This window comes from Gordionus sp. m RMFG-2023, chromosome 2, assembly GCF_954871325.1.
Source record: "Gordionus sp. m RMFG-2023 chromosome 2, tfGorSpeb1-WG-v2, whole genome shotgun sequence".
Lineage (NCBI taxonomy): Eukaryota > Metazoa > Nematomorpha > Gordioida > Chordodea > Parachordodidae > Gordionus > Gordionus sp. m RMFG-2023.
Genome location: NC_088776.1, coordinates 45,918,006 through 45,990,094, shown reverse-complemented (window position 1 = coordinate 45,990,094; position 72,089 = coordinate 45,918,006). Strand labels below are relative to the sequence as shown.

General features: G+C 27.2%; 2 protein-coding genes across 2 annotated transcripts; both read left to right on the top strand.

Moving 5' to 3' along the window:
• The first annotated feature begins 3,702 nt into the window (after positions 1 to 3,702).
• Positions 3,703 to 10,619, top strand: LOC135923375 (calcineurin B homologous protein 1-like). Its single transcript, XM_065458075.1, has 5 exons — positions 3,703 to 3,840; positions 4,023 to 4,095; positions 7,439 to 7,629; positions 8,968 to 9,152; positions 10,427 to 10,619. Exons 1-5 carry the CDS (start codon positions 3,774 to 3,776, stop codon positions 10,478 to 10,480), a joined length of 570 nt encoding a protein of 189 aa, XP_065314147.1. The 5' UTR covers positions 3,703 to 3,773; the 3' UTR covers positions 10,481 to 10,619.
• A 19,409-nt stretch (positions 10,620 to 30,028) lies between these two features.
• On the top strand, positions 30,029 to 47,173 carry LOC135924385 (protein transport protein Sec23A-like). The gene is made up of 16 exons (XM_065459442.1): positions 30,029 to 30,314; positions 30,357 to 30,414; positions 30,457 to 30,621; positions 31,273 to 31,393; positions 32,281 to 32,572; positions 32,868 to 33,012; positions 33,233 to 33,507; positions 34,343 to 34,466; positions 35,323 to 35,529; positions 35,864 to 36,275; positions 38,595 to 38,788; positions 40,896 to 41,047; positions 41,250 to 41,424; positions 45,439 to 45,594; positions 46,592 to 46,657; positions 46,843 to 47,173. The coding sequence occupies exons 1-16, from the start codon at positions 30,094 to 30,096 to the stop codon at positions 46,930 to 46,932; spliced, it is 2,853 nt and encodes a 950-aa protein (XP_065315514.1). The 5' UTR covers positions 30,029 to 30,093; the 3' UTR covers positions 46,933 to 47,173.
• Positions 47,174 to 72,089: the final 24,916 nt, after the last annotated feature.

Here is a 72,089-nt window from a genome sequence, read left to right as displayed (position 1 = left end):
CATATGAATGAAAAAATCGTCCATTTTGACCGAAAATGAACCAAATGGATCATTTTACGATCATATTCTCTTTTATTTTATATAATATATTAAATCATTGCGATATTTCCGATATAAAAATAAATAATCATTTAAATAATTTATTTTAATTGATATTTTAATTATTAATTTATTATTATAATTTATTTTTGATATATGTAACAGATGTAAAACTATTGCTATCAAATTGAAATTACTACTCAATTATTTATTAAAGCGCTTGGGCTCTTTTGCGTTGTTAAAATAAAAGACTACGCTTGATTCTTGCCCTTCTGTGTAAAATTTTAATGGGTTAAATTAAAATGTGAAAAATTATCAATCAATGGAGGATGCGGTTATCTACTATGCCTAATTCGATTTAAAGTATATAAAAGTTTAGCTTGAGTTGACTTAAGAATAATATATTTAGGGTACCCCCTCTCTGATTTTAAAATTTAGTGAAAATTAATAAAATATTCGTTTGTAATATTATTTTTTCCTTTATAATAACATCTAAAAAAATATTCAGGTTAAATATACATATATTTGTACAATAAAATTTGTCCTCGATAAATGCATGTAAAATAGACATGCACATGGCTATTAAACATGCAATAATATTGACTATTTATTAATTTATATTAATTTTTTAAAATTAATCTAGATTAAATATAGATAGTGTCACAACGACAAGATTTGTCATTGTGCATAAAAACCTAAATATAAAAATAGAAAACAAATATATATATAAAAGGAAATTAATAATAATTAGGAATTACGAAATCATAAAATCAACTTTAATTCTTTATTCAAAATTATAATAGTAAACATCATAAAAAAATAAAATAAAATTAAATTAAAAAATTAAAAGTAAATTTTAGTTAAAATAATAATCCTTTTTCGCATCATAATTTCTCCATTATATATCCTTTTTCTTTAATCAACATTTAGATAGTCTCCCTAGCGAAGAATAAAAAGTTCTACATCCCACTTGTTAAAACTGTTAAAGTATGAAAAAATCTACAAATCTCACGCGTTTTTTTCTCATTTACATAGACGGGGATATTTTAATAAAACATTATTTTTTGTTTACGATTTGCATAATGCATTTTTTTGTAAAGTAAAACTGCAACACCCTTCCACTTAAGTTAGACCCACCAATCTGCGAATAATCAATCTTCTTTCGATCTCGACTTATTCTTCTTAATTTTTGCTGTCTTCTAAGTTCTAACGAAGGCTTTGTCGCTTGAAATTTTTGAATTCTATCTGTCGCTTGTCACCCTGTGAAACGATCAGCTTTTTATCGCTGTAAGCCACTGACGAACTTGATACACGCTTGTTTTCCACGATCCACTCTTGATGAACGATTATCGATGCCATCCAGTTTCATCGTAGCTTGTTTTCTATCATTCTCTTGTAATCCACGATTAGCTTTTTATCTCGATAAACGATTGGTCTGCGATAAACGATGGTTTTCACGAATTCTTGTTCCTATGATTGTCGATTTCCGTATCTTAGACTCAAGTCTCGATAATAATTGGCTGTTATTGATCCGCGATTAACTATTGTAGCATAACGTCTTAACCCTCTTTTCTATCAATTTGCTTGTTTTCCCCCTTTCTCTTGTAATTGATTGGTTGTATCTATCTTTCAGACTTTCGGGTCTTCTACGACAGTTTGCCCTTGCTGAGATATCGGGTAATCACAATCTACTTCTACCTGAAATAATCTATTTACATATCTACATTTATCTCCTCTAAACTAATTCTGCCTTTAATAAATGGCGTAAATTATACTAAATCTTAAATTTTATAATACGTAGCAAAATATAATAAATTATATAAATATATCACCTTCTATCACCCCTTTCCCCTTAATGAAGCCTAGACCCATATTTCCATTGAAAAATATACTTGTACTCATCCTTTAGCTATTGATCTATCTTCTTTTCAGCCATGTCTATCCTAAATTTATATCTAAAAATACTATTCTACTATATATCAAAATCTTTCTTTTACTCAAGTTTTTTTTTTAAAAAAAAACTGCTGAAATATATAAATCTCTTTTCATACATACGTTGTTGAGAAATCAATGACATCTAATCATATAAGTTTTCATACTTACGTTTATGAACAACCTCTTAACTCTAATCACTATGGTTTTCACCCCACGTCTTTGAAGAACTTATGAAATCTAATCATTATAACTTTTCGCACAACCGTTGTTGAAAACTGATATGTATATTTCTAAAGCATGTTTTTCTTTCTGTTATTATTAGAATAATGTTGCATAATTGTCTCAAATCTTATTTATGATTCAAAAAAATAAAAATCCGATCTCAAATTGAACTCGATTGCGGCATAAATTTTCTAATGACGAAAAGCCGATTCTCTCTATGAAGATTTTTTGGTTAATCTACAACCTAATATACTAATTCACACTAATCCTTGAGGCTGTTTTATCTCTCGCAGCCCTTAAAATAAAAGTTAAATGTAAATCTTCAATAAGAATTTAATCAACTATTTCCTAACAATAAAGTTATATTCTAATCTTATTCACCGAATTTTTTAATTATTATATCTCCGCAACCTATTAGTTAAATATTAACTTTCGCAATTTATGTTTCTATTTCTTTGTCAAAGTTATTTCTAGTGATCACTTGATAATAATTCTAAAATCTAAAATATCATAGTCTTTATTAGTTTCAAAATTCCATTGGTTTTTAGTTTACCAGTAACTTCTAAATATAAAATTCCTAATTATCACCTTTAAATAACTAAACACAATTATCTCTATCTACTATGAATGTTACCTTTGTCTTTAATTTTAGATTTTATATCCTACATAAACATAATCTTAACCACATAATTTTTCCCTTTCATCTTTATTTACATATTTTTCTTACGTTCTTCTGGAATTTTTTTTTTGTATTAGAATACAGTTTGACACATCTCCTTGTTGCCGGTCACAGACTGAAGGTTATTAAGGGCCGGTCTCCTCCGCTCTTCGGCACCACTGTCACAACGACAAGATTTGTCATTGTGCATAAAAACCTAAATATAAAAATAGAAAACAAATATATATATATAAAAGGAAATTAATAATAATTAGGAATTACGAAATCATAAAATCAACTTTAATTCTTTATTCAAAATTATAATAGTAAACATCATAAAAAAATAAAATAAAATTAAATTAAAAAATTAAAAGTAAATTTTAGTTAAAATAATAATCCTTTTTCGCATCATAATTTCTCCATTATATATCCTTTTTCTTTAATCAACATTTACATAGTCTCCCTAGCGAAGAATAAAAAGTTCTACATCCCACTTGTTAAAACTGTTAAAGTATGAAAAAATCTACAAATCTCACGCGTTTTTTTCTCATTTACATAGACGGGGATATTTTAATAAAACATTATTTTTTGTTTACGATTTGCATAATGCATTTTTTTTGTAAAGTAAAACTGCAACAGATAGGTTACATTTTATGAAGTTGAATTATAGAAAATAATAATATATAGTAAATAGATATGGTATGCATATTTTTAATATTCATAATCAGAAATGTATCTTATTGTAATCTTTAAATATTGAATTTAAAATGACAATTTTAAACACGCAAAATATATTTATGCCATGATAAGAGAGTAAAAATAGCTTAATTTACTAAAACACTGCAAATGTTTCAAATAATTAAAATATTTTTAGCATATGTTGATTCATCTATCCCGTATTTAAACAATTTGGCTATAGATGGGCAACAAATCTACTCAATTGTTACAGGAGGAAGAAATTGAAGATATTAGGAAGGAAACTGGATGTAAAGAGTTATTTTTAATATGTCTCAATTTGATTTAATTAATTTTGTGATACTCTAATATTTTAATGTATCATAAATAATAGAAGATACTTCTATAAGAAAATATCTCATAGTCCAATGATTAATTCTTATCTAGCAATTGAAACAAAATGTATTTTCTTTATTTAAAATATCTTTTATAGTTTCTCGTAACCAAATCGTGCGTTTATATAGCCGTTTTACTAATTTAGACAAATCTGGAAGTGGAGCTCTTGAGTAACTATTTTTTAATTCATATTCATTAATGTGAATATTAAAAATAAATTTTTTTTAAATAACTGTCTACTCAATCATCCTGCAGGTCCAGACCTAAGCCTGGCTAGGGTAAGTATGTAGAGTGGGCTGGTATGATCAAGATCTGGACAATTTTTTAAGATGAGAAATTAAAAATATATTAAAACTTGTTGAAAAATCATTTAAACATTTGCTTCTCATATTTTGTATTATACATTTATAAAAAAGATCCAAAATTATTTATAGTGAAAATAAAGCCTGGGCATGCTATAAAATGACAAAATTTTTTTAATCCAGAGCCAGGATGGAAAAATTAAAAAAATCTAATTTGAATCTTGGAATAGGGTATTTGATATTATATCAAATTTGACACAATATTAATTTTTTAAAGTTTTCAACCAGTGGTATATTTTAAAAACTTGGCAGGTGCTCTACAATATATTTTATATATTATCAAAAAAATATGATTTATATATAATCATTTTATTATTATAAATATGAACAATTTTATATTTATATTATATTTTAAAAACAATGTAATTTAATACCACTAATATTAAATTTAAATATAAATTTTAAAAAATTCTATAAATCTTTCATTTCTTCTAATTCTTTGGCTATATTTTTCTAAGATTCACCTGTAATGGTTTTTTTTCTCTATTTTGATACAGGAATCTGGAATCCATTCCAATATTGAAGGTGAATTAATATTTATACACATTCAATTTGAAAAATTATTTATCTTAAACAAAATCATTTATCTGGCATATCAAAATCATAATGAATGCCCTCTTTTTACACTTGGTTTTATGATAAAGTATCTACACAGTTAAGAAATTTTTTAAATTTTTAATAGAAATATTTTCATGATATATTGTCAAAGCTCATCATCATTTAATTTGAATCTTTTTATTTACTTATCACCAATTAGGGCATCTAGGCTTAGGCCAATTTATTTTTGAATATATCAGATAGAATTTATAAAATAAAAGTAGTTTTGTTAAAATTTAATCAAGTCATTTTATCCTTGTTTTCAAAGCTATATTAGACAGGATTGCACAATGCTTTTTAGAGAAATTATAAATTGCTCTATCTTTAATCTTACCAGTCCTTAATGGTATATTTTTAAACAAAGCTACATCTGTAAATAATTGCCTACATACAGTGTCTACATGGGAAGACAAGGGTAGGAACAATATGCCTTTAATTATTTTAGAGGCTGGTAAAGTAAAAATAAACATTCTTAGATTAAAGATAAAAATATTAAAATTTATTAATAAATATTTCTTTCTCATTCATTCAAAAACATTTTAGTACAGTTTGAAGTGGCATGCTCATGGATAATATTTAGAATATGATTACTAACAACTAGTTGATTATCACCAATAATGATTATCTCTTATTCCTGGCCTGAGAGAATTTAATAAGCATTTTTTAGAAGGGTAGAGGTAGATTTTGGAGGGGGTTTGCTTCTGATGAATATCTGTCATGTAGACGCTGCCTACATAATTTTTTGTCAAATGTTCTTAATAATTTTTTTTTAAATATCAATCAATAAAATGGATAAATGGCAAAAGAACACCAAAGATACCTACAAAATACGAATTATTCGATTCAATTCGAAAATTTTATTTAACCATAAATTAAAAAGATAGAATATTATATTTTGTAAAATTTAACTATGGATAAAAGACAAACAAATTTTATTAGTAAGATAATATAGAAGCACACATATATAGTATATTTATATATAATATAATAAAATCAATATAATATTCATATCATGTAGAAGACAAATATACCAACAACAAATTTTTTAAACACAAAGTTTTTGCAAAAAGTCAAATTTATGATTTCCCCATCATCAAACGAAGGAGAAATATCTGGTTCGCCCGTCATTCTTGACGGGAAGCGACATGTTTATTATAATTATATATGTTTAATAAATTGCATATAAAAATAAATACTTTCTTTGTCCATCATAAAACAATTTTCGGATGTTAATTTTGTATTATGAAGTTATTCGAATAAAAACAGCCGTTAACAACATTTAGAAATATAAAATGTTTCTTCATTATTCCACTAAAAATTTTATTAAATAGGAATAATTGCAAATAATTCCTACTAATAATATATGATTATTTTTTAATATTTATTAATATAAATTATTTAAATCTAATAATCTCGAATAATTCGATCGAATAATAGGTAAAAAGTCGACAATTAATATATTTTCTTTATTCTAATTTGATTGGAAAATTCGAATCGAATAATTGTGTTATTCGTATTCGTAAAATACGAATCGATTATCGAATAACAAATAATTTGTTTTAGGTATAAATTTGATAGAGAAAATGCAATTTATTATTTCTTTGTGATTTGATTTATTATAACAACTAAAAATTTCAAATTCCTATTTAAACATGAGATTTTGTTAAAATTGGACATGGTATTGTTAATTCGGCTAAATCCTAACAGTCAAAAAAATTCACAAAACCGTATAATTTTTTTCAAGATTGAGCTCTGTTTTAAGTTTAGTCCTCGATCGAGGCAAGATGATAGTTTTTGATTAAAAATTCAGTTCAGTATTTTTAGAGTTGGCTTAATACCTGTTAAAAATGCAACTATTTATAACCACTCCTTATTGGTTGTGAATCTCACTATACTTTAAATAAAGTAGTATAAAATAAAACTTTCTTTATCTTCTATGTGTAAAAATGATATGAAGGAATTTTTATAATAATAAATAAAGAGAAAGATATTTATTTTTTACTTAAATAATTTGTTCGTACATAAATTTGTTTTAATAAAATATTATTAAATGTAATTGAGTAAAAAGGATTTTATTTATTATAAATTTATTTTCGGAGAATGAGAAATACATAAATTTTGTAAAACGGCTCTATTTGAGCCGATTTTTAAATTAACTCAATATTACATCCAGATAAATATTACAAAAGCCTGATAATTTTGGTTATAGATAGCACAAAGATTTGGACATTATTAGCCATATCTTAAGGCTTAGGCAAATTTTTCTGGCTAGCTGTTTTTAAAAATCAGCTCAAATCGAATGGTTTAACCACACTACATAAATTTATATAGTTGGGCACGGAAAAAAAGTCAAGAACTTTAATAACATTGATTAAAATCGAAATGTAAAATATGAGCAGTAAATGAATACAGGTTTGGTTTCTGGACCTGCATGTCTCTGCTTAAAAAATCTTTATATTTTTATTTAAGACAAGGTCTATTGGACTCTGTTGCTACAAAATATTCTTCTGAAAAAAATAACATGTTTAGAATCTATTAATAATATATTTTATAGGCGAGAAGAGTTTTTGAAGATTCCAGAACTAGCTATTAATCCACTAGTCGAAAGAATAATTCACGCTTTTCTTCACGAAGGAGACGGAGAACACGTTAATTTTAGGCAATTTATAAGAGTTTTGGCTCGTTTCAGGCCCATATCCAAGAACAAACCTAACCCTTACAATAATAAGGAGGAAAAAATTAGATGTAATTTATCTGTCGTATATATATGAAGTTTAAATACGTATAAGATTATAATAACTAGAAAGAAATGAATTATGGCAGAATTATGATTAAGAAAGAAGGAGAGCATTATAAATGTAAGTCGACTATTCAATATGAAGATTTATTTTAGTTTAGGTAAGGTGTCCTTCCTATTTCAAGATATATTAATATTGTTTAGATGACTAAGCATGAATATTGTTTATTCATATCTTTTAGATTTAAAATAATACTCTTCAGGATTTTTTCAATTATTTTATTATAATTATATAAGGGCTCAGCAATGATAAAAACTCAAAAAAATTTGAATCTTATTTCTTTTTTAGAAGTAACTTATTTATTTTTTACCTTTGTTTTTTATTTTGGTATATTATTCAAGTTAGTGCCTAGATTTGCATGGTTAATTAAAATTTAAAATGAATACAGGCACATAAAAGATAGGTGGCGCAAAAATTTAAAAAAAACATATAAGAAAAAAAACTAACTTATGCCAAAAGAATACAATTTTTAGCATAGAATAAATTTAGTTTTTAATCTATTCCTTTGTCGGTCGCACTGCAAGTAACGTTTGAAATTATCCAGGAGAGACAAACTATTTTAATTTAATTAAAAAAGGTAAGGCTTCAATAGCCTGCTGAGATACGCTCTTTTAGGTGATGGCTAGGTAGAGGATAATCAAACATATTTCTGCAAAAGAGCATATTTTTGATACTCGACCAACGATTTTCTTTGATTGATCAACCAAAAAATATTGCTTTTAATCCGAGTCCAATTATAAATGTCACTCAAAACCAATTTATATTATTGCGTAGCATTTATTGTATTTCTATCAGGTAATAAAATTCAGCATATCAGATTAGCTAGATATGCTGAATTTTATTACCGGGGGCTTTTTCCACTCCACTAAATAATGTTGAATTCAAATGTAACCCTATGATTAAAAAATATATATTTTGCAATTGAGTAATATAAGATTAAGACCATATCAGTTAACGTTTGGTATTCTTATAAATAAAAATTAAAACTAAATTATATAGGGTATTTTTTTTATATTATATGTAAGGCATACATCGATTACTTTAATATGGAAATTATTTGGATTTCATACAATTAATAAGCACGCCATATATATTTTAATGTTTAAATCCCGAAATATCTAAGTTTTTGTGAACGTTATTATTTAGCATTTCTAAGTTTTTGAGTTTCTCTCTTTTAAAAGATGCTCTCGAATCGAACATTAAAACGATCTGATATAACCTTAGCCCTAACACTCAAAATAAATCGAAGATTTAAAATCAATAGTTTTTTTAAACATTTTTTTAGTCGCTTTTAACTTGTACGACTTAGATAGGGACGACAAAATATCGAAAGAAGAACTCATAGCCATCCTTCAAATGATGGTAGGCGAAAATATTACCCCAGAACAAATCAGTAGCATAGCTAATAGGACGTTAGCGGAAGTGGATACCGATCATAATAATTACATAACTTATCAAGAATTTAGTGAAGTTTGTGACATTATTTACCATATTAACACTATTTTAAATATTTTTTTAATGTAACATAATTATAATATAGTTATTCCCCAATTTTAGTTGTCACTAAGTCCAGTACTCACCTCATTTATACTATTCAACCAATTCCTGAACCCTATTTGGCTTTCCCATCCAATATCCCAAAGCTTGAATCTTCATTTTTCCATCTATATTTACAGCATAGAACATACACTAATAAACTTCTTATTTCATCTCTAGCAAGGACCAAGAGCATTTTAGCGTTCCGGCTTCGTTCCGAGCCTTGGAACATACCGTTCCTATAAAATTATTCAACCTAATATATTTTATAGATCAACATATTATTCCTTAATATTTATTTAAGCATTAACATGAATACATTGATACATTTAAGATGTCTTAATAAATTACTTTTATATTTTCCGTCAATCTCGATTATACCACAATGGTGATATGGATGTTTTTTAAATTAATATCAAAAATAAAATTGTAAATTTAAATTTTTTATAAGATAAAATTAAATTTATAGAAAAAAAAGTTAAATAAAACTGCCTAAAAATTTAATAAATTATTTATAAACCTCTAAATTAGTTACTATACGAATTTAGTCAACAAATGAACTAAATTTCTGAATCATGTTATTTCTTACAATTATTAAAACTGGTGAATAAAAAAACGTGGTTTGAATATTTTAAAATAATTTTTTTTTTAAGAAAATTAAAACAATAGGGAGATAAAAATGTGGTTCATATTTTTTAAAATATTTCTTCAACTTTTATAATTAGAATATTAAATTTGAAATATTTTAGACATAAAAATTCATAGTTTGGCTAGCTCTGGGTAAATGAATTAATTAGTTCTTGATTATGATTTTCAACAAAATGCTGAAATCCATTTCCATAAATTTTAATACATTTTTAGAAACTTTCCGAATCCTTTCGGGAAAATTCCAGAATATATCGTTCCATTTACTCTCAATTTACGTCCCTGCTTATATATGTGAATTATTCTCTATGTATTGTACCACTTTTTTCACAATAATCAATTTATGAAATTTTTTTTAAAAATGTATATATGAAATTAATTATTTTAAATATCCCGTGTCTTAGAGGCATATTTCTTTTGCAAAAGAGCCTCGCAAATTTTGCTAAGTATTTTTTTAAAGAAACTAGAACGGCCATTACCGATATCAATATCTTAAAACGAACTAATTTTAATATCAAATATTGTTTGAAAATTATCCATTTCTTAATTAAAAAATTTTTTAGGCGCTCGAAAAAATTGACGTTGAACAAAAGATGAGTATACGTTTTTTGGGATAAACTTAGTCAATTAAATGCGTGCGATGATATGTAATAATCGGAAAAATTACATATTCATTATTTTTATAATATGAACGAATATTATGTATTATTAATTGTATATCTTTAAGTTCATATTTATACCTGTATTAAAAGGATTCTATATTAATTTTAAAAAAATTATGGATTTCATATATTTATAATAATTATTTATAAAAAATATATTTAACATCGAATTTTAATTATTATTCATTATAATAACAATCAATGGTGGAAAATAGCTAATTTGTAAGTAGTTTAAAATACTTTTAGCACATTTAAAAAAAGTTTAATTTCTAAGAGGTCGAGCTGGGATTATAGTTATGACAAAGTTGGCAAACGCCTAATTTCTCTTACAGCTTAGCCATACAGTTAATAAAAAAAAGGCTACAGCTAATTAGCCTTATCAGTTTTATTACCTAAGCTTATTAAATGCCTAGCCATTTTTATAATATTAAGATGAGCCGTTTTGAATCGTCTATAAAGAAACAATTTTTTTATAACCCAGCAAAAGAAATCCGCTTGGAAAAAATTCCCTAGGAAGATGTGTGAAAAAATGTTTTTAAGCTGAAGCTGTGAATAAAATTTTTAAACCAATCCCACATTTTCTTATTTTGCTTGAAAAAATATTATAAAATACACCTATCAAAAATTGTTCAGTGATTAGAGGAGACCAGGGTAAAGCCAGTGAGTAACAATGTTAATGATAACTTTTTACCCAAAATAAAAACCTTGTGAAGAATATTTTATATCTAATTTCTTACCTATATTTATCTTTTTACATATTTTGCTAAAAGACAGTTTTATCAGGGATTCAAGCCGAAACGAATATCGGTTCGGTTCGTAAAAAATAAAAATATTGGTTCGGTTCGAACCTCTAAAAACCCGTTTGAACACTTTTGTATTCCTTACATTCGAATTATGTATAGGGACGAATATTTTTGTTTTATCATTAAAATAAAAAACACATACATTAAATCTTCATTTTTATTAATTGCACATAAAATAATATATAATTTATATATGGAACATATAAATATCAATGATTTATTTTAATATGAACAATATTGAACTTTATTTACTTAAAAATTTATATTAAGCCACACAATGAATATATTTTCAAGATTCTCTCACTCAAATTAAATCTATAAGGAGATAGTCTAAATTTAATTGGTGAAAAACATCTTTTCACACTAAATTGGGTAGCCGGAACTGCCAGTATGATATCAGACAATTTGTATTTGTTCTTCATCATTTTCAGACATTTGATTGTCATCATCACTATCCTCCATTTTTGCGATCTTAATAAGATTTGCCCCATCGTCAGTTATTATCGTGTATATTTGTGATGTTTTTATTTAATAATCATTTAATACTTTTATTAAAAGGAATTTTAAATTTTTGCAATGGGCCGTTTAGACATTTGTTTCATTGCGTGTTCTCAGAGCAATTTTTGAATATACTGAAGATTAATCCCAATAATGGACCTCTATATGAGTAACAGTCAATTTTTAGAGATAATAACATACCATATATTTGTAATATTTTGCCTAATACTTAAGGCTAGTTCTGCAAAATTGAATTGAATATTTTTATAATTAATTTTAATATAACCCATGCCTTCTAATATAGGATCAAGAATTTTTTTTAAAACCGCTATCATCGATTAATTTGAATGGTCTACCATCAGAAGTGACCAACTCAGTGCAAACAACGATTATTATTTTTTTTTATTTAGTTTTACTTTGTTTTTTCTTTTAATGCTTTTTCTATCATCTGTTTGCTTGATAACTTAAACTTTTTTAATTTATTAGCCTTTTGTTGTGATATTTTGTTAATTTTGTCGAATTCTAGAGGGTGGTTTCTTTTATGTGTCGTTCAAGATTTGCTCCATGATGACCTTTTATATTTATATAACAATAAGTAATATTACATTTTGATATGTCATTTATAATACTATATGTAAATAATTTATATATTTGATTTAATTTATCTAGGCATTATAATTTATAAGCTTAAAATATTTAAATATGTAGTAAAATAGCATACTAAAGTTTATAAAAATTATCACTGACACTTATCAATCAAAGTGATTGATATTAATCTTTGAAACCATTCGAATATAATTTAAAAAATTTGAATACACTAGTAATAACTTACACATTATTTTATAAGCATAAATTCATAAGGCTGGAACCGGTTCAGAGGTATTTTAGCGGTTTGGTTCAATTTCGCCTAGAATATTTTTAACTTTAGGTTCGATAAAAAATACCGTTTTTTAGCGGTTTAAAGGTTCGGTTTGGATCCCTGGTTTTAATCCTATAATTCGCTTCTATATTGCTATAATTTAAAAATTTGTACATATGTTTTTTAGGATTTTAACTATTAAATAAAGTTTATAGCTTAACTAGAAGTCACGCAATAACTTTTGTTATATATCACCTTGGGCTAAAGCTGTAATGAGTAAAACCGGTAAAATGCTACTTTTGATTAAAGCCATAAAAAGAGAATTTTGAAATATTAACGTTTACCCAATATATAAAGATATTATATTGTAAAAGGAACATTAAAAAGTTCATTATATAGCATAAAATTTTTAAAATAGTGTTAGAGGTTAGAATTATATTTTGTATATTGTTGGGGTTCAGCGTCTACATGACAGGAGTTTCACTGGATGCAAACCCCCTTCAAAAACCTTTGCCTACCCCCCTAAAAAATCCGCGCCACCTTCGGCGGCGATGTCTCTTTATCATTATTTTTACCTATTTATTTATTGATACTCTTTTCAAATAATTTATAAAGGATAACTTAAATTAATCTATCTCTACTACCAACTATCGATATTTTGTGAATATAAAGAATTTATTTTTAAGATAATAAATTTAATTAAAATCTCCATTATTTACAATGAATTAATTATTATGGCATTATGAGCTTGCTGAAATATCGAAACCTTTTAAATTATATTTAAAAGGATAGTTTATTTGGAAAACAATGTGTATGATTGTTTGCAATATATAGATTTGGTCGTATTTTAAATTTTTTAAATATACCCGGGCCGGGCCTAAAAAAATTTTTTTTAAACATATCCGGGCCGGGCCTAAAAATTTTTTTTAAAATATATCCGGGCCGGGCCTAAGATTGTTAAACCCGGGCCGGGCCTTAATATTTTTTATAAAAATTTTTACATTATGAGTTAATGGTTATAAGATTATATTATATTATAGTTATGATTAATATAATATTGGGTGATGGTTAACACTACCTAACAACCCACAGATCGATCTAATTATTAATTTCCTGCAAATTTATTTAAAGTATTAATATATTTTTTTTTATAATTCATATCTAAATTTTTAGAATATATTTTACCAAAACAATCAAATAAAGGAATATCACTTCTTAAAGTTTGTAATACCTTTTAAAGAGAAAGGGAGAAATAAAATTGATTTTACTTAATATAAAGCATTTTTTAATTGAAAAATTTGTTTTACACAAGTATCATTTTATTTCTCTTTTTCTCTGTCCCAAATTCAAGCAATTACGTATGTAGTCAGGGACAGATCGCAAAATGACGGAAAACTATATAAAAGATTATATTAAATTACAAGAGGCTCAGGAAGTAAATGAAATACCATCGACCAGTCAAATTACGACTGTTGTTAAACAAACTGAATCGTTTTATGACAAATGGGGCGATGGTAATTCTGGTAATATGTCAATACCCGATGATGAATATTATAATTACATAAATAATAGATAAAACATTTAAGGTGGATAATTTGTTAAAGTGGTGGGCGGCTCATCAAAGCGAATTTCCAATTTTAGCAAAATTGACAATTCCTGCTTTAAGTGCAAGCTGTGAGCGGAATTTTTCCACTACTGGGAGAATTCTTGAAGAAAGAAGAAATAATCTTCAACCTGAAAAGGTAGATATGCTTCTCTTTCTTCATGATAATTTGTGAATTTTTAATATCTTTCTTGAGTATAGGGTTTCGTCAATCATGCTGGTTTTTTACTTTGCAAACTGTCAAATATTTATTGCATTTATTATATTTAACTTGAGTCATGAAAGTTTTTAATCCAACATTTTTCATTATTTTTTTTTACAATATTATATAATACAATTATCTTCTTTTGTTAAAAATTTATATTAGAAAATAAATTATATTAATATTGTGCAATTAGATTATATTTCCAAAATACTATTTATTATACATGCATTTTTTTAAATAGCGATTTATTTTTATTTTATAAATTAAATAGTAAATTAAATACAATATATTATATTCTCAAAATATTTTCCATTTTTATAAATTAAATATTAGTTTTATTTTTTTTAAATGTAATATAAAATATAGTATATGACAAATATTATTACCATTTTTATGAATGTTAGTTTTATTTTTATAAATGCAATATAAAATATAGTATATGCTCAAAATATCCATTTTTATAAATAACAGTTTTATAATTTTTATAAATTCAATATAATATTCTCAAAATATTAGCTTTTTACATGTCTTTTTTAAATAATAAGCGATAATACTCGCTGAAAAATATGGTAAAATACCTCATAGGTGAATTTTTGTATATACCAGGTCGAATATAATTTTAAAAAATTCCATTTTGTCTTATTTCATCTCAAAATTTAATAGATAACCCCCCAAAAAAATTTATCCTACGCCCATTAGCAGCTTACCCCCTACCCCCTCAAAAAAAATAGGATGCAAACTGTTCCTACCCCTCCCACTCATGTAGACGCTGTTGGGGTTGAATTATTATTATTATATGTTAATCGATTACTATTATTATTTGTATTTAATCGAGTATGTTTGTGTATCGTTAAAAGAAAAGAAAAAAAATATAAATAAACAAATCATTAATAAATTTATATTTATTAAGGGGAAAAGGAAGTATATAAACCTTGATTTGTTAATAATATTATTATAAAATTCTGGCTTTTTTATATGAAGGATCATCATTGATTTGTAGAAGATAAAATAAAGTATTGAATTATATTTATTCAATTAATATTTAAAATAAAAAGAGTTACAATAAAAATATAAAGTAAACTCACATAAAACCCCTTTTTATAGAAACTTAAAGGTTGTGACCCCTACAAACCAGGTCGGGAAAAAAAGGTTTTAAAAAAAGAAGGAAAACCAGGTTGGGAAAAAAGGTTTTAAAAAAGAAGGAAAATAGTTTTTAAAAAAGGAAAACTAAGTTGGGAAAAAAGTGTAAAAAAGGGCAGGGAACTGTTGTCGGGTCATAGAAACAATTAAAGAAATTTTGTAAGGCATAAATACTAAATTAAAATTTAATATTATTCTATCGTTTAACGTGACAAATAGTAAAATTTTTATATTAAAAGTGTTATTTAATTTTTTATAACGAATGAAAACCTTAAAATTTATAAAGTACTAGGAGATGCAGTATAATATTGTTTGGGCATTGGTCATACTAGTAATATGGATATGTAGTTTAATTTGGGGAAGAAGAGTTGAGAAATGTCGCAGTGTAAGGATAAAAGGGTAGATTTTGACAATAGAAGGATGTAATGGGAAAGGTGACGTGGCTGCAGGTTCATGAATTAATCAATGGGTATGCCGATAGTGATGTGGACAAATGAAGACATTGACCTAAAAGAAGAGATTCTATGATCAAAGATTGGGGCCGTATAGAAGATCAAAATATTTCGCAGGGAAGGAGAGTGGAAATGGAAACCAAGCTTATTTTCGAGTGAGGCGGAAGATATTGTTATAATTGCGGAAGGCTAGGACCTATAGTCAGAAATTGTCGGAAGACCAAATGTTTTGAATGTGGAAAATTTGGTCATAGCCCCTTTTTGTCCGGGAAAACAAGAGAAATTACGATGTGCGGGCCAGAGAACCGCACGGGCTGTCCGTACTCGGGTCGGGTTCGAACATTATAAAAAATTTTCTGGCTCGGAAAAAAATATTTATATAAATGTCCTAAATTATCATTATTATATAATGTCAATTATAAAACCATATCATGTTTTATTTATTACATTTTATTCTTAAAATATCAATCAGTATAACATCTCATTTTCAATTATTATTTTATAATTTACATAACTATTCTATCAAGTTAAATAAAATATATTTTACTAATATCTATTTAATTAAATAGCCTCATATTTTCATATTAAAAAAATTATTTCAATAGATGACAAATTAAAAAAATTGGTGAAAATATTAAGAGCAATGAATATGAAGTAAAGGAAAATGCCAATGGCAAATCCGCGATCTGGAAAACGTTTTCATTTATATATGATGAAAATAAAGTAAAACTTAATTATGTAAGTTGCAATTTTTGAAAATATATGCTTTTAATTCTATAACAACATACATAAAATATATGATAATATGAATATTTTAGGCATATATCAACTAAAAAGGCATAAATGCATATTTACAATAGAGAGTAAATAGACTTATATACAATTGATAGCCTTTTTGGTACTGATCCCAAAAAACTCAAAAGTTGTGCCAAATTAAAAAAAAAACCTGTTTTGTGGACGAGATTTGAGATCATTTGATGCAATTTATGGGGATGGCTTTGTTGATTGTTGCCAATATTTTGCCAAGATTTGCTCAATAAATAGAAATTTGATGTTAAAAGTATATCATTCCAAATCTCACGATATCTAGAAATTTGATATATACTGCTGAAAGGATTGATATGCTGATAACAAAAATATGAAAATATTGTTAAATTATTTATAATATTTAGATTCGATTGTATTTTAACTTTTTTATAATATTTTTTACAAATTAAATAAAATGTAACTATATATCTTGATTAGATTATGGCCGTCAAATAAACTTTTATTTAAGGTGGCGATGAATAAATACATATAATTTTTTTTGGTTATTATAATATTCAAAGTCAAATTGTAAAATTTTATTCGGGCTCGGGTCGCGTTGGACTAAAATATGTGTGCTCGGGTCGGATTCGGACAAGTTTTTTTAAATTCTGGCTAGGGCTACGAAAAAATTACTTTGCAGACCTCTAGTGCAGGCTATATAAGATTTGGCACAATAAAGAGAGGGAAATTATAATACCAGAGGTAGTTTTCCACCAAGCGGAATGGAACAAAATGCCTTTAATGTGCGAAATATTGAAAGTGGAAGAATTGATGGAATTATAATGCCTAAACTGCAGGATATTGGAGAACAGTGTTTTAGATTTCAAGAACAGGGACATGTTGCGAGAGATTGTGGCAAGTTGTGACTATATGATGGCAAAAAAGATGCGACACAGGTCAAGACGAGAGGGTTAATAGTGACAGGTGAAATGTATTCTCGGGACAAAATAAATTTAATGGGATGTGTAAATATGATACTAGAGGGGGTAGTACATGACCCTTGTTCTAGAGTGATGATGTATTTTAATGGGAGCATGTTACCCATGTCATTTGGCAAGGGGCGGATATTTCGGTTATGGGTTATGCTAAATATCGGAGTATTTGACCGGATGAAGTGATAGAAAATGAAGGCTTGTGAATCCGGCACTAGCTGCAGAAAAGCCGGAGGTAAAGAAATTATTAACCATTACTACACCAAAGGGATTGTTTGCATTTTATAGATTGCAATTTGAACTTAGTATATCAGCAGCTAACTATTACGGCGGTTTTTCAGGGAATGGAGGGGATATTCTACTATATGGACGATGTGTTGGTGACAGGAAGAACGCCCTAACAGCATGATCAGAGATTGAAGGAAGTATTTTGGAGAATTTAAGAAAAAGATTGCGGGCGAGTGCGGAGAAAAGTGAGTTGGGAGTGATGGAGGTGGTATATCTTAGGCACAGAATTACAAAAAGGTAAGACCATCGGGCAAAATGAGACCTAATAAAAGGGCAGTGCGATCCTTTTTGGGAATGGTAAATTACTATCACCGGTTTGTGGAGGGATTTGCATAGATAGCGGCGCCGTTGTATACCTTGTTGAAGAGAGGGGAAAATTTTGATTGAAGAGAGATATTGGAAAAGGCGTTTGAAGAATTAAAATGTAGAATCGGAAGGGAACCAATTTTAATTACTTTAACAACAATTTGGAAGTGGTGTTAGCCGTGGATGCCTCAATTAAGGGGATAGGCGGAACGTTATTGCATTGTATAGATTAAATAGAAGGACCGATAGAATTTTTCTCAAGAATATTTAGAACTGCGGAAACAATATTAAGTGATTGAATAGGAAGCTTTGACCGTCATATTTAGACTGATGAAATGTCGGGAATATCTGATTGGAAGTAGATTTGTTATTTATACCGATCACGAGCCGCTGGTACATCTATTTAAAAAGAATAATTAGGAGCTAATGGCCACCAAGATAGCAAAGATGGCTGCTACTGGTGGTAAGTTTTGATGTACAGTTGAAATAACGATGAGTAGAAAATAATTTACCAGTTATTCTTTCTAGATGTGGGACTGGAGAAGATTGCAAAGAGAGGGAGAAAAAGAATCTGGTTGAAAAGAATGAGCAAGGATTGATCAGGGACGAGAACCCGAACCCAAACTCTGAACCTGAACCCTCAATATTTTGCTATACCCAAACTTAAACCCTTTTTTTTAATTTAGGATTCAGGGTTCAAGCTTTTTTTTTAATTTTAAAAAATTTATATATTAATTTTAAAAAAATAATTTTTGATCATTTTTTCGTGTAATTATTTATGTTATATTTAGTAATTTTTTAAATTCTATTGTATTATTATAATTATTTGATCAATTATTTTTATGGTGATACTAATTAAAATAAATTTTTTTAAAAAAAAATGATGTTTCTGTTATTTTAACTAATTTTAATAAGTCATTATTTTTCTACTTTCCGAACCCTGAACTTGAACCGAGTTCAGAGATTTTTCACTTAACCCAAACCCATTTTTTTTAGAAGGAGGGTTCTTGTCCCTGGGATCGAAATATCCAAAGGAGGACCGGTAACGTGAGGAGAACATAAAAAGACCATATTGAAAGATCGTGAATTAACGCGAATCAAAGCATGCATAAAGGTACCGAAGATTTGACGAGACGGAGACAAAACTTTCAAATATATATAAAAAGAATTGGCCATAGTGGATGAATGAGTGGTACGAGGGAATTAGAGTATAGCACCGTTCAAATTAAGGTGTTGGCGATAATTCATGCTGGGCATCAGGGAGTTGAGAAGATAAAACAATGGGGCCGAGAATATGAGTGCTTGCCGGAAATGAATAAATTGATTGAGGACATGAGTGCAACCTGTAGGCTAAGACCCATAAAGACAAGAAAAGTTTTTGGCCAAAGGCTACATATCCGTGGGAGGGTATCCACATCGACTTTTTTTTTACTTTGAGAATAAGATATATACTAGTAGGGGATGCATACTCAAAATGGGTAGGAGGTAAGGGGGTTAACGACTCAAGTGTTAATAAAAACATTGAAGAATCTATGAGTCCGATTCATGATAGCGCAAACAAATGTATCTGATGGAGGTCCAGCTTTTATCAGTAGAAAGACATTTAAACATATCTTAGCACCGCCGTATTTTCTAAGCTCTAATGGACAATCGGAGCGGGTGGTGGCAGTTGTCAAAAATTGGTTACGAAAATCAAAATATGGTGGGGGTAAAATTTGGATAGCGGTGGTTTTTCACAATAACAGTCGAAAGGGAAAAGAAAATTTTAGGGAGGAGAACCCGAATTTTACTGGACTTATTATTGCAAACCCGCTGAAGAGGTAGAAACTGAGATAAATGAGTTGAATTAATGGTAAGACAATATGGGCTATAAATTTTGGAAGTAACAGAGAATGGAATAGTTGAAAATATTGGACGAAAAATGATTTGGATTCGGTTCAGAGTTGGGAGAGAGGGGATTACACACCAGGATCAAATACGTAAGGAAGTATGGCCCGGAAGGCTGGGATCAAGTCCGGATATGATGAAGAGTAATGACGAGAAACCTTCATTATTATTCAAGTGATATAATTATATTTGGTAATAATGATGGGAATAATCTAATGAAGCGACCCGCAAAAACTTAAGAGGGGAAAGAATAAGATCAATAGAGGCGCAATTCATAGATATAGTTATTTTCGACCTTGACACAAGCTATATGATTGAGGCCATAAAGGATATGCGAATAGAATGGATGGAAGTGAGGCAACTTAGGGAGCAGGAGTACAATTGATGAGATAGCTCAAACCAGTCAAAACAAAATTAAGAATGACAAGGAGGCAATACTCAGGAGAAATAGAAGACATTTATCGGTTGTAAATTTTGGAAGACGGAAATAGCTATGATAATCTCTTTTCATAAAAGTGTTAATCCATTACGATAGATATGATCGAAATATCTTCTCATTAAAGTGTTAATCTTAATAAAAATAAGAAGAATCTGTATAAGTTCATCGCCTCTAATGGCTATATACTTAGTTGAAAATCTAAGTGATTTTGAGTAACTCTTTTTTATTTCAAGTGAATTGTAAATCGCAAATAATATAACAATGAAGACAAATTTTCATGTAGAATTATTCCATTAAAAAAATATTTATACATTCAAGAGTAGATATTAAAAAAATATATAAGTTCGGGAGTCCAGAAATAAAAATGATGTGGGGGTTTAATCCGTCTGGTGTCTCCAGTAAAATAAAAAGGAGAACAAAATATAAAAAATAAAAATTAGTCATTTAGATGGAAAATAAATATAATACTTGAAAAAAAATATCACCTATATATAAAGAAAGTTTGGTTTATATATAAGATTTTTTTTTAACAATCGTTGGAGAGAAGAAAATGGGATGCCATGTTGGGGAAAAGAAAATTAATTACCCAAGAATATTTTCTTGGGAGATAATTAATTACACGAGAGTGTAACAAAATTAAAAGTACATATATGCTTATTGAAGGGAGGCGTGAACTAAAAAGAAAAGAAAAGGAGAATAAAAAAATATAAATTGGAAATGATTTAGTAACAATTTTTTTTGTGAAATTGTAAAAATTATATTTAATTTTTTTTTATGTGAAGAACTGTTGAAACTATATTAGCTCCTTTGTTCCATATTTTGAATTAGTTGATATATAAATGTTTTTTGTAGACTTGTGATTTATCCTATGGAAGTAAATAAAATTTGGTATATAGACGAGTTCAAAGTACAGCTCACTGGGCGGCCAAGAAGGAAAGCCGGGTGAGGGAAAGGCACACCATCATCTCGGGTGCAGTTCATAGGAGACCCACACCGGTGTTATAGGTGCTATGATAGGGGTTTGTGCAATATCGATGTTCGTGGAATTCGGGAGAAACACGCGGCGAGAAGAAGGGGTAATGGATATTTGGACTCTGAATCCAGATCAGTGGCCAAAGTGCGAGGAATAAGGATGGGACAGATAGTAACGGAAGAGAGAAGTACCAAGGAGCTAGAGGAAATAATTTAGTTAAGGAGCGCTGAAGTATTCAGGGGTGAATTTGATCAGAAGAGAGGGCCCGGTGGGCGATGATACGTGAGAGAGCCCGGGTGGGAATTGTCCAAGGTAGCCAGTGGGTGTTGGAATGGAGGAACGATATCCGCGCGAAATGACTGATTTGTGCAATCTGCAGTTCGAGCTGGGTGAATTGGGGAGTCTGGAGATGGAGTTGGGAGACTTTTGGATTTGATATTAAATGACACAGAGGTGAGAAGCCTCTGGGAGGAAGAGTCATTTGGAGCGTCTATATGAGCGAAGGGGGGGGGGGGGTAGGAACAGTTTACATCCAAATAATCTTGAGGGGGTAGAGGGTAGGCGTCTTAAATGGGGGTGGGACAAATTTATTGGGGAGTTATCTGTCGAATATTTTTAAAAATAGGACAAAATATATTGTCGTAAAAATTAATACTTTTGTTTTAGAAATATTATAAAACAAAGATATTGCTGATCATCGACATCATAAATATTATTTTCCAAATAAAACTCATTTAAAAAAGTTGAACATTCTCAGAAAACCTATATTCATGCCAAACAATCTGCTATAATAATGCATTCATTGTAAATGAAGGGGTTTTTAATTATAAATTCATGTTCTAAAAAATAACTCTTTTATATTCACAATAGTTTGATAGTTGGTAGTAAAAATTTAAGCTATTCTTTTTAAAATTTATGAAAGGAGTACCATTATAATTAAAATGGTGTAATATAATATGAAAACATCGCTGTCTAAGGCGGCCAAAAATATAAGGGTGTAGGCGTAAGGGGGTGGGTTGCATCAAGTTTCCTATCATATATACACTGGTCATTTGAAATTCGGTTCGGAGGGCAAGGAGGAAACAAGAAACATCCGATGTTTTGTTTTTATTGGTGGGAGCGTGTTAGAGGCAAGAAAATATATTGTATATTGTTGGTGTTGAACAGGGATCCAAACCTAAACAAATATCGGTTTGGTTCAGGTTCTGGTTAGGATAAAAATAATGGTTCAAAGTTCAGGTTCGGTTCTTAAAAAAATAAAATATCGGTTCGGTTTGAACCTCTAAAAACCGGTTTGAACACTTTTTTGTATTCAAACCTACATTCGAATTATGTATAGGGAAGAATATTTCTATCAAATGTGATTGATTATAATCTTTAAAACATTTCGAATATAATTTAAATTTTTGGAATATACTAGTAATAACTTACACATTATTTTATAGGCATAAAATCATGAGGCTCGAACCGGTTCAGAGGCATTTTAGCGGTTCGGTTCAGGTTTGGCTAGAATTTTTTTAGCGGTTTAGGTTCGATAAAAATACCGGTTTTTAGCAGCTTAATGGTTCAGGTTCGGTTTGGATCCCTGGTGTTGAATCATTATTACAATTGTTATTATAATTTAATAGATTATTATTATTATTTGTATTTAGTCTAGTAGTGTGTGTCACGCGAAAATAAAATTTAAAAAAATAAATAAATAAGCAAATCATTAATAAATTTATATTTATGGAAAAGAAGTATATAAATCTTAATTTTTTCATATTATTATTATAAAAGCATATGATTTTTTTATGTTGGATCATCATTGATTTGTAGAAGATAAAATAAAGTATTGAAAAATATATTTATTCAATTAATATTTAAAATAAAAAGAGTTACAATAAAAATATAAAGTGAACTCACATAAAACCCCTTATCCTTAGAGAAACTTAAAAAGTAGCAAGGACAAAAATAAATTTGAATTGTATCACTCAAAATATGATATTTTCTATAATTTTGTACATTCCCTTATTTTTTTATTTGTTACTTGATCTATAAATAAATGTTTTTAAAAATTTCTCATATAATATAAGATATGTACTGACTAAATAACACTATTTAAAAATTTCTCATATAATATAAGATGTACTGACTAAATAACACTATTTAAAAATGTTTAGTGAGGATTAAACAATGGGAACATATTAGGATGCATTATTTATCATTAAGGTAAGACTTACTCAACACATTAAAAATTGTTTATCAACGCTAAAATTTATGGGATTTAAACCTAATTATTAGAATTTGTAAAAAATTATCAAAATTTCAAAATTAAGATCCGGTATTTGAAACTATTCTCATCCGTCATATATTAATGGTGTAACCACAATTAAATCAGTTGAAGTCAGTAATATATATATTAAAAATGGGTTTCATTGCATATTATTTAAATCTGGTGGTTGATTAGCAAATTTTAATATATTAACTGACCCCTGACGACATATAAAATTACATAGGTACAGGTTTTGTCCCCAAACCTGGCCCCCAGAAAAAAATCTTTGGCCCCCAAAAATGGCTCCCATAAATTTTTCCGCCCCCCCCCCCTTAATTTAATGTAATTGATTATTTTTATATTTTTAAAATAATTTTAAATATTTATTAAAAAAACATGTCTTGTTTGTAAATTTCTTCCTATCCTGTTTTTTTATCCAATAATAAATCATCATTCATATTTTATCATTTTCATGTGTGTTTGTGTATAATAACATTATATAGGCGCTTAATTATAACGTTTAAATTATACTTATTTCAATGATAATTATTTTATTTATTATGGTTCAATCACAATATTATTATATTTTGAAGGTCTCTGATATATATCTGGGCAAAAATGATAAAAAACCGGAATTTTCTGAAGCAACCAAGTGGTTACACAAGGCTTGATATATATATATCAAATCTAAGGAAACAGATTGAAACCGATCGGTAAATATTTATTAAAATAAAAAAGGTTCTTATTAAATTTTTAATAAAATTTGGTAATTATTGTGCAGTGTTGCTAAACAGCTCGATGTGGGCCGATTTTTAAAAATAGTCCGATTAAGATCTTAGACAAAATAATATTATATAAGCCCGATATAACCAGTTATTTAAAACAGCGGTGAATATTTTAGCATTATAAAGGAAAATACTGAGATAACAACAATTTTGGTAAGCCAGCAAATTAACCGTAATCTTTAGGATCTTAAATCAAGATTTCATTATATTTCTTAACATACAGGAGCTACCTTTCCGTGGGACTGGTTCAACAAAAATTACGGATGCTGCAAATGTAGAAAACAATTTATTCTTTCTGGACTATTTATAGCAATGTTTTCATACACCATCCAAAAAGATCCTGAATTAAATAAAATTAGAAATTTATATACAAAAATACGCGATTTACATCACCCAAATTTAAAATAAAGATATCTATTAGATATGGTGCTTGATTATATTTCAGATAAATATAACAAAAGTGAGATACCTTTTTTTTGTCTTAAGGCTGATGTGACAAAAGATGCACCAGGTTGTGAAAACCTGAGCATAATTATTTATACTTTTTCTGGAAAATTCCCAAAAAACTTTAATAGGGATTATTAATTTATAATGTCTTTCTGCTGAAAGCATTACTAAATGCATTTTAAAGCAACTTAATGAGTTAAATATTATTTCAACGAATATGATAAACCAAGCATATGATGGTGCAAACGTTATGTCTGGCCGAAATAGAGGAGTGCAAACCCTACCACAAGAAAAATTAATAAAAAAGTTCCCTTTTTATATTGCTATAACAACCACATGTTGCATCTTGTGGTTAAAAATTGGTAAAATAATATTATCATTTTTAATTTTTTAAAATTTATTCAATGCATTGAATAATTTTTTAGGCGGTTTAACGTATCCTGTAAATATACAGGCCATACTCTTAAGAGACTTTTAGACCAGAGGTGAACTGGCCATTTAGAAACATCTCTCATCATTTATGTTAATTTTGAGGCTATTGCTGAAGTATTAGTTTACTTTTCCTCTTATTTCAGAGGTTTCCACTCATGATTCTGTCGAAGCCTCTGGACTTTTTTTCAATACGTTAATATAAATTACGTTCTATTAGTCATTATAATTTATGATATATTAATAACATTAGATCCTCTATATAAGTATACACAGTCAGTAGGTACTTATCAAGTGGATGCTAAAAATTAAATTGATTCCACGAACAATATATTTAAAAAATATAAGAAGCAATAATTATATTAATTTGATTAGAATAAAGGCTGAAAAACTTTTAGCAAAATTTAATCTCACTCCCCACAAATCATAAAGCGTACATAAAACGCCTATAAATTTCCAAGATTTTTTCGTCGAACCCAAATTATAATTTGATTGCGAAAAAGACTCCTATTTGAGATCTTTAAAATGGAATATTATGAAATTATTGATTACTTTGTTGGTAATTTTTTAGATAGATTTACACAAGATGATTATAATCTACTATCAAGTTTTAATGCATTGTCCCAATTTGATAGTGATTAGTTTATATCGGACAAAATGGCCCGATTAAAATAATTATTAAACTTAAATATGGAAACTTTACATCATGAAATAAAAATAGCTAAAGTATTATTAGCTGCAGAAGTTAAAGAAACCCATAATTTTGAAAATATCCTAAATATTATGTATAAAAAAATATCATCATGCATTTAAAGAATTGTATAATCATCATTGAGGTACCAACGGCTTCTTGTTTGTGTGGCTTCTTTCTCTATAATAAAGAGAGTTCTATCGAGCACTAGAGGGTCGATGAAAGATCAAAGTAAGCAAAATTTAGTATTGATGGCTTATGAAAACAAATTAACACAAAATATATCCTTTGATTCATTTATGTTAAAGTTTGAAAATAAAAATCGTCATATTATATTATAGTATTATTTTTGTATGTTCATATTAGAGGTGGGCGCGGGCCTAATTTTTTATTCACGGCCCGCCCACTCACGGTAGTAATAAAAAAATTCACGCCCACTCACGCTTACCACTAAAAAAATTTTGACCCGACCCGCCCGCTCACGCTTACCACTAAAAAATTTTTGACCCGACCCGCCCGCTCACGAAAGGCAAAATTTTGATTCACGCACGTCACGCCCGAAAATTCACGGTGTTTTTAAATTTTTCAAAATTGGTAACCTATAATTATACACTTTTTTGAATTTGTTCTATTTATTTCTATAATTCCATAACAAAAAATAAATACAATTTATAAATCGAAATTTTTATTTAAAAAAAGAATAATATCCATGTTTTTTTATTTTAATTGAGTACGCCTTTCCTCCAACAAGCGATTGGCTACAGAAAACAATCTTTCACTAGATGCCGAACTTGCAGGGGCGGATAAAATTTTACTCGCTAATTTTTTCAAAAAAGGAAACGAATTTTCATGCTTCCAAAACTTCAAAATACTATCATTATTATTTGTCTTCTGAGCGATGAATCTTTAAGTTCATCCTCGCAGCTTTCTTCGATAGATGGTGAGGGTTCATAAGTATCATCTAGAAATTCTCTAAATGTTTCATTTAGAATATTAGGTTTCTTGTGAGTGTAGGACGAATTATGACAGCTAATAGTTGGCTTTGGCATTGACTTATACATATCATATTTTATGACATTTAGCATTTTTATGGTAGTTTTATATATATCGTTTTTTTCTTCTTCTGATAAAAACTTAAGGCTTTTGAAATTGGAATCCAAAATTAAGTCTACTTTATGTAGGGGCTGCATGATGAATCTTTCTTTTAAAAGACATCCAGTCCTGATTTTTAAGGCTTCTATTATTGTTGTATCCCCTTCAGAGGGTTGACAAAACTGTAATAATTTTTGTCTCCACAGATAAACTTCATTTATTGTGGGATGAGAATCGGCACTGAGATTTTCCGAGCATTCTTTAAATATTGATAAAAAAAATTCTAACTGCCGTAACATGGTAATATCAACAGTAGCTAGTCGATTTAATTCAATCTTGCTAAGCAAGTACACCTGAATTTCGGAATATGATTTTAAGAAACTCTGTATCATGATATATACAGAGTTCCATCTAGTTATCACATCTTGTTTAAGAGTGTAGTCTAGTTTGCTGTTAGCTGCACTATATACATGTAAATAAGCTTGCTGATAAATTTGATTTGAATTTGAATATGTAAATTTTAAAAGAAAAAGCTAGCAAAAGTAAAAATAGGTTCACTCGGATGTTGTTTATAAAATGAGAAAGATTTTTTGTTTTCAAAAACTAATCTTTTTTTTAAAAAAAACTAAATTAAATTAAATAATAAATAAAATATATATTTTTTAAAATTATAAATTTGCAAATTTATATTAATAAAAAACAATTTTAAAAATTAAAATTTCCGTGATTTATGGAAATATTTGTTCACGCCCACTCACGCACGAGGAAAATTTTGGAAAGGCCCTTCACGCCCAGTCACGCCTAATAATTTAAAATTTCTTCACATTCACGCCGTGACCCACCGTGACACGGTGGGTCACGCGTAATTTCATGGCCCGCGCCCATCTCTAGTTCATATTATAGTATTATTTTGTATACATATAACATTAATAATTTTTTAATAAAAATAGCAAAAAATTTCTATTAAATGCTAAATTATTTGTTTTATTTAAAAAAAATAGTGGCTCTCCCAATGACATATTAAGTAAGCAGCTGGCCTCCCTAACTGAAAATTCTTGGCTACGACCCTGCATAGGTAACCCCATCTAAATTTTGTGAAATCCATATTACTTTTTAATGAGCTTCGATGCCCATATAATGTATGTAGACATAGAAAGTTGTTTGTATAACAAATAGTAGAACACGATTTAGCAAATGGGGAAATCCAAGCAACAAAATACTGATATTTCGCAATTTGCTTCACAGCGTCTACATGACCGGAGTGGAAGGTAGGTGTAATCCGGTTACAAATTTTTTACAGGGGTATGGGGGATAGGCATTTAAGTGGTATAAGCTAGGGTTAGGATAAATTTATTTGAGGGTTATAGGTTAAATTTTTAGATAAAATAGGGTAAAATATATTGTTGTAAAAAATTATTTAATACTTTTATTTTGACCAATTATTATACAACAGCAAATATATTCATGCCAATCAAATTATAATAGTGCCACCTAATTGAGCGTTTTGAAAAAAGCAACCCAGTTTGCGTTTCAATAAATTTTTATATGTGTTGATCAATTTGCACGATAGCATTTAAAATGCATTTTTTGCTTTTTATATAACGAGATGCAAATGTTCAATTACCTCACACTATAATAATGTATTTATTGTATCCTAAAAATAACCCTTTTACATTTATAAATTTTGGATAGTTTTTAGTAGCGTATTTTTAAATATAAGGGATTATTTGTAAAATATACGTAAATAATCACTAACGTGTAATTAATAATAGAATATTGCCGCCGATTGTGGATTTTTTTTAGGAATCAAGTATAAGTTTTTGAGGTGAATTTACATCCAGAAAATATCCTGTCATGTATACAGTGCTTAAGAACAACGAGTTTTAGAAAGGCCTGATAAGACTTAGAAGCATGTCCCATTGGGGAAATAAGTTCTAACAGGAGGAAACATCCAAACAAAAAGATATAAATAATCTGAGGATTTAATTATAAATACTTAATTAAGGATTTGCCTGACTTAATAAAAAAGGGATATAAAAATTGTGGTCAATATAAATATCATAAATATACAAATATAATAATGTTAATTTCAAGCAAATCCTGATTAAAACCTATATTAATTCTTAACCCATTTAAATGAAAAATTTTAGTAATAATATTAGTTCGATATCATTTAAATAGACCATGTGCATATTAAACAATGGACTCTCAGCCGCTTCTCGTTAATTGTAGATTTAATTGAGATTATGGTTTTTTTTTCCATAAAATCTTTTATCATATGCATGGTCATCAGGTTGAAGAAGGCAGGAAAAAATTCTTTTCAAATCTTCTGACATGCCACTTAAGAATTTAAACGATCTATTTTTCTATTATTTATATGTTATTTTTTTTTAATTATAATGGCTGATTTATTTATATCCATATTTTAAATATCTTTTTGCCAAGCAAAGCAGCTTATTTTTTTAGAATATTACTTTTAGTAAGCTGCATTAAGATTTAATGTGACTGAGATATAAAAAAAAACAAGTTTCAGTTTAATTTTGTTTTTTTTTAAATTTAAGGGAAAATATTTATAACTGTCAAATGTAAAATCTTGAAATCCATATGTTCTGTTATTTTATTTCTGAAAGCCTGTGCTAATTCGTTATTTACGTATTGGTTTTTAGATTTTCAAAAGTATGAATTTAAATCAAGAATTTATTTTGCAAAATGAAGAGAGAGATGGAATACGTTTTAGTTGGAATATGTGGCCCAACAATCGGCTTGAATCTACTAGAATGGTTATTCCTTTAGGTGCATTATACACTCCATACAAGGAAAAATCTTTTCTACCACCCATAATGTATGATCCAATTTTATGTTCACGTAATAATTGTAGAGCGGTCTTAAATCCATATTGGTAGATGTTTATTTAATAATTATTAAATTATTTATTAAATAGCCAAGTTGATTTTTGCTCTAAAATATGGGTTTGTAATTTTTGTTTCCAAAGAAATCCAGTATTTTTATTTATCTTCTCTTAGATACTAATTGTATTTTAGTTCCCTCCTAATTATGCAGGAATTTCTGAGCAGCAAATGCCTGCAGAATTATTACCACAATTTACTACCTTAGAATATTCACTGACAAGAGAAACTCCCACTTTGCCTGTATTCCTATATGTAGTAGATCTATGCATTAATCAAGAAGACATGATAAGTCTAAAGGTAAGCATGTCATATCTATTTGTATTTTTGAATTGAAGCATTGGCATATCTAAAGTTTTTAGTGGGAGGGGGCTGTCTGGTTTTTTTAATCAAAAAATTTGTTGGATATTTTTAGGGCTCCTCTTTGAAGATTAGGCAGATTAAATTTTTAATTTTAATTAATCATTTTTTTTTATAAAATAAACCTATTTTTCTCAATAATTTCTATTAGTTTTTATTTTAAAAAATTATTAACTTGTGCTAATTTTTTTTTTAATGGCTTATAATGACATATTGTATTCATTTTTTAGGGAGAGAAAATTTTTATTAGCTTAAATGATATTTATAAAAACTGACAAATTTGTGAACTGTGAATTTTCCACACCCTACCCCTCTAGTTATGACTATAAATTAAATCAAGAGAATTTGATTTTTATATTTAATCTTGCCTTAAATTTTAGAAGAAATTGATTTATGAAACACTTTTTTATTTATAAATTTAAACTCTCCAAAAACATTACATGAAAATTTTATCTGAAAAATGACAATTAAAAGAGAAATTTGTATATATATTTTTTTAAGTCATTCTATTACTTGGTTAATAATAATTAAAAACTTTTAAATTTCAATCAATAAATTGTATACAATGATTTATTATACTTATAAATTAAGAAATCTTTGCAAGTATCAATCAGCATGTTACCAGAAAAAGCTATCGTAGGCTTAATTACTTTTGGGAAAATTGTTTATGTCCATGAATTAGAGCCTATCAAAGGAAAGTCTCATAATGATGGTTTTAAAATTATATATAAATTTTCTCTAAATTATTCCTTTTAAATTTTTTAAGATTAAATTTTGTTTAGATTTTAGAATTAACGTTTACTTGATCAATTTAATATATATTTAGAAAATATAAAAAATTTTTAGGCACTAACTAATATAAAATAAATATCAGAGCCATAGGCTTATCCAGAATTTTGCTAGGGGGAGGGGGTGATTAGGTGAGATTTTAGGTACAATTTTTGTAGATGTAGATCTCTTAGATCTTTGGCCATCTTAGATTTTAATATAAATAATTGTGGATATTTCATACAATTAAGAAATTCCCTTCAGTTGGACAATCAATAAGTTGAGTATTATGATATTTTTAAATGATTTTTTAATAAATAAATATTTGTATGTTTAATCTAAGTTGTGTATTTCCTGTTCAATATATTATTATATGTCAGGTTTTTTTGTGTTTAGTTTCCTGAGATTTTAAAATCATTAACAAAAAAACTAGATTTCACCTGGTTTTTTCAATATTATCATTTATTTTATGTTTAACTATATTTATGAAAATATACAATTTTATTGAGATTTTTAAGATTTGAACATTTTGGAGATAAAAACACATTAAATGTTTCATTATTATTTGAAAACAAGTTTATATTAATATTTAAATACTAATTAAATGAAATTAATATTTTAATTATATTTTAATAGTAATAAATATGTATGTGCTCAAATGGTTTAATCTGGATTATGCCCCAAATGATTTTCTCATTTATTATGATATACAATCTTAAGGCAAGTAAACATCTGTAAAGGTCATGACATAAGTGGCGTTAGAATTATAAAAGGTTGCATTCTATTTCACTTACATCAATCATTTTTTATTATATCCCCTTCTCATGTCAGAAAGTAACAAAGAAGGAAAAGGGAGTCTACGCATATCTGCTACCAAAAGTTACGCCTTTCGAGGTACCAAAGAATACTCGGTCAAAGAGTTGAACGAATACCTAGGTGTAGGGAAAGTCGTTAATCCTTATCCTGCATCTCAAATGAATCAAGTGCCTCAAGTAAATCAAATGATGCACCAGCCCAGTCCCAGGTTTAATCAGCCTCCACTTGCAGTAATTAATCCAGGTGGTCACATGGGAAATATTTCAGCCATGAGTAACTTCACCCATCAAATATCTAACGCTTGCAAGTATGTTGTAAATTCATTTTAAATCTACGAAGTTTTTAAAACGTATCACTTGTGTAAAATTATATTTAAAAAATTATTATCAGGGTTTTGATGCCATGAATCAATTATGAGAAGTTTTTAAAATATAAGAGAAATTATGAAAGATATGCCACAATAACAAAATATCTGTCTTATATCGCAAGAAAATTGAAATCTAATAGTGGTAGAAATAACCCAATTATGCTGCCGGCTCTTTTAGACAAAATTACATTTTAACATTAGACCTAAATATGTATTTTTCCAATATATTACTAAGATTTTTACAGCCTGTAAACGTTTGTGACCTGAATTTGAACGATCTAATTGAACAGATGGAATGTGATACTTGGCCAGTCTCCCAGGGTAAAAGGCCTCTGAGATCGACAGGTGCCGCTCTGGCCATAGCCATAGGTTTATTGGAGGTATTTTCTTGCCTATTCTTTTATCTGATGTATAATTACTTTGTTGTTAATTTTTTATCAATTTAAGGAAGGATTCATATAAAATAGGTAAAAATATATAATTTCGTTGTTTATGGAATCAACTTAAATTTTAATCTTCTACCATACTAAAAACTAACATCAACATAACTATTTTATCTTTTCCCTCCCTTTATTTACATTTTTTAAATATTTACTCAAGAACGCTTACCCTAATGTGCCTGCCCGCATAATGTGTTTCTTAGGTGGTCCTTGTACTCAAGGTCCAGGAGCTGTCGTTGGGGACGAACTTAAAATTCCCATTCGAACCCACTTGGACATAGAAAAGGATAACGCTAAATTTCTCAAAAAAGCAGTAAAATATTACGATTCCCTAGCTAGAAGATGTGCTGAGAATGGCCATTGCACAGATATTTTTTCTAGCGCACTCGATCAAACAGGACTGACCGAAATGGGGTCCTTGGTTCACATTACAAAGTATGAACCCTTTCCCTTCTATATATTTATTTTATCATTTTTCTTTCTAAGTATACTATACTTTGCTTTTTGATTCAGATACTTTATTATAAGATTTTTTAATGCAAGAAAAATTAAAAAAATTATATTCATATTAACTTTTTTAGAACAAAATTAAATATTATATGAACAGTTTTTCAGTTTAACTCGCTAATTTATATGGGGAAAACGTGAGTGGTAGTGTTTCTAAAAAGCCCGATTTGGGTCTATTTTTAAAAAGGATCGATTAAAATTTTAGCCAAAATAATATTACGTAAGCCTCGAGATTTGGCAAATAGAAATCTAAACCTTATTACCATCTATGAGCAAAATCTCCAAGTTTATATAATATTATTTTGGCTAAAATTTTAATCGGATCGTTTTTTACAAATTGAACCGAATCGGGCTTTTTAACAACACTAATGAATGGTTAGGTGGAGCATAGCATATATCCTTTTAAACCCATGGTTCGAAACCGCGAATAATTTTAAATTTGAAGAAAATAGTATTGTGGTTATATAATATTACTTAATTTTTTTTATTTCTTTTTCATGTTTTATGATTAAAATAATGAAATTCAACTTATTTTTTTAAATTTCTATTTTTAAATATTTTTTAAACTACAACGGATTGATATAAATTTAATCATCAGAATACAGAATATAACTGAATCATCATACCTAACGGTTTGACACCCCTTTTTTTGATAAGTGACTAGCTGTTTGGGCATTAATATAATTTTTTACTACAGGGCTCATTTTTTTTAAAGAGAGATATATAGATAATGTTATTTAAAGGTTTTTTCATTGATTTTTAGTGGACATTTGGTAATGGCTGACTCTTTCTCATCTAGCTTATTCATTCAAACATTTTTGAAGGTTTTCGAAAAAGATTCTCACGAAGAACTTAAGATGGGACTTAATGCTACCCTCGAAATTAAAGTTTGACTCTTTTTTTTAAATATAATTTTTTTATTGAATCCCAAGAAATAATTTACTAAAGAGTCACTAAAACGAAATGTATTTAAAAAAGAATGGTTTATAGTTCAAAATATTGATACATTGGTAAGCATAAATTAAAACCGTGTATCTTACCTATTTTTTTTCAGGTCCTACCAGAACCGATAAAATTTTTTGAACAACCCAATCCGAGTATAATTATTTTTTCGAAGATAGGAGTCTGAGAAAAATATTGTACTGTTGGAAAAGTAAGATATTTTAAGGAAAGCGGAAAAATTATAAGCGCTCATAGGTAAATGTAAAAATTGGTGTTATTATTGAAAAAAAATATTCATAAAAAAGATAGGAAAATAGAATAATTTAAAATCCGACATTGCCGAGTTCGAATGACCTGATTTTGCATGGATTGGACACAGATAGATCCTTGCATGACTATCATGAATATATAATATACAATTTCAGAATGTTTTTATGGTTTCCCTATAAATGTGAAATTTTAATATTGTATTTTTTTTAAAATAGTTTTATATGTCATCCTTTTAGTTTAATTATTCCACATAGGAAACCAACCCATTATTTCTTTTTAGATTACTTAAATAACAAATGAATTAATTTGTAAATAAAATTTTTAGCAACTTTTTCTATCTTTTATTTGAAATTAGGGAATCACTAATCACTATTATTCAAAATAGAATTTATTTATTCGTAAATTTCTTTATATTCGTAAAGTTCCAGAAAAATCTGATTTCGTTTACTATAAAAAATGTGAATAGAGGGCATCTAATTTAAAAAAAAATTAAACTATAACAATCCAATGAAAATCTTTAAAAATCAAAAGACCTCTCGAGACCTTAAGGTGACCGGAGCTATAGGCCACTTAACGGCCATAAAAAACGCGGTCACCACCAAAAATGCATATGTATCCGAAAATGAGATTGGCGAAGGAGGCACGAACACATGGAAAATTTGCTCTCTACACCCTACATCCACTTTTGCTATCTTTTTTGACGTCGTTTCTAGTCCGGCTTCGGCCCTCTCTTCACAAGTATACTCAAAAAAAATTTGTTTTGATTTCCGCATAATTATTAGAATGATGACCTTAGTTTCATCCTTGAAGATCCGGGAAAAATATTAAATGAATGATTTACCATAAGCAAGAGTTAATTCGCATAGATTTCTTTGTCATTTAATCAATGCCAAAACGGAGGAAGAGAAGAATTTAAAATTTCTCAAGTTGAATTAGTCAGTATCTATTCCTTGTAGTAAATGATATAACCTAGATTATTTTTCAATACTAGATCCCAGCAAGGATGAGTCAAAATTTTTTCATTGATTACTAAATGATTTACATTATGAATTACTCCTTTCTTTTTACTCAGTCCACTTCTAGCAATCCCCTCTCTGGTCTCAACGCTGCTGCTATAACCAATTTCGTGGGGAACCTCACTGGCACGGCTTCCTCGCAACAAGCCTCACCCTCGAGGGGATATGAAAGCGGCCTTGGAATGACTCCGGGTGATGCCCATAAAGCTTTTGTTCAATTCGCGGTTCGTTACAGAACCACCTCAGGCGCATGTCGTTTGAGAGTGACTACCGTTACGCGTTCTTTTTTTGGCGTGAACCCGCCGATGACAAGCCAAGGGCCTGGGTTAATGCAGAATGTGATGCAAGGCCAACAGATGATGCAAGGTCAGCAGATGATGCAAGGCCAGCAGATGATGCAAGGCCAGCAGATGATGCAAGACCAGCAGATGATTCAAGGCCAGCAGTTGATGCAAGGACAGGGTCGTGGTTAATCAACAGCAGCCCATGTATCAAGGTTTGTGAGAGAGAAGCGATAATGAAATTAAAGTTTTTTTATGAAAAATTAAATGAATAAGTGTTTCGTTTAAAAGTAACGGTTTTATTAAGCTTTGACCTAAATGTATTTTAAAAGACCTCAAAATTTCAACATTACTTTATAATATTAAGAAATATGTCTAAAATATTCCAATAAAAATTTGTAAAAATTTTCTAAATTTTGGAATTCATAATTGCTACCAAATTATTTTTATACCATTAAAATTAATATTTCTTTTTGTAAAAATTTTACAATTTTATATACTTTAAGCTTACTAACTTTTATTAATTTCTTGAACTTTAAAAAATTAATAAATTTTCGTGAATTGAAAAAAAAATGATTTAGGCCACGATTTTATTTTTACATTAAAAATAACTTATTTCTCTTTTTTCGTTAAAGTTACTAAAGTTTATTCATTATATTTTTTAAAAAATTAAAAATAGTTAAAATTTTGTTAATATTATAAAAAATATTTTATTATAATTGATGATAATTATTATATTTTCATAAACTTAATTAATGTTTTTATTATTGGAAAACTTTTATAAATTCTTCTTTGATAAAATTTCACATTTATGCGCTTTCCCAACAAGGTATTTTTTTCAATGAAGTAATTGTAAAATATTTTTCGCAAATTTTTTCTTATAGACAGAAATTTCACAGGAAAATTAGGGAAAATATGCATGAAATATGAGAAGTTCTCGCAAAAGTAATTTGTATATTATCAAATAAGAAGACGATAACAAATTTTTAACTAGTTATTTTATTTTTTAAAAGTATTACATTTTACATCAAAAATTGATAAAAAAATATATAAATTAATTCGATATCAATATAATTATTAATGGGAATAATTAAAGTAGTATCATCTTTACTTGGTACAGTAGAATTAAATCTAGTATTAAATCAATTTATCTAGCTTTATATATATTAAGGCTTTATCATTTGGCTTATAAGAATAATCTTAGCAATACATTCCTGGATATGATATAATTTATAAATAACCTTATTCCCGAGAAGTTAATATTTCTACTTCCAGATTGTAAAGAGTTTGAAATGTGCTGTCATTTTGATAGGATCGGGAGTGAGTTTAAAATTATAATATTAACATATTGCTATATAACATTTTTTATATATATAATATTGGCACTTCTTTTATGAAACATTTCCAAGCAGTTTGATAAATCTATAGGCATCGATTATAAAGTAAATTTAAGTGAAATCCACTATATAAATCGTATTTAAGTAATTTTGCAAAAGGGTTTAATTATAAATTGAAGATGTTTTGATATATAAAAGTAGCCTCTAATATTAAAATTTTCCATAAGTTATAAACCATGTGATAAATATGACGTGATAAATACGCCAGAGGGTGTTTATAGAATTTATCAGATTTTATCATTGTTTTTATTATTACACTTTAAAATATAGAGAATTTTCTAGGGGAAAATTGCAATTTTATGGGGAGAAATTCTACCCCATTACATCTCTATTTCTTCAAAACAACAACATTTTTTAATATGTTGATTATGAAATATTTTATCATGAGGTGTATCATTTAAAAAAGGAAATGTAAAATAGGCATTATTTGTAAATTTATAGAATTTAAATTTTTTATTTAACTGGCCTATAGTTCTTCATTTTCCTCCACGAAATAATTTATAATCTAATTCTTTATTAAATTAATACTATAGAAAAATAAAAATATTTTCATATTAAAAAACGGTAAAAATATTTTCCCGTTAAATGTCATCTGTTTGGAAGCATACATGTTTTCAGCTTTATTTTTTTTTACCGCACTTAAAAAATGATATGTTAGGAAAATGCCTTACGTTGCATTTATAGTAAATGCGTTATCTTTAAGCGTTGCTTTATTTAACGCAGCGTTATTACAGCTGATTCAATTTTAAAAACTAATTTTTAAAATAAAGCTAAAATAGAGATAATTATTTTATATATTAAAATTTGTGAAAAATCATATACCTTTTTATCGAATTCAATATTATTTTTTTATCAACACATCGCAACATATGTTTTTCAAATATTATCTTAGCGTTATCATCATAACGCTCCATATTTATAAATTTATACTTATTTATTGGCTTTATTTTATAATAACGCAACGGTCTTTTTTTCCTTGCCATTCTTTTACATTTTTACAACGATACAACAACAGAAATATCTAATCGCTATTCCAATATAACACTCACTTCTCACTATTTAATTAAATTTCAATCACTATATTTATTCACCTATTTAAAAAAAATCAGCTATGCCCGTCCAATCACAAGCCCCCTCACTCGACACATTTTTTAGTTCTGCTAAAAACGGATTCGATCAAGAGACGGCGGCAGTTCTTGTAGCCCGCATGGCTGCACACCGGACCGCGTCCGCTGATCTGGTCTCCACCCGGGCCGAAATTACGGAAACTCTTAGGTGGATCGATAGAACTCTCATCAAAGTGGTAAATGCATCGTCATATATTTAAATTAATATTGTCATTTTTTAATTAAAATGGTTTATTTTGTATAGCATTTAATTTAAATGTATATGAAAGTCAATTTTATGAAAATAAATTTACCTATCTATTTATATTTATCACTTACAAAGTCATAATTAGAATCAGTGGTCTGCAAATGGAAAAATTATCAGTCTCCTCTCGGTGGGAATTTAGTCTTTGCCTGGCTTGGCAAAATTTTTACTAAGGTTCCCCTGTCTTGCCCGGTTTCATATTTTTTACTAAAGTAGACCGTCCAGATTTATTAAAACCAGCACGATTTTTTTAAAATGTATTAACCTGAAATTGATTTGAACACAAAATAAACAACTATTTATAATATAGGGAATTTGTTAAATTATAAACACTACCTTATGGATTATCACTTCTATCAAATATCAGAATCACCAATAGATAATAGATTACAAAATATGTCCTATTTCTTCTAATAATAATTTGACCTATTAGATTAAAATTTAAAAAAAACCTATTATTAATTTCATCATTAAAATTATAAGCCAATAAAAATATTATTTCAACAAAATTAGGCTTTAGAATAATTTTTAGACATTCTTTAATCTATATTGAGCGGCCCCTGCACTTCTACTTTTTGCCTGGCCTGGCCTGGCCCAAAAATATTTTCAGACGTCACCCGGTCATCTCCGACGGTTAGAATGATCCGTGAATTACATTAGTTTAAACAAAATGCTATATATTTTACTATAAAAAGTATTTTAATCAACAATATGTATCCCTTTCCCTATATTATTAAATAACCTCTTTTTTTTTATTTTATGTTAGTGAAGGTAATTAAAACTGCACCATTATTGACTGTTTTAAGAAATTATATTACTAATGTTAATAAATTGTTTCACACATATTCTATTTCTAACTTTCTAGATTTATTCATGTATATTAATCAGAGTTGTTAACGCTGCTTTTTAAAAGTAGCTAGCTCCCGCTCCCGCTACTACATTTTTAAAAGGGGCTAGCTCTCGCTCCAAGTAATGGAGTGCCACTCCATAACCGCTCCTTTGATTTTCACTTTTTTAGAAGATATACGAAACAAAATATTTTTTTTAATCAAAAAGCTCTATTTATATTAAATAATCTATCAAAATATTTAAAACCTTATATTAGCTTTTAAAAGTAATAAATTTTCTAAATTAGAATCTAACAAACATCCACGCCTCTCCCCTAAAACCTCTTTTGCAATACTAAATAGGCGCTCCACAGGAGCACTAGAGGGAAGCGGGGTATTGTATTTTATAAAGATATTTTTTAATTCAGGAAATTTATCAAAAATAATAATTTTGGTATCATTTAAAAAATATTTGTCCAATATATTTTCTTCCCGATGATCAATTTCATGGAATCCAAAAAAATCTTCCAAATCATTTTGTATTTAAAAGAAAGATTTTTTACTTTTAGATGCTTTTTCATTAAAGCTGCTCACTTTTGAAAATTAAATAGATTTAAACACAAAAGGCATTTTGCCCTTAAATTTGTTTGATCATTTGGATAAATATCTTTTAGAAGTTTTGTATGATGGAATGAAAATTCGATTTCTTCATCTATGATCTCTAAATCCATAATATCTAAAATTATTTTTTATTATATATCTATAAAATGAATATTAATATGACTAACAAGATTTTTCCAAAAATTTTAGTATAAAAAGGAAAAATTTGATGTTTAATATTTAAAATGATTAGATGAAAAACCAATATAAAACTCGGCGAAACATTTAATAATGGATAAATTTAAATAAAAGAAAATTTCACTTTTATTGAATTTTAATTAACAGATAGTATTAATATTTAAAAAATAATTTAACTTATACATTAAATTTAAAGGAGCGGTGGAGCGACGCTCCTCCACTCCAGCCCTAAAAGGAGCTAGCTCCCGCTCCTCAGTTTTAAAAAGGAGGCGCTCCAGGTGGAGCTCCGCTCCTGTAGTGCCGCTCCTTAACAACTCTGATTTATATATAAATTAAAATACCCAACTATATCTTTATTTAAACAATTTACCATATGGTTTAATAAAAACATCTTAATATTTGAAACTTTTTTAGTGTCAAAAATTTGGTGAATATCAAAAGGAGCTTCCCGATTCATTCAGATTGCCCGACAATTTTACCATGTTTCCCCAATTCATGTTCCATCTTCGAAGATCACCATTTTTGCAGATCTTTAACAACAGCCCCGATGAAACCACTTATAATAGGTAAAACCTGCAACGTTTACCTTTTTACATAAAAAAAATTAAAATTTAACATTATGTTTATTTGGAATAATTTTTATTATTCCTATTGAAGTACGCCAAGGAAATTTCTGCGCGTTTACTAAATGATAAAAATACCGAATAGTTTTAATTTTTAAGCCTATAAAAATTAAACTTTTAATAATTTTGTTTTATTTTTTCGCAGGTATGTTTTATTGAGAGAAGATTTGACACAATCACTGATCATGATACAACCCATTCTCTACTCATATTCTTTCCAAGGTCCTCCGGAACCAGCTTTGTTGGATAGCAGTTCTATCAAGCCCGATAGAATATTACTTATGGATACCTTTTTCCACGTTTTGATTTATCACGGAGAGGTTACAAAAATATACTAATTTCAGAGTTGTTAAAGAGAGGCGCTACAGGAGCGCCGCTACACTTTTTCAAAAACACCTGGAGCGCCCCTCCTTAAAGATCAGGAGCTGGAGCGGGAATTAGTTCCTTTTAGGTCTGGAGGAGGAGCGACGCTCCACCTTTCTTTTAATTTAATGTATAAATTAAGTTATTTTTTAAATATTAAACTATTTATTTATTAATTAAAATTCTATAAAAATGAAATTTTATTTAATTTAAATTTATGCTTGGTTTTTCATTTAATCAGATAATATTCATTTTATAGATATTTGATAAAAAAATAGTTTTTGATATTATGAATCTAGCCATCATAGAAGAAGAACGAAATAAAAAATAAATTATCTATTTAAATAACTTTATTGCAGATTTTCAAATGTTTATAATGATAAAAATATCTTTGCGGCTACCATCCATCCTGCATTCAAATTAAATTGGGAATGGATAAAATGTGCCAAAATATGGAACTAAAATACAAATTAATTAATTTTTCAAGAAAACAAATTCCTAATGCAAAAATAGCTACTAGTTCACGGGAACCCTACAATAATTTGGAAGATTTTTTTGGATTCCATGAAATTGTTCATCAGGAAGATAATATATTGGATAAATATTTTTTAAATAATGATATCAAAATTACTATTTTGATAAATTTCCTGAATTAAAAAATATTGTTATTAATATAATATCCCGATTCCCTCTAGGGCTCCTGTTGAGCCTCTCTTTAGTATTGCTAAACAGGTTTTAGGGAAGAAGCGTGGATGTTTGTTAGATTCAAATTTAGAAAATTTATTACTTTTAAAAACTAAAAAAAGATTAGAAATATTTTGATATATCATTTAATATAAATCAGAGACCTACAGAGGTACCATTTGCACGGCCCGGCCCGGTTTTAAATTTTTTAGGCCCGGCCCGGCTTTAAATTTTTTAGGCCCGGCCCGGCCGGATTTAAAATTTTTAGGCCCGGCCCGGATATTTTTCAAAAAAATTTTTTATGGCTCGGCCCGGCCCGGATTTAAAAATTGAAGGCCCGGTCCGGATATTTTTTTAAAAATTTTTTACGGCCCGGCCCGGATTTAAAAATTTCAGGCCCGGCTCGGAATTTTTTAAAATTATGTTCGACCTGGTATATACAAAAATTCACCTATGAGGTATTTTACCATATTTTTCAGCGAGTATTATCGCTTATTATTTAAAAAATGACATGTAAAAAGCTAATATTTTGAGAATATTATATTGAATTTATAAAAATTATAAAACTGTTATTTATAAAAATGGATATTTTGAGCATATACTATATTTTATATTGCATTTATAAAAATAAAACTAATATTCATAAAAATGGTAATAATATTTGTCATATACTATATTTTATATTACATTTAAAAAAAATAAAACTAATATTTAATTTATAAAAATGGAAAATATTTTGAGAATATAATATATTGTATTTAATTTACTATTTAATTTATAAAATAAAAATAAATCGCTATTTAAAAAAATGCATGTATAATAAATAGTATTTTGAAAATATAATCTAATTGCACAATATTAATATAATTTATTTTATAATATAAATTTTTAACAAAAGAAGATAATTGTATTATATAATATTGTAAAAAAAAATAATGAAAAATGTTGGATTAAAAACTTTCATGACTCAAGGTAAATATAATAAATGCAATAAATATTTGACAGTTTGCAAAGTAAAAAACCAGCATGATTGACGAAACCCTATACTCAAGAAAGATATTAAAAATTCACAAATTATCATGAAGAAAGAGAAGCATATCTACCTTTTCAGGTTGAAGATTACTTCTTCTTTCTTCAAGAATTCTCCCAGTAGTGGAAAAATTCCGCTCACAGCTTGCACTTAAAGCAGGAATTGCCAATTTTGCTAAAATTGGAAGTTCGCTTTGATGAGCCGTCCACCACTCTAACAAATTATCCACCTTAAATGTTTTATCTATTATTTATGTAATTATAATATTCATCATCGGGTATTGACATATTACCAGAATTACCATCGCCCCATTTGTCATAAAACGATTCAGTTTGTTTAACAACAGTCGTAATTTGACTGGTCGATGGTATTTCATTTACTTCCTGAGCCTCTTGTAATTTAATATAATCTTTTATATAGTTTTCCGTCATTTTGCGATCTGTCCCTGACTACATACGTAATTGCTTGAATTTGGGACAGAGAAAAAGAGAAATAAAATGATACTTGTGTAAAACAAATTTTTCAATTAAAAAATGCTTTATATTAAGTAAAATCAATTACAAACTTTAAGAAGTGATAATCCTTTATTTGATTGTTTTGGTAAAATATATTCTAAAAATTTAGATATGAATTATAAAAAAATATATTAATAATACTTGAATATTGGGGCTTATTTAAGATATTCCTTTATTTGATTGTTTTGGTAAAATATGTTGTAAAAATTTAGATATGAATTATAAAAAAATATATTAGTACTTTGAATAAATTTGCAGGAAATTAATAATTAGATCGATCTGTGGGTTGTTAGGTAGTGTTAACCATCACCCAATATTATATTAATCATAACTATAATATAATATAATCTTATAACCATTAACTCATAATGTAAAAATTTTTATAAAAAATATTAAGGCCCGGCCCGGTTTAACAATTTAAGCCCGGCCGGGTAGGGCCTGCAGGTCTCTGAAAACTTTTTGATAAATAAATATGATTTTGTCGTGTACTTTAAAAAATGAAAATCAAAGTAGCGGCTATGGAGTGGCACTCCATTACTTGGAGCGGAATCTAGCTCCTTTTAAAAATTTAGTAACGAGAGCGGGAGTTAGCCCTTTTTGAGAAGGTAGGAGCGGGAACGGGAACTAACTACTTTTAAAAAGGGGCGTTATCAACTCATTAAAATTTATAAATAATTTTAAAAAAATATATATAATATTTGGTTACCTATTTTTTTGAGATTAATCTATAAGTATATCCTGTGGTTATTACAGGATCTACTATATTCATGTAATAAAATATAAAAAATAGCATAATATATAAAATTATATTAATATAACATATAAAAATAATCATGTAAACAATTTTAAACATGGAAAATATATAAACATATGATTGGGGGGTGGGGGAGGCAAAAAGAGAGGCTCTCATTAATCCGAGGTAACTAAGATAGTTGTCTTGGAACACAGCGATTTGAGTTTATTGTAACATTTTAAGAGGATCCATGACCATTAATTTGATAAATTTTTATTGTTTTAATATAAACATAAACAAATTGATAATTTATAATATAACCTGCCTATTTTTTTGAATACCAATTTTAAAATTTTAGAAAAAAATGTCGTTTCTATCTTTTTTTTTATACCGGAGATAGCAGGGTACTTAAAAAAAATTTTTATGAAATATTATTTTCCATTTATGCTCATTCAATGGATTGCTAATTAAGGTTATTAATAATTCACTGAACACCTACGCCCAACTTTAGGTCTCTAGGATATTGATTAGTGATATATTACGCATATCTTCGAAAAATGAAGGTTTTCCTTAAAATTTACCCTTCAAAAATACGGTGGATGACAAATATTCCCTGCAAACAATGTAAAAAAAGCCCTTGGTGACGATTGCCAAATATTGCGCTTATTGTCATATACTATTGTTTATTCATACCGATTCGTTATGATGAATTGGAAGGAGCATGAAATTTTAATATAAAAATTGAAATGCGCCGCCGACACTGGCAAAATTTTAGTTTCGATCATGGCTTTATCTTTGCAATTGATATTAAGCATAGAGTGACGCACAGATCGGATCGCTAGCTTGTACTTTTCTAATTCACAATATTAACATTTAAATTTATCTAACTTAATCACCTTAACTAAATAGATAAAGTTATATATTCTATTCATGTCAACATATAAACAAGCAATAATCATCATATAGATAAAATTATAATATATATTTAACTTATAATACACTTTTTTAGAGCATAGATAGTTGGATTAAAAGCGGATACCATAATGCCCCGGGCTACGATCATTTTCGGCAATTGCTTCAAGCGCCTAAAACTGACGCAGAGCAGATTTTGAGATGTAGATTTCCTCTACCGAGATATATTGAAACTCAACACGGAGGTTCACAGGTTTCATTTTATGGTTCATATTTTAAATAGTTCAATATCATAGTAAAAATAATAGGTTTTAAAAATCCTTACACAATAGTTAGTTTGAATGAATTTATTCGTTATTCAATATCTACTATTTTTTAAGGAAATCGCACAAATTGTATTATCAAATTAGCACTATGGTATCTATCTTATTCTTTTTTAGTAAAAAAAATATCAGCATTGTTGATCTATAATGAAGATCAACGGTCCATAATCTTTAGAATCGATTATGCGGATTGGTCTTGCAATCTGTCTTTGGTTTGATTTAGACCAATAAAAAATTTTTTTATTCTATATTTATCTCCTACACAAAATCAATTCTATTTTTTGATATTTTATATATGCTCTTACCAAATTTTTTACCTTTAGCGACTTAAATCTACAATGTATGTTAAGGATAAAATATTTAAACGTCAAGCCTAAGAAATCCAAATGATTAAATCATTTCAAAATTTCACGTGGCAAAAGAACATGATATATTTATCCTTTATTAAACCTTTTTTTCCTGTAAATTATAATATTTTTGAAAGAATAAATAAATCATATTAATAGAATAGGTTCCCTTATCAATCCATACTTTCTAGAGATTCGTTTTTAATTTAATTAATTCAGTTCTATAAACTATATTTTTTATAAACAGGTCAATTAGTAATAACGGAGAGAAATAGATTATCAAACTAAATGATACAATCTATTATCTATTGGTTCATGGCTCAAAAATGGAATATTTAATTGAGAAAATTTTCATTCATATCTTATTGAAGATGATATTTCTAGTTGCATGACTATTTCTGTATTTTCCAATAAATGAAAATTTTCAATTTTATTAAAAATTGGTCTGAACCGCGGTTTGAGCTTTAATACGGTCCATGGTTGGATTTAGTCTTTAGAATCGGTTCGGTTTATTTGAATCGGGTTTGAACCAGACTGAATCATGACCTTTATTTATTATACAATAATATTTATGATCTAGGCTAGATTTTTGCTCTCCAAAGTTAATCCATCGCAAACGCATAACACTATGTTTTACGGAGAGCAAGTAATTATTTTTTTCTTAACTTATTCCCTCAAACTTAAAATTATTCTGAAATTTTCAAATAAATGGTTCTTTTTAAAAATGATTATTAAAAATTTATCTTGATAAATATCAATATTCGCTAAAAAAAATTATAATTGATACCTTTTGATTTTAATTTATTTAATTCAAAATATAATTATTTAAAGGATGGTTCGGCTCCTGTTTTGACCGATGACGTTAATCTTCAAGATTTTATGATGCATCTAAAAAAATTGGCGGTATCAAGCAGCACTTGATTCTTTCACTCAATTTATATTAATTTGGTGGTTTCAATTTTAGTTTCATGAAAATGTTGCTTGACTCACGTGATTTACACAATATAAAATTTATAAGAACCACGTATATAATTATATCCGTTATTTATATAATTTTTTCATTTCTTTACTTATTTATTTATTATTAATACATATTTTAACCGTTATTACCAATTCTTAAACCTAAAATTTACGACATCAATGCGGCTTTTTCTTTATATAAGCCACTTTAAATTACAATCATCATGTTATTTATAATGTAATAATTACTATTTAAATATATTATAAGTATATCTTTTATATTTTTATTCGAATATATCTAATCTATTTCACAAAAATAAATTAACTAGATAATACTTCTTTGGTTAATATGCTTGATTTTTTCTTTTCTTTTGAAGTATGCTACTTGTTTTGTTATTGTTATAGGGAAAGATCACTCGGAAGACCAAGCCAGGGGCGGGAAGAGATTTACTTCGATAGATATCCTGATGGAATTTTGATTCAGAACGTTTGGAATAGACATTTATTGTTACCTTTCCCATTATTTTTGTCGGACGAGAAGAGACTTGTTAAATGTTTCTTTTTATTAAGAAAATCATAAACGAATAAAAATGCACAAAAAAATGTAACTCACACTAAAGTTTTTAGATCGATCGTTATGAGCGTTTATATAGTGAAGCAAAATTTAAAAGGTTAAATACTAAACAAGAGAGGTGGGGCATTGAAAATTTCCCTTTTAGAAAACTCCTTCACTTGCGATTTTGAGCAAGATTGTTGTAATATGCTACTCCGCACTATGTTCGGCCACTGACGATTTTATGATTGTAAGAATTTTTAAAATTTGAATAAAAACACAACTATTATATCCTTATTTATTAAATAAAATAATTGTTCATGATATAATTTTGGTCCAAATTTTTTTTTATGATTTTTAATTTACATTTTATTTATTGTTTTCCCCTTTCTCACTAATAACAGCTTTTATTCTGTCAGACATTAATTTTGAGAGATTTCCATACACTGTTGAGTTAAATTTCATATGCTAGCGGCATTGTGTTATTTTTTTAACTTTAAATCATTTTTTGAGCGCGTTTTTCATAATTTATAAATATAATTTTGCCGAAAATATATTTCAGCATCTTTGTAGATAATTTTGCCGAAAATATATTTCAGCATCTATATTAGGAATTGTAGATAATTTTACCGTTAACTTTCGAGTCATTTATAATTTATGTGATAAATCTATGGAAAAATATAAATTATATTGAGTTCAAAAGTTCATGAAAATTGTATGAAATTCATTAGGTAAGTATTCCAAACATAATAGAATACATTTTCGCTAAAATCAGATTTTTAAGTTTATAAAAACGCGCTCAAAAAATAATTGAAAGTTGAAAAAATAACACATTGCCGCTAACATATAAACTCTTTTTGAAAATTCATCTTAGTAGTAAGGCGAAATTTTCTTAATTTCTTTCCTCGCCAATGTTTCAATTAGGTTTAAATCTGGGCTCCGTGTGGATCAATCTAAAACAGTATCCTTCTATTAGATTTCCATTTTTAGTCAAATTCTCCATATGAAATCCTTGTTGAGAGATGAATGATCCATCAGGAAATAAGACAAACGATTGTTTATAAGCTGATCAGTCATCTCTTCATATATAGTTTTTAATATTTTATTTATAAAGACTAAATTTTCAACAGCTTTTGAATCCATAAATCGTTATATCGTGCATTCTTGATATTTAAGATTCTTTTTAAACAATAAGGGTGAAAAGCTACAAATATATGTTTTATTAATTCTCCTTTTTAGAAAGCTTTTTTATAATCAACTTTTAATTATAATCAAATTGCTAGGATGACATCTTTGAAGATTTATTTTTTTAAATATATAATCTCTAAAAGTTATCCTTTACTGGTTTTAAGTCTAAGAATAGTGAGTTCTGGAAGATCTATTAATTATAGCCTGAAACGACTAATTTTAAGCTCATGGGAAAATTTTTGTTTGTCTTAAATGACGAAAAGATTTTTTAAATCGAATATTTTTTTATTTAAAGGTTAGCCAGAATATTGGGAAGGGGATTATAATATAAGCTTATAAAAATATTATTTTGGCCAGACCTGACCCATAATTAGTTATAAAAAATCCAGGCTCATGAAAAATTTAAACAAGGCCAGACATGCACTAAAATGAATATAGCCCAAGAACAATAATGTTTAAAATATTGTCAAAAAAATTTAATATAAAAGTGTAGCCCAAACATTAATCTATAAAATTTAAATCCAATCTATATCTATTATTGTTTTTGATCTATATTATTTTGTATAAAATTTGATTCGGTCATCAACCCAGATTTAGGTATGAGTGGTCATATACCTTGTATTGACTGCCATTGCCATACTATTTAATTTAAACAATTTACCATCATTATGAAATATAAGATATAATTATAGGCCTAAAAATATTTATATTTATAGGCTTATTTAAACTAAAACTATTATTTTTATTCGAATCTGAATCGATATTTTCATTTTGGATCCGTCTTAAATCAATGTTGTTAATTCTAAATAGTAAAAACCTGTAATACAAATATTTAAAAAAAAGGAATAATAAGTATTTATAATTAAAGTTAATCAGTTTTTATATGATTATGATGGCCATTTAGCCCCTAGCATCTTTGTCTTCCTATATATTATCAAATGGTGTATATATTACTAAATAAAGCATTTAAGTTTTGATATTGTTTCTGAATATATCTTAAAAATTTTAGGATTATATGCAAAATATATCATTTGAATGCTTAAATTTATCTATAGACAAATTTGGCTAGAAAGAGGTAATAAAAACAATTTTAAAATATTTTCTTTGGGCTGATCATTCGCTGAAGTACAAATCATAAATATACGTAAGATGACGAATTTTAGGATACGAATTAATTCAATATATATTTGTCACTTATTCCCTCCCCGTCTCTCTTAAATAAATTACTCAACTGTTAGTTCACATTTAGAAAATAGATTCAATGACGATTTTTTCCCGGGATAGAATAATGGGGGTCAGAATTTTCTCATTCAAGTTTATAATATTTTATATAATCCTTAAACTTTAAGCCAGGGATCCAAACCGAACCGTTAAACCGCTAAAAACCGGTATTTTTTATCGAACCTGAACCGAACCTAAACCGCTAAAAAAATTCTAGCCGAACCTGAACCGAACCGCTATAATGTCTCTGAACAGGTTCGAGCCTCATGATTTTATGCTTAAAACAATATGTAAGTTATTATTAGTATATTGAAAAAATTTCAATTATATTCAAATTATTTTAAAGATTATCATCAATCACATTTGATTGGTAAGTGTCGGTCATAATTTTTATAAACTTTAGTATATTGTCATTTTACAACATTTTTTTAAAATATTTTAAGCTTATAAATTATAATGCTTAGAGAAAAATTAAATCCAAAATATTATAAGTGACACATCAAATCTGATATCATATTGGCAGTGCCGGCTACCCAAGTCAGTGTGGAAAGATGCTTTTCAACAATTAAATTTATACTATCTCCTTATAAATGTAATTTGAGTGAGACGAATTTTGGAAATATATTAATTGTGCGGCTTAATAAAAAAAATTTAAGTAAAAAAAGTAAAATATTGTTCATATTAAAATTAATCATTGATATATATTCTTATTTTTATATATTTATAAATTAAATATTATAATGTGCAATTAAAAAAATGAAGGTTTTATACATGTGTAAATTAATGATAAAATAAAAAAAAATATTTTCCCTATACATAATTCGAATGTAGGTTTGGATACAAAAGTGTTCAAACCGGTTCTTAGAGGTTCGAACTGAACCGATATTTTAATTTTTTACGAACCGAACCTGAACCTTGAATCGCTATTTTTATCTAAACCTGAACCCGAACCAAACCGATATACGTTTCGGTTTGGATCCCTGCTTTAAACTATATTCACAAATAAGAACATAATTGTTTTATTTAGCATAAAAATAACAGTTCAGGTTTGGGTTGGATAAATCTATAAATATATACATGATAAATTGTTTAAATTGTAAAGCCAATCAACACTGGGTATACTGCTTTCAATCAAATGGATCTATAGAAAGATAGCTTTTATTATAATTATATTTGATAGGTTGATCTTATGTTTGAGCTATATTTATAATATTAAATTTTTGATTTAACAGCCTTTAGGCCGTTTCTGGTTTGCCTTACTTCTGAAACTTACTTTTGTTTAGCCCAGGATAAACAAATTTTGGAGTAGGACATCCTATCTGAAAGAAAGAACGTGTACATTAAGTAAATATGATTTATTGTTTATATATTTTTCGGTACAAATAAGGTAAATACTCTGTAAATCTAAATAGCCTCTTTCTTTTTAGGCTGTTTAGAGGAAACTATATAGACGGTTAAACAGACGACTCTCTAGAAATAAGACAAACCAGGACACGGCCTTGCTTTTATTTAGCACGAGATAATTATGGCAACTTATCACCGGAAGATCTTTCACAACGTTTGATAAGAAAATCAATAAATTTTTCGATATTCTGAATGAAGTCACTATCATTATGATAGCTTAAGATAAGGAAATTGTATAATTTTAATATTTTTCAATTTTAAATAATATATGCCATAAAATGGAACAAATATTATTTTTTTCGTTTTACCTACGATAATTAAATTTCTCGATAAAATATAGAATTATGCTCTGATAAAACTGTACTAATATAAATTTTTGAATAAAAAAATTCTGATTATATTTATGAGATAATTAGTATTTTAAAAATACAGAGAGCTTAATTTTAATTATCTTGCTTTCGTACCAATTTTGAAAGATTACAACAATTAAAAATTTCTTCATAACTTATTGAAAATAATATTTAATAAATTCCACGAAAATGTGCTTAGTTTTGGAATATTTTGAAACATTGTTTGAATATGAATTAGCCATACACTAGAAGACCTGTAAAATATTTCATGATGCCTTAGCCCGACCGCCCGAAACCCGAGAGTTAAAATATTTTTAGGTGTTCCCCCACTTTTAATAAATGTTAATAAGAAATATATCTCAAATATTTATTCTCTATTTTAATGTTATGGATTTAATTATTCAATAATAAACTTTTGATAATTTTAATGATGTTTATCTATTTTATGCTCTTTATATTTATATTAGAAAATTTTTCAAATCCTTTTTAAGAAAATTCCTTCTATTTCTTTACTTAATTGTGATATTCAATCAGACAAAAAAAAGGTAGAATAAGAAGGAAATATAATAAAAAAAATTTCGGCCATTGGCCGGGTCTGTAAATTATTGATTAGGTTAAAGGCGAACGCTGCCGGCTGCCACTTCAGGACTATCACACAGTATAACCCATTTGTAACAATAAAGACCAGATTGAATATATGATAATATTATTACGATTTACTAATGAAACTCCATTTTCCTAACCTTGAAGCTTTCTCATTAAATAATAATGAATATTCCAAAATAAATTAAAAGAATGATAAATGAAATATTATATTTTTTAATTTATTTTTAAAAAATTATCGATTTATTAATTATCCAAAAATTCAAAAAATATATTTACCTGATTTTTCGGCACCAGCCAATTTTTGCATAATAATTATTTTAAATTCATAAAAATCTTTTTTAAAATATTATACTCTCTTTTTTATTTCTTATTAAATTATGTTAAACATAATATTTTTAAATATGAATATAAGGCCTAAAAGCGCCTGAAATTGAGTATTAAAATTTTATGACTGGTAATATTCAGGGACCTTGGAATGTTTATTCATTTTTTTAAAAAAATTTCTCATCAATTGTATTTAATAAAAGGAACCAATTATTTTTTTTTATGTTCATTAGTGAAGATTGCTATAAATTTTTTGGCATTTAAATTTAAAGTTGGATTCTCTTATAATAATCATAATAATTGCCTCTAAAAATATTTCAACCTATTAATTTATTATAAGATGGGAATATTATTTTACGGGGTTTGTTGATTTTTTTATTGAAATAATTTAACATTTTTATTAATATAAATAAATTCCATAATGCAGAACAGTTGATTTAGTCGATGATGATTACCCAGTGGACTTAACATCTCTAGCTTTAAGGAAGGAAATCTATGTCTCAAAAAATTTTGCTAGGAATTAACAGAGGGCTGCTGCCCAAATACGTTACTGGCCCAATCTATTTATAGAAATTATAATGCATTAGCGCTAATATCTTATCTAATATTATTTATATTAATTTATTCATAGTATATAATATTCACTTATGTTCATCCTTTGCAAAAAGTTGTCTGTTATTTCAAATTCCGTGTTACTATATATCTATCATATTATACTTTTTACCTGTGAAAAATTAAAATTGACCACGACTAATCCATTAATAACAGACGACCTGATAAAACCGAACTTATTGGTCTAAATAAAATGACCTACTATCCTTATTTCATTAGATAAACCGAAAATAGAAATAACACGATACAAATTATTAGAACACACGAACCCACAATGTGAATTCAAACAATTTTGAGGTAATCTACACGTGCTTTCAATACATTTCTGGATAAATTGAATTTTTAAATTTTTGAAATCGCCCTTGGTAAATAATTTTATATAGAGATAATCCGAATTCCCATGAATTCCATATCCCAATATGACATATTATTATTTTAAAAATTTATTTTTGAATAAAAATATGGGTGATTTTATTGCAGGTTTGTAGAAACTTGATTGATGGTATATATATATATTTTTTTTAAATTGTATTAGTCTCACATTTAATGTAGACCTGAAATCCTTTATTACAGAGGTAAGACCAGTGTGGTCTATGAGATGGCTATAACTTATAATATATTAATGTTTTTAAATATTATTTTATTTCTTCTTATAACTTATAGCTTTCTATTTCCACTACTTTCTCATCTGTTTTCGGTTTAACATTTTTGAATATTTATAAAATTTATTTAATATTTTCAAATATTGAATTGATAAAATATACCTCAATCTAAGGCTATAAAATTGTATAATAAACCATTACTATTTACTAACTCCCTTTTAAATTATAGATATTATCAAATAATTTTAATGGATAAATAAATTGAATGAATAATAAATATATTACCTTTTATTTTTAAAATACCCTAAATAGATTATTTTTATTATTTATCCTTCGACTAAATAGCAATTTAATCACGAAAATACGTTAAGTTGAATAATTTAGTTTTATTATTATAATCAATATTTTAGGCATTTTAATTATTCATCATTTCTTTAGAATTTGTTTTTTAGTGTCTGTATTGATGTATTTATTAATCACTTTATTAAAAAATTAATGGGTTCCAGAATAATTATTTTCCTAACTATAGTGCTTTGCTGCCTATTTTCAGCTATAAAAAACGATTTAAATTACAGTCTTTACCGAGAGGGTGACCTAATGATCGGAGGCCTGTTCCCTATATTTTTACCTTCTCGATTGGAAGACGATAAATGTACGGATGAATTCATGATGGGCCAAGCCTTGATTGTCTATTCTTTAGTCTTCGCAATGCACAAAATCAATGCCTATTCTTATTTGCTTAAAAACGTTGACCTGGGATTAGATATAAAACCCACTTGCAATGATCCAGTTATAGCGTTGATAGAAAGTATTAAGTTTATCGATCAAGGAGAGAGTACAAATGACAGTTATAACCTAAAAACATTCGAGTCCGAATTTAATTATGACGCCTCGAAAGTAATTTTCGGTGAAATTCAAGAAAGGTCTAAAGCAAAAAAAACGACTCCTAGTTCCACTCAATCAAATGTGACTCTTATTAAAAGATCGCGTTATTTTAGAGAAGCGCCGGGGGTTTCGCACGATAATACCTCTGCCTTTGACAGAGAACACGTCAGCCAATGGTTCTCTGAATCTGATTATGTGATCGATGAAAGCAAAGGCTTTAGTCCTCAGCGACATTATATATTTAAAGATATCAGAGATCATCACTTAAAAATAAATAGTATTGATGACATTTACAAAAGTCGAAATAAACGGCAAAATAGAATTGAAAATGGAAATATTCTTTCTCTATCCAACTTATTAACTACCACTACTAAGGTGATCTCGTTTTCTACTGCTAATGACAATTTAAACAATTCCATATCAAATCGGATTACAGCATCAAATACACCTTTAGTTATATTTGATAAGAATTTGGACCGATCTAAATCTGAAATATCTTCATTACATCAAGATTATTCGTACACTCCATCTATTGGAAGTACAAACTACTATGGAAGTATTACAAGCAAGGCATTTTCGTCTATGGATATGGATGATAAATTTTTTGATCCTAACATGAACACAATATCCGATCAAGAAAGAATTACTTTGCAAGCTACTCTCAATTTTATGAATAAAGAGCCAAAAATAAAAGCCTTAGTTGAAGGTTTGGGAAATGCCGCCAAAATTATATCTCCACTTTTAAGTTCCTATCAAATACCCCAAATCAGTTACAAAAATTCAGATGATAATTTAGGCAACAAAATGTTTTACCCCTATTTAATTCGTTTCGCTGTGTCCAATCAAATATATGTCGAAGCAGTGGTGGAATTATTAACGTATTACAATTGGAATTACGTGAATGTTTTGTATCAGGATGATGATAATAGTGAGAATTTATACGAGCTTCTAAAAGTTAAGTTGGCTAAAGTTAATATGTGCACCTTTGTTGAGACCAGATTGGATGAGACAGATGACAGTATGCCTGCAAAATTGAATAATTTTACATCTGCAATATTCAGGGAAAAAATATTGTTTAAAAGAGCTGAAGATTTTAATAGTTCTCTGGTAAATGATACTAAACTCCCTCAAGCAAAGGAAATCAAAGCAAAAATTGTGATAACTTTTTTGACAGAAGAAAAAATTATAAATATGTTCAAATATTTTGACTCAATTAGCTCCCCTAACAATTTCTTCGTGAAAGATCTAATATTTATAGGTGTGTACTCGTGGCCTAGCCCTTTGCTTATGGAGTTTGAGGGACTTGCAAACAGGCTTCCTCAAATATCCAGTTTATTTTTCAGGGAAATTCAAGGTAAAATAACGGACTATTTGATGTGGTTTCGGTCTGTAGCTGTACGATTGTATGCCCAAGAACCTCTCATGAAAAGTTACAATGATTGGAAAGAAAGAGTGCTCACAAACAGGACAGACATTATAATGAATCGGTACATGAGTCAGTACAACGCAAGCAGCCAAAATAGAAGTAATGTGACACTAGCTGATAGGCAAAATATGTTTATTTGGGAAATGGAGGAAGAAATGTTTGGTTTAGAGATATATCAAATTATTGAGGCCATGCAAATGTTAGCGCAAGTCTTTGACAAATTACGTTGGCGTGATTGCCCTGATGCGTCCAACGAAGAGATCAGAGATTGTTTGAAAGGGGATGATATATATAACGGATTGATCAATATTTTAGAAGAACAAAGGTTAAGTTATTTTAAAAAATTTATATATAATATTAAATTGTGTATATAAAATACTTATAAAGATTTGGCTTGGAAGATGAAGGCCATAGAACATTAATTTTAAAGAACGTGCGTAATTCTCAAGCAAATCTTTTAGATTTTAATGAAGTGGAAGTTGGTTTTTTTTACAAAAAAACACTAATAATAACCAGGGAAATTCGCCTATTAAATATAAGCTTTTCTACTCAAGCTGGAGCACCATTGTCATTGTGTAGCATTGAATGCTCATCGAAGTAATGAAAATCATTTTAAAAAAAATTATATTTATAAAAAATATCTTTAATTATATTATAAAAAAATGATTTAATATTCTTCTAAGATGTCATGATTTACTAAGCTTTTTTACCTTCTCAAAAAAGTGGAACGAGAATAGTTTCATTATTCTAATACTTGTCCCGAAAAATATATCCAAACAATATTGCTTTCCTATTCAAATTTAAGTGAAAGTGATTGTAAAATATTGTATTTGATTTGAAATTAAGGTAAAGAATAATGAATTACTATAATAGTAAGTATAGAGAGAAACTATATATGGACTATTAAAATTTTTATAAAATTTTTTAACATTAGTAAGCATTAAATGGCCTAAGTGATTCAATTTTTAAATGTCATCTCATTTCAAAAAAAATTCCCCTTCCCTTCAGGCGAAAATTTCTAGCTAAAGCCCTAATGTCATAAGCAAAAAACTTTAATGTAATTCAAACTCTAAATTATTTAATCAATTATTTTATTCCTGATAATGTAAACTTATATTTTGGTTAATTTTAACAAATATCTTAAAATCTTAACTGCACCAATTATGATTGGTTGATAACATAAAGAGGTAACTTTTTTAAACTACTAAATGATATAATTTAAAATAAACAAAACATTTAGACAATACAAAATATACAAGAGCAATCTATGCTGTTGGGAATGCGCCAAATGTCAAGTCAACGAAATATTAACCTCTAATAAGGACAAACCTTGCGCACTCTGCCCAAAATTTAGTTGGCCCAACATCGAAACTCAAAGTGTATGCTTGGAAATAGTACCAAAAACTTTACAAAGTTACACCTTCTCTTATTATGTGATCCCAGTGCTTCAAATCATAGGGCTATTTGGTTGGGCTATAATTATGATATTTTACTTGCACAACTTCAATCATCCAATAGCCCAGGAAATGGGGCGTCTCATAATTATTTTGCTTATAATAGGCACTTTTTTGGGGTTAATAGCGCATTTCAATTATTTTGGGTATCCGGCTACAGCCAAATGCACCACAGCCTATTTCTTGAAATATGCGTCAGCTGTGTTATACTGCGCCGCAATTTTAGGCGAATTGAGCACTTCCAAGAGTTTTGTTATGCGAAACAGGGATATGGTAGATATATTCCGAAATGAGTTGACATCCTATGAAAAGAGGCGACAATACATAGTGGCTATAGCTGTTATAGCTTTACAAGTTATGATTTAATCAAATAAAATATAGTTGTTCTTGATATAATAATTTGATAATATTCATAAAATTTTTAATTAAGATAACCAAAAAATTTTGTTTATTTTTTTTCCGATTTTTATGCTTTCTTTTTATAAAAAAATATATAAAGGTCATATTTTCCATATTGTTGTACATCCGATTCCCTATCATCCCAGCCAAAGAACAAGTATCTGATACACTTAATGAAGTTCTTATGTATTGTCCTGTTAAAACAAGAAACACTCCCTTCAACATTGTTCAAATCTCATATCTGATCATCCTTCTCTTAATTTCAATATATCTTATATCAAGAGAACAAAGTTTGCTCAGAATCAGCTCCGCCCTGAGATATTTATCCTTTTGCATCTATATAAGCCTATTCCTTTGCGTTATGATGTTACCTATAAATTTTTCAATGAAATCGTTCTTGTCCCGCATAATGTTTGATTTTGTATTGTTTATTATATTAGATATGGTATTTTTAATTTTTATAGCCGATTTCGCTATATTTCGGCTCTACACTTTAAAAACTTATAATTCAGGCCAAGCGGGAGGGTCTGTTTTTGCGAATGTAGTAAATGCCAACACTATCCATAAACTTACATCTGTAACTCCTTTTGGCGGGATAAATTTGAAAAAGAAATGAAACCTATTGATCTAATTGAAGATAAAAATATTATGTTAACGATCGAGACAAAGCTATATTATTATATCTTAGAAATTCTTAACATTTTAATGAAAAATGAAGATTTTATATTATGTAGTCGTATTTATTTACTGTGAATACAAAATAGTCAAAAAAAAATATCATTAAATAAAAAATTCTAATAAAAAATCATTATTATCACTTTAAAAATTTCTAAATTATACTATAAATTTAGAAAAAGGAATTTGTTATATTATAATTTTATTATATTGGATATGATAATAATATTATATTGAAAATTTTCCTGTGATTACCTCACTTTTTTTTTAGCTATTATACTGAATAATTATATTAGATACGATAGTAATATTATATTGAAAATTTTCCCGTGATTCTTTATCTCCATTTATTTTAATTTATAGCTGTTATACTAAACAATAACAAATCGTTTATTTTTATGTGATGTGATTAATAAAATTTTCAAAATTATCTATTCATTTCAGATATTAATTTATGTTTCACTTAAATGTGTCCATTTCAATTTATTAAATCTCAGGCTTGACCAAAGCTTAAGATCGGGATGTTTGATACATGTTATAGGCAAAATTATAATCTCAAATAGTGTTATTTAAGGTATCGATATAAGCCCTTGAAAACCACTAACTCAATATTTTAGCAAGAAAAATATTGCCGAAGTCTCGAAATTTTGCTAAAAGATGTAAAAACCTTTGTGCCATCTATGAGAAAAATCTTCAGGCTTGCATAATATTTTTTTGGCTAAAATACGTTTTTGAAAATTGGTTTAAATCGAGCCATATAACAACACTAATTCCGAAACCAAAAATATCTTCGGTTTTTACTTTATGCAATGCAATATTAAATACTATATTGAAATATTTTATTTGTAATAATTATAATATTAAATATATACATAAAATTACGTATATAAACAAGAATTTATTTTTTAAAAGGGTTGAATATGATAGGAGTTATAGAATAAACAAAATTATCATTTTGATTCATGGATGTAACATATCGTCATTACCACTGAAAGACCTAATAAGTAGCATTTTTTAAAAATGCGTTTTTTGAAATATAAGCCAGCTCCCCTCTCCCAAAAAATTATATCTCAATAATCAAGAAAAACTAGTTTTTTTTTATCAAATAACATAACCACATATTTAAAACGAAGTAACATGTCATCAAAGCCTTGTAACAGATTTTAAAAAAAATAAAACAAATTTTTAACGTTATCAAAACCTAGTAACTGATCAAAGAAGCACATTATTTAAAAACCAAAACCCAGGGGGTCGCATATGTGAATATTTTATTCTAAAAACCATTCTAATGAAGAAGCATTATAATTAAAAAATAAAATTAAAATAACACTTAGATTAGTTTTTTATTTCTCCTGAACAATTTCAAAAATACTACTTACGAGGTTTTGCAGTGGTGATGACGACATACTAATATTAGTCAAAATAGTTATTGTCATACAATACCTGGCAGTAGTGCTGTAAACGTTTACAAAAAAGAAACGCGTTACCGTTACTCGTTACAACTGAAAAAAAGGAACGCGTTACAGTTACTCGTTATCTTTTTGACTATTCAAAAAAGTAACGGGTTACTGTTATTTAAAAAATTAAATATTATTTAATATTTATTTTTTCCTACAATATATAATATAAATAAAACTAAACAAAAAAATATAAGATCTTTTTATAAATTTTCATATATAATTATAATATAAATAAAATTATATAAAAATAATATATTATATATATAACATCTTTTTGTAACAATTTATTTATTTATTTTTAGCAACAATTGATTTTCAAAATTTTGATCAGACAAACAAGAGCGCTTATTGCTCAATAAAGCTTTCGCCGTGCTAAACACATGTTCAATTGGTGCAGAGGATGGGATAATTATATTATATTTAATAAACAAAAATTTTAATTAGGGGAATTTATTAAAAATATTTAAAGAATTATTTAATTTTGAAAAAAGTTTAATAGATCATCTTCAAAGGATCTTCATTCATTTTCTCATCAAAAAATTAATCTTTATCAATAAATATTCTAATATGTGTGTTGGATAAATGAATTAAGTCTTCTCTTTCTTTATTAAGATCTTTTCTCAAACTGGAAATAAGTTCCAGCATTCTTCCTTTGTTGACATCTAATTTTATCAAGAGCCAGGCCAATTTAAATAGAGGTGTTTAATTGCTTCTATTTTAATTTCATGATTAAGCTTTTCAAAATATTTTGAAAGAATACTTCCTTTAATAGTTATTTTATAATATCCATGATTTAATATTCTATTATTAAAGTAATGTTTAAAATAATAATATATTAGTTCATCTTTTTCCCTCCAAATGCTTTTTTAAGTTTGAACTGCTGGACATTGAGGTTAAAATATTTGAGTTGGGATATAATTCACATTTACAAAGTATAGAATTTGTACCCTTATTTTTCTTTATTGGTGCAAAATATGTTTAAAATTGAGGTCACAGAAGGGTTAAATCATCTTCATCTGAAGAAGTAAGTACTATGGATATAATATTCTTAAAATAAATTATAAAATAGAATAATAATATTATTATTATCATTTACTTTAAATTTTGATTGTATATTAATTAGATTAACATTCAACTGAAAATTTAACAACGAGAATTCAAAATAAAAATGAGGAATGGTGGTTGATATGAATTAAATACTCAACTTAAATAATTTATATTAAAAATAAATAAAAGTAATTTTATAGCATAATAAAATATGTTTTTATTTTTATAATATTTTTTAAGAAAAAATTTAAAGTAACGAGTAATGTTTTGCTTACCGTTACTCAAAAAAAAAGAAACGCGTTACCGTTACTCGTTACCTCTAGAAGTAGGTAACGAATGGCGTTCCTTTTCTTCGAAAAAGGTAACGACGTTACTTTTGTACGACGTTACTTTTTTGACGTTATTTCACACCACTACCTGGCAGTGTTTAGATACTTCATTTTCCCAAACATCTTTGCTTTATACTAGGACGGATAAACAACTTTTGACCATTTGGTAAAGGTCCAATCTTTATATTTTTTCTCGAAATAGTATCGTTTCTTCTATTGGTTAACTGATAATGGAGATTTTTTCATTATTATAACCAGGGATCCAACCGAAACGAATTTCGGTTCGGGTTCAGGTTCTGATAAAAATAACGGTTCAAGGTTCAGGTTCGGTTCGTAAAAAATATAAATATCAGTTCTGAACCTCCAAAAACCGGTTTGAACTTTTTTGTATTCAAACCTACATTCGATTTATGTATAGGGAAAAAAAAATTTTTATTTCATAATTAAAATAAAAAAACATACAAAAAACCTTCATTTTTATTAATTGCACATTATAAAATAACATTTAATTTATAAATATAACAAATAAATATCAATGGTTAATTTTAATATGAACAATTACATAAAAAAATTTTATCAAGCTGCACAATTAATATATTATAAAAATTCATCTCACTCAAATTACATCTATTAGGAGATAATATAAATTTAATTGTTAAAAAAACATCTTTCCACACTAACTTAGGTAGCCTACACTGCCAATATGATATCAGATTTGATATGTCATTTATAATAATATTTTGGATTTAATTTTTCTCTAAGCATTATAATTTATAAGCTTAAAATATTTAAAAAATGTTGTAAAATGACAATATACTAAAGTTTATAAAAATTATGACCGATACTTATCAATCAAATGTGATTGATGTTGCTAATCTTTAAAATAATTCGAATATAATTGAAATTTTTTCAATATACTAAAAATAACTTATATATTATTTTATAAGAATAAAATCATGAGGCTTGAACCGGTTCAGAGGCATTTTAGCGGTTAGGTTCAGGTTTAGCTAGAAATTTTTTAGCGCTTTAGGTTTGGTTCAGGTTCGATAAAAAATACCGGTTTTTATAGGTTTAACGGTTCGGTTCAAGTTCGGTTTGGATCCCTGATTATAACCAAATAATGAATCGTTTTGTGCAGGTAGAGATAGATAAAATTTTTTGTCTTGTCTCTTAATTTTTGAGTCAAATAAAGATTTGATTACCATTATCCCTGATAATTTGTTGTAAACTGCGTTTATCCCCGCATGTTGTCACATTTTGACGCCTTTTGAGTGGATAATTGGTTCAACTGCAATTCCACGGGGCATTTGAAATTAAAATAAAAAATAATTGTGAAAAACTAAAGTTCTGTAAATTGCCATATCCTCGAAATTAGTTATTATAAATAAATTACTAATTAATCATTGTAATCTCGGAACTAACCTACCACATTAAAATTATTCTGGTCAAATATAACTACATACAAAATTCAAAATTTTTAGTTGGATAAAAGAGACAAAAAGTACCGGCATTATTTTCGATTTTGGGATATAAATATACATATACTCAGTGTTTGGCAATATCGTAACTAGGGGAGATCAGGGCTAATTTAACGGGGCGTGTCAGACCTTTTAATCCTATGTTTAAATTAAAAACACTAGGTTAATTAAATTTTGTTTTAATATTTTGATTTCAATAAAGTGCATCTACACAAAAAAAATTTGAATAATAAAGTTCTGATGTAAAATTTTTGCAGGACAAGATTATAATTTATATTAAATTAAAAAAATATATTAATATTTAATTTCACTTTTGAAAGTTTTGCAGGCAGATATGGTGTATAGATATTATTTTAGTCATGATTAGTAATGCTAATACTAATCAGTATAAAATATAATTAAATTTTTTTATTATCATTGGCTATTTTGTGGGTAACTTATATCTCAAATTCATGAGTTATTATAAAAATGCAAAAGAACCTAATTTTTTTATGTATTATAAATTAATTCTATATATATCATAATATTTTGGCTAAATTAAACAATAAAAGGTTAACAATGTTCGATAAATATCAATTAAGAAATAAAAATGATGTTTTTGAATTATGAGACAGGAAATATAATAGTTTGAGAAACGCAATAAATTTGTTGTAACTAATCCCATGGTTTGTTGAGGAAAATCAACATTTTCAAAAATTAAAATTTAAAAAAGGAAATAATTTATTAATAAATTGAGAACGTGTCCTCATAAATATACATAGTTTTAGGTATCTATTGATTTGATATATTCCAAAATATATAAAAAATATGAAAGCTATAGACAATTTTTTTTTAAACAGTGCCTAGTCACGATCTAACTCGTATCCATCGTATCTTTCTTAGCATTTTAAAATATATCATGTAGATACAAAAAGATATCTTAAATTACATACACGTGGAAGTTATAAAATAATTATTTTGCCAATTAGATTTGACGAAAGAGCACTGTATAATCATTTTTTGGTTTAATGATATTTATCAGTGTTGTTATAGTAACTAGTTATATTTTTCAAGTTTAAACTGTACAGTGAGTTGCTATTCACTATTAAATATCATTATTATATAGGGTTATGATTTAAAATGATTGTTTATTAAATATATTGTTGTTAAACGATCCGATTTGTGTTGATTTTTAAAAATGACCCATTATAATATTAGCCAAAATAATATTATGCAAGCTTGGAGATTTTACTCATAGACAGGGGCATCGCTAGCCTTAACAATCTCAGGGGGCTCAACTAAAAAATTTTTATGGGTGGCAAAGCAGCCCATTTCATTATATAAAAATTTACTTTACTTTAAATCACTCCCCCATCAAATTTGACTGTTTCCATAAATATCATTTTTTGCCCGGCCTTCGGCCGGGTTTTATATTAATATAGTATACTTTTTTAAAATTTGCTCACTCTGAACAATTATTCTGAATTTCATATTTTGTCATTTATTATATTATGCATACAAAATAAACTAGCGTATAAATAATTAAAACAATACAAGACATATCTAAAAATAATATTTTATACAAAATCTATTTATTATAAAATATTTTCGATGGTTGATATAAAAAAAAATTTGCGTCTAAAGATTTACAAGTGATAAAAAAGGTTAATTAATTCATACATAAGCCTCAATTGATAATGGTTTTTAAAAACCACATTATAATATAATTCTTAGCAACTTACATTGTCATGAAAATAATATAACTCTCTACGACCATTTTAGACAATGTTTTATAGAATGGACTAATAAGGAAAAATTTATAGGCCTAACCAGAAGAAGAGATTATAAACGACCAATCCATATCATAAAACTATATGGTGAATAGAGCTTCCTCTTTAATGATATGATGGAAGCTAGATATGTAATTGAGAAAATTGTTGTGAGATATTAAATTTCATAAAGATTATCATCAGTTGATCATTATAGCTAATCTAAAATATGCAATCATATGTTAGCAGCTGTAGTAATGATCTTATCTTACATTGCCACACAAATAATAGATGCTGGTTAATTTACAGTCATAACCATGACCCTCACGATGTTAACTCATAGAATTTATCATGTTAGATAAATTGATAAAATAAAAACACTAAAAATCTTTAGAAGAAATTATGTAAAAATATTGAAGCCTTAAGTTATTTATACGACAAGGATGCCATATTAGAAATGAAACCATATGATGAAAGCAATTAAGATTTTATATATTATTGTCTCACCACCTCAAGTTTGTATATTGTATCCTAAAATAATAGTAGTTTGTATCAAAATATACGTATTAAAAATTTAACTCGAAACTGTTTTTCAAATAAGAAAAAAAAGCTTTCCTAGAAACACGTAAAAAAAGAGAAGAAGAAAAGATATCTAATTTATTATATCCATTGTGGGATGAATAATAAGATATTTAATTTTAATAATATTTTTAAATATAAATAGATGGCGTTAAAGAATTGAATGCAAATTGTTACTTATATTTATTATCAAAAGCATTTATTAGTATTATATAACTGTAAAATACGTCTGTAAAAGTGGCATTTTACCTAATATTTTATAACCAATTATATATAATAGGAAATTATATATAATAGGAAATTATATATAATAGGAAATTATATATAATAGGAAATTATATATAATAGGAAATTATAAACTATATGTCAACTTTTTTTGGGAAGAGGCATGGCAATTAAATTTAAAAATGAATAATATAGTTAATTAGTGATTTTGAACTATGCTAATTACATTATTAAATTTGTTAATTTTAAATTAATAAATTATTGTATTTATTTAATTAGGGTTATATAATAATTTAAATGATAAAAGTCAATTAAGCTTCAACTTTTAATGCTAAATTAATAGAGTGATATTGATATTTTATTTTTAACACAGAATTTGATTACAAGCTGACATAGTGAAAATATAATTTATATGCATATTAAAATAGTATTCATTTAATAAAAATTTATTAATTTTTAAATAATAAAATTAAATCAAAATATTGCGTAATAGAATTATAAAAGAAATCGTTCAGAAGGAGGGGGGGGGGCAATCAAAACAATTTATTTTTAGTTCAAGGGGATATTAAGAAGCTATTAAAAAAATTATTTGCTTCAGAGGGCTATTCAAGTTTTTCAGGGGGCTCAAGCCCCTGCGCGCCCCTCCCTAGTGACGCCACTGCTCATAGATGGCAGAAAGGTTGGACTTCTATTCGCCATATCTCGAGGCTTATATTATATTATTTTGACTAAAATTTTAATCGGGCCGTTTTAAAAAATTAACACAAATCGATCGTTTAACAACAACACTAACTTAATACAATGTCTCATACATTAGGCGATTCTTTAGAACGTTTGTCTAATAGTAGCTTACCTTTGTAAAAAGAGCACTTCTTTTAGACATAATTTTGAATATAATTTTTTGTTAAAATCAGATAAAAGTTTGACACAAATTATTATTAAAAATAAATCTTATATTATATATTTTGAGCAAAGAAATATTATATTATATTTTTTTCAGGACAGTTATTTCTTTATTTAGATTGTATTTTCAATTTAATTCCTATAATTAATTTGTAAATCCCAAGATTATTTTGTAAAAATAATAAAAATGAATATAAAAAAATTAAGTAACTTGCAATGTAGCTAGTTACTTTTAAATATAGCGGTATCTAGCAAAACTTTTAAAATATAACTGTTTCTAGTTAACTTTTGTAAAATGTAGTATTTACTTTTCAAAATTATTTTTAACAACACTAATATTTATATAAATTAACAACGTATACATTATATTATATAAACAAACACGTGTAAAATAGATTTTTGTAAATCAATAATGATAACAGAAAGTAAGGAATTTAAGGAACATTTGCAAAGGGTTTCATAAGCCGTATATTTAATAGCAAACTTATATTTGCTACGCGATAACACAATTCTCTAATAAAATCAGTTGAGAATTAATAATCCAATAATATTTATTGCACTATTAATCAGATATTTGAGGGTATATTAAATTGTCAATTTAAATTATAACACAAGAAATTGTTGCATTAGTTATATCAAATTAAAAATGAGATCTCAGAAATATTGATTTGGAAAAAAAATTAACACTCAATTATTTGATAAATTAGCCCTAGGAAGTGAAGTTCAATTGCCTTATCTATAATCAATTTTTAAATAATCTGTTTTCTTGCTTATGAGGTGATTTCATTATTAATATTTAAAAAGATATAATTTTTTGACATTTTTGTCTCTTGTTCTGGCTTGATCTGCTCGATTTAGCTTCATTTTGAATGAATTATTCTGGTGGGATCGGCTCGGTTTGTCTTATATACTTTTTGGCATGGCTTGCCTTATTTTTATCAGCTTAGTTCAGTTTGGAATGATACAACTTGGCAGAGTGTTGGGCAGGTCCTTTGGAAAAAGAATCTAGATACAGATTCTTTATAAAAAAATGAATTTTACATACAGATGCTAGTATCTTTTTCAAAATATCGAAAAGATAAAAGATACTTGTATCATTTACTAAATTAGAGTAACCTTAAATACAAGATACTTTAAAATTATCATTACCAATTAAATTAGAATAGTTTATAAAATACAATTTTTATTATTTATTTGTGAAGAATATAGCATACACATATAAGAATGAATATTTGCAATAATTAATAAAATATTTATTGATGAATTAATTATAATAACCAGGGATTTTAATATTAATTTTTGCCCATTAATAGCTTAAACAGGTAAGGGAGAGTAGTATATTTAATGGGAGTTGAAAATGTGTAAATAATAAAATAAATTAAATCAAATGATTTATTAGAATTTGCAGGTTATTTTCTGTGTTGTTTTAAATATAGCTTATATTCGGAGTATATGGCTAAATGGCATCTCTAAAAAAATATACTAGTTTTATTTTATTCATTATCTTTAATAAGTATTTATCATTACTTGTTTGTGATATTTATGTATTTTTTAAATTAGTTTTATTTTCTAATATGACTTATTAATTCTTGCATTTGTAATATCATATACAGCGTTGTGATGATTTAATAAAACATATTGACGATTAAATTCAAACCCATTCATATAAAATGATAATATTTGCAAAAATAATTAAAATATAGACAAAGCATAATTCAAATTTCTTTTATTATTTCTTTTGTTTTACATTTGTAAAGATTATAATTATATATGCATGTGTTTTAATTAAATTGTCATTATGTTTCATTAAATTATCACAACACTGTATATATAAATATCATTTAAATCTCTTTTCAAATTTTTTTAATATATATCTTGCAAAATCATTAATTATATATAAAAAATATGAAAATAATGTACAACATTATATTATTTAATTATTAAATACATAACAATTTCCTTTAATGCATTTTAAATTGATTAAATTTTGTAAATAAATACTGTAATGTAATTTTACTTATATCATAAATAAATAAAAGTAACTAATAAAGTTAAATTCTACCTTATTATAATTATTTTATTAAGAGTTTTTTAAAATTATCTAATATTATATATCAATTGCAGCTTAAATATTTCCTCTAATAAGAACTTTCTAAAATAATTAAATATAAAATATATTAGGGATGTGATATTTTTTATCGGATCGGGCCGATATTTCATCTATTTTAAAATATCAATTATCGGTCAATATTATAAAATTTGATTCGATATAAAAATGACTTCTTTAACAAAAATAAAATGTTATAAAATTTAAAAAAATAGTTATATCTAAAATTATTTATTTTTATAAATAAAATCTAAATTCATTTATAATATTTTTTTAATAATAATAATTAATTAATAAACATTTTACCATATTGTTATTTTTTTGCACATTCTGTTTATAAAAGTGTGCGATAATCTCTTCAGAATCTGTTTTTAGTGAAGCTGGCGATATTGACAGTTACTCTCGCCGCAAGCTGACCTCTAATAAATTGGAAATATTGGTATTTCTAAAAAGAAATCTTCGCTATATTAATGTTAAATATTATTTTAAATATTTATTTCAAATTTCATAATATAATTGTTTATTACTTAATATGTATATAGATTAATGTTATTACTTATTCTAAAAAAGGGATTTAATAATAAAAATATTTTATATACTTTTAGAATTGAATTGAATACAAACTATATCTGATCATTATAATATATTTAAATGACATATTATAGTATAGTTAAATTATAGAGTTATACTAATAAAAAGTATAATAAAAATTAAAACCATTGGTATCTTTACAGAATACAAAATTAGATATGATATCGGATCGATCGGCCGATATCAATTTAATATCAAGAATATCGGATCGACCTCTAAAATGTAGTATCGGTACATCCCTAAAAAATATATATCCAAAATGATTTTAATTTGATAATCAACCATCTTCTATAAAAATTTTTAATAACAATTATCTAAGAGGGACTTAAGTATAGGTATTATTATGTTAATAATTATAAAATAAAAAGTATAATATACTTTTATATGTTTAACAAAGTTTGTAGTGGAGTTTGTTTAACCTTTAATAACTTTTTTACTTGTGCAATTTTGACATTCGGCTTGTACCTTGTCCTTTTTCACATGAATTACTTTATAAAATTTTCCATCGAGAATTTTAAGATTCAGATTTGATTCAGGAGAACCTATCTCCATAATTTCATCTTAATTACTATAAATGTTAAACATTCTACAAATTAAAAAATATTACATATAAAATATAACTTTACTTATTTAGTTTTGGTGTTGTTATTTTTAATCTATCTATTGTGATCTGTAAAATTTCTAACTAATTTTGGTTATCAATATATTTAAAATATAGCAGGAAAAAATGAGGAAAATAATACAAGATTTCACGAAGAAAATAAAGTTAGATTGTGTGATATGTAAATGTTTTAAACATGAATATTAAAAAGAATCTGTATCTGTATCTTTTTAAAGAAAATGAAAAAGATACAAGATTCTTTTCAAAATAAAGGATAGATACAGATACTAGTATCTTATTAAAAATGTCAATAAGATACTGAGTACAAGATACAAAAGGATCTTGTATCTTGTATCTTAGATACAAGTATTCTCGGTACTGCCCAACTCTGCTTGGCAGGATATGTTGTAACTTAGCATAGGATATCTCGACATTATCAGCTCAGTTTGGCTTGTCCTTGGTTTAATTGGTTCGTCTTGATTTTGCTTGGATTGATTTTGCTTGGATTGATTTTGCTTGGATTGATTTTGCTAATAAGCTTAGTTTAACCTTGGAGTATGTTATTCTGGTCTGTTTGGCCTGAGTAGGTCCTGGCATAATCGTTTCACTTGACCAACTGGGTTATAATTGACTTCGTTTCTATTGTCCTGGCTTATCTTGGAAGAGAGTTGTCAATCGATAAGGATATGCCATATTTTGCTTGGCTTAATCATGATAGCCTTGGATTGATCAGGTTGGTTTCTCCTTATTCAATCGGTACAATATTTGCCTTGAAGCGGTATCGGGGCTCGGTCTTAACTCGGTTATTAATAACTTTGCTTTACATAACTGAAGGTGGTTTGGCTTATCCAGTTTGACTTATCACAGATTTGTCAGCCTGGTTTCTCCCGATTCCATCGGTTCGGTACGACTTGTCTTGAATCGGTCCATAGGCCAGGTCTTAGCTTGGTTGTTAATAACTTTGCTTGAGATAACATAACTTGCCTGGAGGTGGCTTAGCTTGTCCAGTTTGACTTATCACAGATTGGTCAGCCTGGTTTCTCTCGATTCAATCGGTTCGTACGACTTGTCTTAAAGCGTTCGATAGGCCTGATCTGAGCTTGTTGTTAATAACTTTGCTTGACGTGGCATAGCTTGTTGGAAGGATTGATTTGTCTGACTATAATCGGCTTAATTTGGCTTTCATTGGCATAAAAAGTAATTAAAATATCTTTTGATTATAATAATAATTATCACTCTTAGAGGGAGGGTCTAGGCCTTGAGGAGGAATATTTCAATCAACACAAAATATTAATAGGGTATTGAATGAATGGCAATTAGAAAATATTTTATCCACTCTTGATCTCAAAGAAGAGACCTGCAGGCCTGGCTCTTAAAACTGAATATTAATCTCCATTATTAGCAATAAAAATTAAAAAAATGTAATATATTTTAAAAAAATCAAAAAATAATGTCCGGGCTGAGCCGGGTCAAAATATTTTTAAAAAGAGATCCAAGCCGAGCAAATGCTACCCTGCAGGCCTCTGCTTAATAGGTTGGATATAGGTATGGAGGGAGGGGGGTAAAATAAAAATTGGATATGGGTATCAAATAAAAGGTAAGATTCATCATCAAATAGGTTAATCTAATTCCCCGCCATTCTTCACAGGCTCTCTACTAGTGAGACATAATTGTAAAAATATGGAAAATGAATCAAAATTGTAAAATATTATAAAATCGAAATGAAGAAAATTGTAAAATAATATATAAATTAACAAAATTGTAGTACAAATATAAAATTGTAAAATATAAAATGTAAAATGAACAAAATGGTAAAATAATGTACGATCTAGAATGTAAAAATGCTGAAATAATATACAATCTAAAGGAACAAATTGTAAAATAATATATAAAAATGCACAGAATTGTAAAATGATAAAAATTGTTTAGTAATATATAATTTAAAATATATATAAAAAATGAACCATATTATATATACAATATAATATAAACAAAATTGTAAATTAATATAATCTAATATGGCAAAATAATATACAATCTAAAATAAACAAAATTGTAAAATAATAATCGAAAATAATCAAAAATGTAAAACAATTATACAATCTAAAATGAATAAAATTGTTAAATGAATAAAATTGTTAAATGAATAAAATTGTTAAATGAATAAAATTGTTAAATGAATAAAATTGTTAAATAATATACAAATGAATAAAATTGTAAGATAATATAAAAATAAAAATTAATAAATTGCAAAATAATATATAATCTTAAATAAACAAAATAGTAAAATAATTATACAATCTAAAATGAGCGTAAAATTGTTAAATAATATACAAATATAAATTAATAAA

What these genes read in the sequence shown, in the direction of transcription:
- LOC135923375 (XM_065458075.1), top strand. Translation starts at nt 3,774, where the DNA reads ATGGGCAACAAATCTACTCAATTGTTACAGGAGGAAGAAATTGAAGAT. An exon ending in TAAGGAGGAAAAAATTAGAT is followed by an intron (nt 7,630 to 8,967) that starts GTAATTTATCTG and finishes ACATTTTTTTAG; the next exon opens with TCGCTTTTAACTTGTACGAC. An exon ending in CTTATCAAGAATTTAGTGAA is followed by an intron (nt 9,153 to 10,426) that starts GTTTGTGACATT and finishes AAAATTTTTTAG; the next exon opens with GCGCTCGAAAAAATTGACGT.
- LOC135924385 (XM_065459442.1), top strand. Translation starts at nt 30,094, where the DNA reads ATGAATTTAAATCAAGAATTTATTTTGCAAAATGAAGAGAGAGATGGA. An exon ending in GCGGTCTTAAATCCATATTG is followed by an intron (nt 30,315 to 30,356) that starts GTAGATGTTTAT and finishes TTTATTAAATAG; the next exon opens with CCAAGTTGATTTTTGCTCTA. An exon ending in TAGCCATAGGTTTATTGGAG is followed by an intron (nt 33,013 to 33,232) that starts GTATTTTCTTGC and finishes TATTTACTCAAG; the next exon opens with AACGCTTACCCTAATGTGCC.